Consider the following 52152-nt stretch of genomic DNA (forward strand, 5'->3'; position numbering starts at 1 on the left):
AAAAAAATCTGCTTTATAATTACAGAATCTGTATATCAACTACATAAAGGAAATAAATGATTTTAATAGCAAGTGGTTTAAGAAAGCTACTTAACTATTTTAACTGAAGGAACTGCAAAATGTGCCTTTTGATAGTAAAGTGTGACTTTCATTTGCAAGCAAACAACAACATAAATTTTAGTTGTGTTGTTTGGTTATGAAGAATGAACTATCTGCACAGCACAGCAAAGAAAAGGGACCACAGAATCCATCTCCTGACCTAAAAAAAAGTGCTTCAGATCTGAAATCTGTAGTTGCTGTAGTAGTGGCTGTAGTTTTTTGTTTATATCGAGGCCAAACACTTCTTTTGAATTTACAGAATGAGCTCAGATGGCGCTGAGGGGATTTGGTTTTGTAGGATATTACATACTGAGAGGCTGAAAATGTCACCTCAAGCACTCGGCTGCTTTCAGCTGTTATCCCCCACCCCCCCACCATACCCCTCCATTATTTTCACTAACTTGTCTCTATATGTTTATCTTCACACTGGGATAAATGGTTTTTCTGTTGCTAATTGCAGCTGTGTGTTTTTCTGTCGGCTGGTTTTGTGTTTCTCCAATCAGAGCTCTGAGATTCAGTATGGAACCCGTTTGTTTTTTCAAGCGCAGGGGCATCATTTGTAACGTGTGTGTGTGTGTGTGTGTGTGTGTGTGTGTGTGTGTGTGTGTGTGTGTGAGTGACCCATTTTTGCTGCCTCATGGGTTTAAAATGTTCCCCCAAGTACGACGCACACTGAAGAATTACGATTATTTTCTTGACCTCATACTTAAGGTTAGAATTCTACTTAAATTTAGACTTAAGGTACGTGTTTTAGGTAAGTGTAAACTCTTGAAGCCTGATTTTATCTTATACTTTCGCATAAGAACTTAAAGGTGCAAGGAAAAAAAGCACAAAATACAGTGTGGAGTTATGTACAGTATAATGCGTAGCTGTTTGAAGCCAAAGACGGATGTGTGTATGCACATGGGAGGGTGGGATGGCGTTTTAATACTGAGTGATTCATCTTGTAGAACACAGATGATCTTTGGCCAGATGGTGGCATACATGGCCCCTTGGTTTTCTCCATCCGAGGCCTGGCTTATATTTATTTAGTTATTATTTATTTGAAAAGGAGGCGTGCAGCCCAGCAGTATAAAGGCCATGTGTTGTGTTTCTCCTCTCACTGCTGAATGAAGAATGATGGGAGTTAGGCACTGAGGCCCAGTTTTGGGCCGTTTGGGCACACTGACAGGGCTGGATCACTACAGTCTGTACAGATTCTGTTTTTTAACTCTTTGAGGTGCTGATCAGACCTCAGCATTGCTCTAAGAGTGAACAAACAGGTAGAATCTGATTTAACGTCTTTAGATGCACCAGACGAATCTGATCTGACACCGACAGTGAGTGTGAATCAATGGAGGTTTAGGAAGGTATTATGCAGTACAATCTGCAGATCTCTGACATGCTGTGGAGGTCCCTGAGGGGTTGTAAAGGTTTCTGGACATGTGCCCTCCATCGAGGCTCCTTTTAGGATGTCTGAGAGCTTTTCAGTCTGTCAAGTCTTTTTGAGAGCTCACCGGTGTTTAAAGATTTGTTGGATTCTGGACTTACAAAAGCTCCTCAGAGAAGTTTTTCAGGAACTTCCCCAGGTATACAGATGTTTTATGAGAAGTTTCTGGAGGTCTCTGATTGTCTGAAAATGTTTCTGAAGACTTCTCGGTCTGCCAAACCTTTTTGAAGGTCGCTGCAGTTCAAGTTTCTTGAGGTTTCTGAATGTTTCTGGAGGTTAGACATTTTAGGAAATACAGTTATTTGCTTTGTTGCTCACAGTTAGCTTGAGAAGATTGATCCCACTCTTATGTCTGTATGGTAAATAGGTAGTTGGAGCCACCATCCAGTTATCTTGACTTAGTATATTGACTGCTGAAAATGAAACTTGCCATTTTACAGGGCTTTATGTGCCTTATGTGACGAGCTGTCTGGTGATTGGAGAGTCCATGAAGTTTTTTGTCCAGGCCAAGAAATAGTTTGGCACATCACTCCTATGAAACCGGCCTTTTAGAACTTACAACATCTTAATTAATGATCTTTAAAGATGCTAGTTAGTAGGTTTTGTTACCTTTGGACAGAAGCAGACTTTATCCCCCTGTTTCCACTCTTTATGCTAAGCTAACTGTCTACTGGCTCCAACTACATACTGTATTTACCATGCAGACATGAGGAGGTTTTTAGTGGGTACTTCTTGGGGTCTCTAGGGGTTTTCCAATTTTCCTGGGGTCTCTCATCTCTCTGGAGATCTCTGGAGGTTTCTGGAGGCTGCGGCTGTCGGCTGTTGTTGGCAGTGACTCCTATGCTGTCACTTGACTCCCTATGGTGCTGGACGCTTGGCGTTTTGAAGTTGTTAATTAATTTTTACAGCCAGGCTTCCAGCTGGAGCCTGCTGTAGAAAAATAACATAATTACATTTCCACATCACATTAAAGGTGACGGTTTGCAGGCAGAACATTTGGCCATGCAGAGACAAGCCTAATGGAAAGCTGAAATGTCATGTTACACCAGTTCTTTAGGAGTAAAGCTTATGTCATGCTACAAGACATTATATCACGGTGAGACAGACAGAACGATCACTCACAAGAGCTCCTAAAGCACTTAATCAGCACTGACGCCTCGCTGGCATTGTAAAATAATGTTGTCTAAAGTTACTTTGACTCATCGGCCCTCTAGCCAGAACATTTAGTCATACAGAGAGAGGCCAATGGAAAATTGAAAAGTTACACACTATACCTTGAAATGCCTCAAATGTCTGCTTTGTCTAACTTCCAGAATAACTTCAGAACAGGTAGAAACAAACTATAACCAGCTAATAAACACTGCTGTCACTCAGTCACTTTATTTCTGCTCACCAAAATCATGACTCCCTTTGTTTAAAGCTGGAGATGACCCCCATCTCTCTCTCTCTCTCTCTCTCTCTCTCTCTCTCTCTCTCTCTCTCTCTCTCTCTCACCAGTGTAAGTGCTTGGTCTCTTTACCATTTCCATCCCTCCCACTTTCTCTCTCTCTTTCACACACTCACTGTGATACCCTCCCATCCATGTTCCTGCCCCCCTCCCTCCCCTCCCTCCCCTCCTTCGTCTCTTGCCCTCTCTCTCCCCTTCTCTCACTCAGCCCACATTCAGTGACATCACAACTTAATTACCCAATCACCAGTGGGCCAATCTGTCACTGTCAAAGTCCTGGCCAATCTGCCGCTCTATGATAATTTTCTCCAGCCAATGGCAGTGAGTGTGGCTCTGCTAGTGCAGTATATAATCCAGGCAAGAAGAGAAACAGATGATTGTTTACATGAGGACAGATAGAACACTTGCAAACAGCTTCCTGTCATGTTTTGTAAAAGGGGAGCAGTGTCACTGTCCAGCTGGAAAAGAATAAACTCAGGCTTCATCAGCAGAAAGTGTAAAGAGGTGTCCGGTTGATTGACAGGTGGTCTCTGGGAAAGGAAGAGCAAGAGGAAGATGAAGTATAGGCACAAAAAGAGAAACAGGAAAAATATACTGTTGATCAAATCATTTCCTTCTTACTGCTGTTATAATGACCACATGACCCCCCCCCCCCCCCCCCCCCCCCCCCAAACACACACACACAACACACACACGCACACATACTTCTCAGCACTGACTGCCAAATCAAGCAGGGTGAGTAATTTTAAACATGACATGCAAGCTTGTCTATGAAATGCAGAATTCCCTGTCTGTATATACACACCTGCTCTAGTTAAAGCCAGACCATCTGAGAGAGATGATGACAATAATCATGATGATGATGATGAGCTATTTCTGTGTTGAGTCAGCACCAAGTCAAAAGCCAATCATTACATTACAGTCCCCTGACCCCTCCCCATTTTAATTTTCTCCCATTTTCTGTATATTTTCTAATTTACTGTATTTCTGCAGGACTCTGTGAAGAGGGACACAAGTGAGGAAGAACACCAAGAGTTATTCAGCTTGTTATTCTTGTTAGTGAAATAGGAACTGACTTTTCATGATTACTTTTTATTACAACTGGCATTGCAAATAATATGAACTGAAATTCACATGTGGATTTGTGAAATTTGTGCTTTACGGTGTTGACATAGATGTAGAGATAAACCCTCTGTCTCCCCTTGCTTAACGCTTGACTGCTGTCACTCCCAACCTGGTCTCAATGGGGTATAGAGAGAGACCAGTAGACACTCTTGTGTTAATGTTATTATTACAAACGGGCAGTGAGTGGGGCGAGGGGAGGGGAGGACATAATTGACGTTTTATCGAAAGAATGATAAAAAAAAGGAAGATTATTAAGATGGTGGTTATGATGTCGACTTCCCTCCTCATAGTTTCTCATTAGTTGTTGATGTGACAGCTGTTGACCACCAGAGGGAGACATGTACAGGACAGTAGGATGGAACGTTTTATATTTGAATCACTGCTGAGAAAGAAAGGAGAGGTTGTCACACTGGTTTTCAGTAGTGTAGTGCAAACACTAACATGCATTGGTTTCTTCATATTTGCATGCTCAGCCAACTTATTTGAAAAACATGTATTTAAAATATGGGCTGTTAAGACTGTGAACAATGATCATACATACTGAGAGAGGAAAGTTTGAATTAACTGATTCGCCTCTTCAAAGGGTTTTATTAAAGCATGAACTGAGTACATGATGATCTTCTTCAACAACAGCAGAGATCACTTGTCTGTTGCTTTGAAAAGTTAGCGCCCAACGTGGGGCTCGAACCCACGACCCTGAGATTAAGAGTCTCATGCTCTACCGACTGAGCTAGCCGGGCACGTATGGTGCCATCTGGTGGTCGATTCATACGGGAAAAGCTATGATTGACCTAGTCAAAGGCACAACGAGTAGGATTTTATTAAAAACAATGCAGGTTATAGACTGATACAGATCTCACACGTCTGATCTCAAATCTCACTTGTGACTGTGTCTGGCAGGGTCTGTATCTGCAGGGCCCTGCCTTCTGCCTGTGCTTTATTTCCCGGTGTTTGAGACGTTGTGGGGGGGGGGGGGGGGCTCAGGTGGCATGTGCTCTGTCTTTCATGAAAATCAACATCACATCGTTGTTTAGTTGTTAAACCAGTAGGGTTGACTATATACTAAAACTTGTACGCTTGCATGCATCAGAACCCTATTGCCCTCTGCCTTCGCTCTCCAATGAGTCCTCAGCGGCAGGTAAATTCTTTACATTCAAACGATCCAAAACTGCAACAATAACGGTGTGAAAACGACACAGAGCGCCTGCAAGATGAGTGCACGATCACAGGAGAGGAGAAATGTGAGGTAAAGCAGAATTTGGCCTTTTCACAGCAGACTTTTGTAACTGTTACATTTCATTACAGAAGAAGTGTGCCTTTTTTAATGTTAGGCTATTGGTTCCACGTGTGCCTTTCAATTAATTGTGGTTATTTGTGCAAATACATCCTTCGTATATAAGTGCGAATAATACACATGCTACCATGTATTGTATATGTAATATAATGTATATAAAAAATAGCCTTTGCATATAATAGAGGTAGACTGATGTCTACCTTGTAAAACTGCTTACCTGCCTATGAGGACTCATTAGAAACGATATAGACTGCGCTCCTGGGCTTTAGCGTTTTCCTATTATTCAACATGTGAGCAGTAATCAAAATATCCCGCCCAACGTGGGGCTCGAACCCACGACCCTGAGATTAAGAGTCTCATGCTCTACCGACTGAGCTAGCCGGGCTGGTGTTGATGTGGAAAGTCAGACTCACCGCTGGGGGCACTATACTATCTAAAGAGAAACGTCTAGTGTATGAATGTGTTGTGTGAATGGCTGGATACTGGCTTGTAAAGTGTGGTCGGTAAGACTAGAAAAGCACTATATAAATCTAGTCCATCAGCATCCTTAGATAAATGGTCATTTTGAGTTACTTAGAAGAGTTTGACGAATATTTTTCTTCCAAATGTTGAGGCTATAGCTTCTCATATCTGTAAACCACAAAGAAAGACAAGCAGCAAAAGTTAAATACATAAATAAAAAAATAAATAAATAAATAAATAAATGCCCATATAAGTCATCATATAGGCATCATACAGCGTCACCTGCATTCCACCGGATGTCATCATATCTAAAATACCAATCTGCTGCTGCAAATGACATCTTCTGAGCTGGCTTATCACATTTTTTCAAATTAATTGAATAATTGTTACTTTTTTTTTTTTCCATCAGAACATATAAACTGAATGAAACCGCCAGAATTTCAAACGTGAAACTAAGATTGAAGTCAGGAACAGAGAACATTTCTTGTAAAACAATTATTTCGAAACCTACATCTAATGTTTCATCACTGAGTATATTTAGGTTCCGTCACAATCAGCCAAACTAATTTGTAATGAATAGTAATATTAATAGGTGTATAAGTTACAATGTTTTGAAAGTTTGAATGATAAATAAATGAATCCATCCGACAGACGCTGTTCTTGTCTCTGCTGTCTTCTTTCACTTGTTCCTCAAAGTTTTAAAAGCGTCTGCTTTTCATCTGATTCCATGGATTTGGAGCTGCTTAGTGATTGGTTGCAGGCGAATGAGGCAGCCAACCAATCACCTTACTCGGGAATAAACCAGAACGAACCATTGGCTGGGGTGAGCAGGCATGTGTCTCGTGACGTCACTGAATTCCTACCAATAGCATCTCTAACCACACCCACGGAGCTCATTTCTATTCATTAGGGTCGCAGATTTGACTGGTGATTGGATGAGAGACGCACAGAGGCCAAGTGAATTAGAGTTTTGACACTGTTACTCTGTTTTTTCATGTTTAAGAGAAAAAAATTAAGCTTTTGTTTGAAGAATAAAACTCTTAAACATGAGCAACAACCAACAGCAACATGAAATAATGAATAAATTCAGGAAAAGGAGGATACTTTGAATCAGCACAAATATACAGTTTTATTTTCAGTCTCACAGGGGACATGAATAAATGTCCTGTATCAGACAAAATGGCAGTTTTTTTTTTTCCAACAACATCCAAATGTAAACAAAATAATTACTTTGTCTTTGGCTTTTTTCTACTAAGAAAATTTTTAATATCTATTAACATATTTAACTCAGAAAATAGGCATTATTCTTTAGAACTCTGGCCACGACATTTACGAGCGGTGTCTCATTTTCTTTAAGGTCCTTTTCAAGAATTAAATGTGCAGTTATTCCCTTTCCTTCATGAGGGGAATGCTTTTTAAGAAAAATATGGGTTTTACTGACAGTGAAACAGTAACATATTGCCTTAACACAGTGCTGACATTAGTTTAGTGTCAAGCATCTTTACATTCTTTTCCAGTCTTTAACCTTTGTTTAAGGAACACAGTCAACAACAACAGCCTTTATCAATGTGACCCTTTCAGTGCACAAACGACGTCACTGTGTGTGTGAGTTTATAATGACATGGCTCAAACGAGAATATTCATGTGTTTAAGCTTCAACTTAAAAATATTTGCTGCATTTTATTCTTATTTTCCAGATGGGCCTCAGACTGATGAAGCACTTTCCACACTAACTCACAGATAGTAACAGTTTACTGACCTTTGAAAACGCAAGATTTTGCTGAAATTTTTATGTGACATTTCAGGGAAAAGACCTTTATGTAAAAAAACGTCTAATTTTAAATTTGTATATATCAATAAAATGCAAAACAACAAATAAATCCTCCTGTGATTTTTAATAAATGAGAGTGGAAGATCCTGCTCCACCAAAATCAAAGTAACAGATTGCTTCATTCAGAGGCCCAGCTGGAACTTGAGTCTTTACTTTTCCTTTCAGTGTCATTTGGCCTGTGAATGATACCTCCACATGAATGTGGCCTAACTTCACTCCCCGCACAAATAAATTAATCACATGTCAGACATAATGTAACAAAACACCATCACACATAAAAACAAAGTCCTATTACTGACGGGTTAATTGCTGTATAAAGCAGCCTTTTGGCCAACAGGCTTGTAGTGACCTTCCCTTTAGTCTGTTACTATAAAAAAATAGCTTTGGGACTAGAAACGACTCTCTCTCGAGAATCCTACATTTGTCTGGTCCAAGTCATTTCAGTATGGACCATTTGATCTGCTCCTTGGCTGACTGCAGAACCTGGAAAACACAAAGAAAGCACACAAGAGTGGATGAAATATGATGTAGTGTGAAGTAATTAAGTAAAAACTGAAAATCAAGAATAAGTCAAAACTGCAAAACATTAAAAATTATGCTGTGGCGTCATGGGTGCAATGCGAGTGAATGCACAGACGTTAATACATTACGATATACGACCTTATGCACTGTACAATCAGTCAGTGTGCTCCAGTGAATGGAGAATGCGTAGCTATACAGGTACTGTTGTACTCATTGGGACTTTCGTGGATTATTTTACTCATAATACCTCATTAACTGAACATGTCACCATTATAACACAGTTATTATGTTCAGTTAACTAAGAAAAACCTGGTTCTTGTTTTTATGCAATTTCATGTTCAGTGTAAGTCAGAAAAAAGAGAGAAAAACTGAATTTATGAGTTTATTTACTTGTTTGCTTCTAGAATTGTACAATGTTGCAGCACCACTGTTCACCCACTAGAGGTCAGACTGAGCACACAGGCAGACAACTGAGCCACTGAGTGGAGTTTCATTCAAGTACTGCAGGGATAAGAACATATTTATCTCTTGTTGTTCCATTGTCAAACAAAATGTTTCAGTCTCATCAAACACCATAAAAACACAGTCCTTCATGTATTAATTAATATTAAAGTGCAGCATTTTTCCAACCACAGAGTGCTTTCAGTAATTCCTGCAATGTTTTCATTAACTAACTTTACTGGAGGAGAAAGTGTATTTTGGGTGAATTCAGTGTTAGCAGGACACTATTAAAACATATTTCCATAGAAAGCACAAAAAGGAACTACAACATATTTATTAAAAGCTCATTACATACGGCTCATACTGAACTATAGTTGCAGTAGTCAGTATGTCCCTCAGCAGCTTGAAGTCTATTTTAGTAGCACATATTTTAATAAATAATTAAAACAATCTTTTCTCAGAACATTGTGTGGAGTCATTTGGCCTTTGGCTCAATGACGCCTCGACGTGTGTACAGACCAACTACACACTCAAACCAAAGCAATTCGGTTTAATCAAGTTAAAACCATTTTTACACTTCTGACTGCTGAACTTCACTACCACCTGCAAACCCACAGGGTTAAATAAAGTTACATCAATTTTTTTTTAGAGCCAGCGGTTTTCCAAGGGAAGTACAGGGGACAAATGTCAGACAAGTTCTCAATCAAGACTTCATTTCAGCACTGAGCTCGTTGTTCCTCATGTTAACAACAGGGGGCACATGGAGCTCAGGTAATTCCACTGCAGCGAAGGATCCTGGGAAATTGATTGCTATAGTATGCAGTGCTTCACCTATCAAGGTGTGTTTGTTACAGCTTAATATGTTGATACATATGTTTTGACTACATAAATATGAAGCTGTACTGTGTGATGTTATAAGACTGCAGACTGCACTTTACAGTACAGCAGCAGAAGTTTCACCTCTGTGAGCTGTGCACTTAATCTGAAAGCAAACTGTGGCTGTTTTCACACACAAGAAGACAGAGGACGAACTTGAAATGTCCAGTGTTCAGGTAACAGTGGCTGGATCAACACCTGTGGTGGAACGTCACTAAAGTACAGCACCAGTCAAAAGTCTGGACACACCTCATTGTTTTTCACTATTATTATTATTTTCCACATTGTAGGGAGCTTTGCATACTGTTGGCATTATCTAATCCAGTAAAATGAGCCTGAGACACCTTCCAAGGCACACCCAAAGTAAGCTGATGTCTGTTCTTTAACCACTAGGGGCATGTGCAAGTTTTTGGTCTCTTTTGAAAGGTACCACTCTGAAGGTGACTCTGTGGGACCTTTTAGTTGGGAAAATCAATGAGACCACACCATAAAGCCTTACCTTTGACCAAGTTCCATAAAAATTCATACACCTGTCCTAAACCCAACAGAGATGGCTGATGAGGTGAAAAGCTGCCGACAACTGTTCAGCCTACATGGAAACTCCTGGTGGTGACCTCATGAAGCTGATTAAAATAATGCCAACAGTGTGCAAAGCTGTCATCACGGTGGCTATTTGAAGAATCTAAAATAATAAACATATTTTGCTTTGTTTTCACTTACTACACAATTCCATGTATGGTCTTTTAGAATTTTGATGTCTTCAGTATTTATCTACAATGCAAAAATCTAAATGTAAAATAATAACTACACGACGGCTGTAATCCACTATCTGACAGCTCTGAAGTCAAAACAGTGAAACACTTTTCTGCGTTAAGTGTACTTTGTCTTTTGACACTTTATGTAAATCTTGCTGCTAATATTTACTTATTTACTTATTGACTAAAGTGACACTTCACTAATGCATTAGTTGCCAGCATTGCTGCTTTTACTTAGGTAAAGGATCTGAATACTAACTCCGCCTCTGGTCAACAAACCTCCACGGTGCCACAGCCACTGGTGTAACGTCCTTGTTTTCCCTCTAGCTCATAACCGTCATCACTGTCAGGCAGTTTTTTTTCTTGTTGACAAGGTTTAATAACGTGCCTCAGTCTGTGTGTTTCATCGTTGTAGCTGTGTGTGCCTGATCGGCTAGCTACTGCTGTTTGAACTATACTCATCCATTTGATATATAAGGGTTACTTGTTATGGAACGGCAGCAAAGCAGGGACATTTATTCCCCTGAGTTTGTCTTTCAGGCAGCACTTCTGACCAGGCTTTATGATGTTATTTGGGGTACTTGTGTCGTCTGGAAGGAGGCACTGCCTTCAAGACTTATGTCAGGGAACAAGTGGCTCCAGTGCTCAGTCAACGTCACAGATTACAGGAAAGACTGTTCGATGGCTGGCTGCAGCCTTACTCTAGAAGGTGTGCACTGATATGTAACTCTGGCTATTTTTAGATCTGGGGGGTTAAAGATATGAGTGGAGTGTTTTATCATGCTGTATATTTGAAGTCCTATGCACGGATGACTAACTTAAAACACTGACTCAAAAACATGACTAAAATAGTGTTAAGTGCTGACCTGACTGGCACCCCAAAGGTACCCCATTCTGTAAGACGGTATATGGTAAATCCCCCTGCCCAGAGGTGGGTATATAGCAAAAAGCTGCATATACACTCCACTGAGACTGTTTGATACAATATAACGCAATAGACTTCATCCTCCATGTGGAGGCCATGTGCTGTAGTTTAGTCTACAGCAGGGATTCACAACCTTCTCTCAACTTTGGGTCCTGACTTCCAAACTGGCTAATTTCTGCCTAAACACCCTAAAATTAGACCCTGAGCAATTACTAATAACATACGAATATTACTCAAGTGAGAAAAGTTTACAACTTGTTACTTCTTTGCATGATCAATGCCACTTTGGTATTTGTAGCTTATATTTGATGTTTTGTGTGACAAGAAATGCAAATTAAAAAATCAATTCCCCTGACCTGTAAAAAGTTCAAATACCTTTGACAGGCAGTGTAGCAGTCCAGCACTGATTATATAACGTTATGGCAGAGTATTATCACAGTGTGTGGTGCGCTGTGAAACAGTAGAATAAACTATTTAGTGCAGTGTGTGGCTGTGGTGAAGTTAGTAGAGACTTACGTTAGTGGTGAGAGCCAGTTTCTCTGTTATGTGCTGTCAGGGTTAAAGCAACAGATAAAGAAAAGCTTAGAGCATGAGTACACACACACACACACACACACACACACACACACTCTTCTACAAGCAAGCAAGCATAAGAACATGTCCATGCACATGTTCATTCCTGCGCACAAGCCTGAAGACATGACAGCAGTTAAAGACACAAGAAAGCTTATTAGAGAAACACTCAATGAAGGAAATGACTAAGAAAGAGCCACAGGAGCACCACTGCTTTAGTGATGGAACGCTATTAAAATGGATAAGATCTTTATGGTTAAAGAGCTCTCTGATCAAAGACAGAGTTTTCCAGCTGCCCTGTACTTACAGAGCTGCAGAAGCTCTACTGGACGTTAATCCAACTGTCCATTTATTTATCCATCAATCCATTCATTCACAGTTGAGCCTATTAGTGCTGGCTGCTGCGTCGGAGACGAAACCAAGCTAGCTGCTATCTTAGCATGCACGGTGAGCTAAAGCGTTCGCATGCAGCCTGGCGATTTAGCAGACAGAATGTCAAACTGCTAGCAATCATTCTGTCGGAGAACAATCAGCTTTCTGCCATGAGGTCAGCGTGTTTCTGTTTAAACAGACTGTGTGGGAGGTAAGCTCTGTGATACCGTAAGTACAGTTAATAACAGTACAGAAAAGAGGTGAACATGCAGTGTTTGCAACCAGCATTGTGTCTATATGAGGGGCTGTGTGCCAGCAGCCGGTTAGCTTAGCTCAGCGCCTGGAAGACTGGAAACAGCTTGCATGGATGTGCATTTCCACTTATGTGGCTACGTGCGTGCGTAAGTGCACTTCTGCGTATGTGAGTGGACTGTATTCATACGTATGTTTGTACAGCTCTATCAGCATCACTTTGTGATCATGTGTTTGTGTTTGTTACCTGGGCCACGCTTTGTTCTGATAATGGGTTTTCATCCGCCTGTAAAACAAAATGACATCATTGTGTGTACAAGAGAAAAATGGAAAACTCATGCAAAATACTTAACACACACACACACACACACACACACACACACACACACACACACACACGATACAAAAGCAGAGCACTGCAAACACCATTAGATGTGTAGACACACCCTTACATACTGTGGATCAGTGACATTCAAAGCGTGTTTGTTAACAGCTCAGCCAATCACAACTCATATTAGAAATGAAAGCTATGCTAGTGTTGGGCTCTAGGGCTGCCACTGTTGCTCTGTTGGTCAGTCCACCTCTTTGGTCCAGATTGAAATACCTTGACAGCTTCTGGAGGGATTGCCATGATATTTTGCGCAGACAATCATGATCCTCAGAGGATAAAGCAAACTCGATTTGGTGATTCCCTGACTTTTCCTCAAGTGGCACCAGCAGATCAAAGTTTTAAAAAAAAAGAAAAACGCCAGCCTCAATCACGCTTACTCTCTGTTAGTCAGCATGCTCTCTCACCATCAATTTACCTCATCTGTCTCGCCCGTCCCTCCTTCGTGCCTTCACTGCCTCTATCTCTCTCTCATTCACTCATTCATTCTCTCTCTTCACTTCACTGTCTTTCTCTCTCTCTCTGTCTCTCACCCTCCGTCTGTCTGTCTGTCTGTCTGTCTGTCTGTCTGTCTGTCTACAGCAGCTGGCTCTTGTCTGTTTGTCCATCTAGGTTACCGGTGATGTAATCAAACAGGACGAAGCCATAGGCTGGCTCTGACATTAGCTGACATCAATCAGGAGAAGAGAGGCAGGGAGAGGGAGAGAAAGAGAGGTGAAGCAGGTAAGAGTCGGCGAGAAGCTGATGAGAAAAGCTGTGGGAGGCTACAGTAGGAATCTTAATGTGGTCTCTCTGAACTGGCCAATCAGCTGCTCTGATTTTTGTTTTTAGACAATAACATTTGTTTTCCATTTTGTCATCCGATGATTCAAATCAATAAATAAACTGATATGATTGGTAGTTGAAAATGACTGACAGTCATCTTACCCTGTAGTTGACCTTCTGTAGGACCTGCTGGGGGTCACTCTCCAGAATAACCCTGACACAGGATAAAGCAGCCAATCAGGACTAAATACAACACAAGCGGGACTGGGAGTATTTATGGGCTTATTTTCTGACATTTTAGAGACAAGACGGATATTCAAAAAAGTAAATCAACATCAACATTAAGAATAATTGTAAGCTAGCTCAAATATTAGCCAGTTTGAACATACAGTAAATAAAAGGTTTGTGTTGCACTTTATTTTGTCGATGGAAAAAATTGCACATATTTTTCTTTAACTCTGACCTCTAACATCATTTCTGTCTTACCCTCCATCAATGATTTCATCCACAACCAGGAACACTCCCTCCATGTTGTCCAGTAAACACCTACGCTCTACATTTTTCCTGCAGAAAAAAACACCACAATTAGGCAAAGGAACACTTTGACATTTGGGGAAATGCTTTTATTTGTTTCCTTGTAAGATTGATCCAGGAGATGGTTAATTTAGCATAACGACTGGAAACAGTGGGAAAAAGCAAGCCCGGCTAGCCATCTGTGCAGCACGAAGACAGTGGTATCAATCTACCCATCTCACTGTCAGAACGAAAAAAACGTCAAACTGTTCCTTTAATGTCACAGTCAATCCATCCTGTCCTCTAAGAGCTCAGATCAAATTAAGATTCTAATTGAACGTCTAACAGCCAGGACACAGTGATATGCTTTCTAAGAATCTGTAAAGAATACACTATGTGGCAGCAGTTGGTCAAACATTATGCACAGGTCCGCACGGGGAACATTTACTGCTCAAGTTTAAAAGAAATGAGAGCCTTCAGCAGCTTCTCTGATTTTTCACTGCTAAATTTAGGACATTTACATATTGCACCGTGCAACTTAGAATAGCCTTATACTCTTTCATACTGTATAATAATATAATCTCTCCATGTCTCTGTCGCTCACACTCTGCATTACTACTGCATCGGTTCCCATGGCAACCACATTAGCCGCTGTTTGGCTGATAATGTTGCAGTCAACGGCGAGGGATCCTGGTGTGCAACACACTGACACACACAGACGGCTTTGGAAACTAATCTCGTTGCTTTCTAAAATGACATATAAATGTCTAAAAATGAGGAGCAGGTGTCACCGTGCCGTCGTTCAGCCGCCTCGCTGGAAAAACAGCATTTTACAAATTAAATCACGGTTGCTTTTCAGGTAGAACGCTGCTGTTGAATTTTACATCAAATTCAACATGGAGACTCATTATCTCTCTGAGAGGCTCTGGTTGGACGGATGGCAGTGCTACTGTGGAGATTAGCACTGATGATTCATGAAAATGCTCTAACATGATGATAGTGCATGTGCACGGAGAACATCTCGTTGTCAGTCCAACAACACTACTCATGCTGTCAGATATCACAGAGCATTTTTCATTTAGAAGCAGAATGTCTGTGTGAGGGCTGTCCTATGTTCTGTCCTCCGGGAATGTATTAATTCACTCATTCATTCACTCATGCAAGACTCCATGAGGAAATGTACCTGAGGATCTGATTGAGGGACTCAAACAGGCAGTTCAGTACGGACAACAGCATCAGCTAGAGAGAAAAAGACAGAGGAACATTTTGACATGGTAGCACTTGATTTTAAAGGTTCAAGCAAAGTTCAAAAACAACCTAAACCTTTGATATAGCTAACATGCTAGCGCGTATTTGCCTATTTACATATCCAGCAGAGAAACCTGAGAATTCAAGTCCAATAGTCACACTCTTCTCTTTGTAGCTCTATTTTGGTCTGCACCAACTCCTGAGGGAGATATGTGTCTGTTTAGCTGCTGAATACACTATAACCTTGTCTGCCTTGTGTGTCTTTATCAGAGATTTTTGGTGAAAACCGCTTTTCTTCATAGGTGAAGCTGCTTCGAAGTGTTTTTCAAGTCTTTTAGCTACATTTAGCATCACTGTCAGGCCACTTCAAGTCACATTTTCAGTGCCCCTAATCTCGTGTAGGAAGAACTCCATCTCTGCAGGCTCACAGAGGGGAAAATCTCTGAACAAGATACTGCATTAATGGTACATTCAAGATCCTCAGGTAGGTGTTTGATCACGTATGGGTTTATAAAAACAGGTAAAAACAAGCTCCCGGGCATTGGTATAAACTTTTCTGACCAAGTTTTAAGCATATTTAATAGTTTTACACCTAATTAGGCATAAATTAAGTAAAATTGTCATAGCTCAATTCATGCATCTGGTAAATTTTAAGGGGTGTTTTAATCCTTACAATGGTTTAATCCTTGCTGAGAATGGCTACCAACAAACGCACTATTAGGAGCCTAAAATTATTTCAGCTTTTTTTTATTTTATTCCATCATTTTCTGTAAAAAAAAAAAAAAAAATCCTGGATCAGAGAAAGCTCAATTTACACTACCTCGTTCTCCTGAGCGCTTCCCACCACATAGAAGAAGAGATCAATACTGCTCTTATAGACAATGGTCATCCCCTCCAGGAAAGCTATCTCATCTGCAGACAGGAGGAGAGACAGATGGGTTAGGGATAAAAAGAAGGACAGACTTACCTCTCTTTTATTCACATAATCACTTTATTTATTCTATTTCGCTTCTCAAGACATAATCCAAAAGTACACTGAATGGAACAACAGCAAATAAAAAAATGTAAAAGAGTTACAGCAGTCTTCATTCAGGGACGCTAGAGGAGAAGAAGGGAAAAAAATATGTGGAAGCAAATGAGCAGAAAAGAGAAAAAGATGAAGAAAGAAATAGGGAAATTGATGAATGGGGAACGGGAAAGGAAGGATGAGAGAGATTGACAGGGAGGAGGCCTTTGAGAAGGGACAGACAGGAATAAAGAAAGGCAAGGGGGGAGGTAAAGCAAGGAAAAGCAATGACAGGAGAGAGAAAAAATGTGAGCAGAGGTTGCAGAATGAGGAAAGAGGGAGGGAAGGAGACAAGGAAGGGTGAGGGAGTGAAGGGAGGCTTTAACGAAGGGAAGAGCAGTACAAAGGGAGGATGAGGTGGGAGGGAAGGTGAGGGGATATAGCATGACATGGGGAAAAAAAGAGAAGAAAGAAGAGGAGAAAAGGAGGAATGAAGGAGGAGTTTAGAACAAAAGCAGGAATATAGTGGCTGTGTGATAAGGAGAACAGGGCAGAGACTCAGGTGTCAGCCGCCTCTCCTGAAAATTACACTTGATACGCAGAAAGCAGAAACATGTCCATCATGTTTCTCTGAACAGACGAGTACTGCTGGTTTAAAAGCAAGCAGAAAATCCAAAAGTCACCATTTTTCAGCTTTTCCAGTTTCACACTAACATAGTATGGAATAGTTTGGCTACACAGCAGCAACTGAGCTATTTTAAAAAAAAAAGGCTTTAAGCTGGTATCATGTACAAGTGTTGGGCTACTAGACAGTAGAATGTGTAAGAGATGACACTGGAGACGTGTGTGAGTGTTCAGTACAATACACAGGGAGGGCCACATCCAGCAGACACAAGGACAGACAAACAGAGAGCAACTCACTGTCGGCTTTGTGGGTCTTGTTGAAGACATTCTTCTCAAAGTTCTTCTGCTCCTTCATGGAGGGGTACAGCTCACGGTCATAGTACTGAAGTAGACACATACAGGACATGAAACAGTGAGTGAACTTTGGCACTGACCCTTCAGGGGTAAGGGCATTTTATCAGCAATAGCCGCTCAGTGGATTTACTTTTTGTTTTTATTGTTAGTGATGGATTCTGCCATTCCCTTGCTGCATTCAAATTGCCTCCACACACACACACACACACGAGGGATTCATAGGAATCCATACAGCATGTAAGAGTTACTCTTGTAATTTGGGTGGGTGGTGTAGGGCGTTGTGCAATATCCTTGGTATGTATGTAGATCAACTGCTGTGGCTTCAGAGGCAGCTGGGTGTAGTCTCATAAATTGCCTCAAGTGATGTCACTCGAGTCACAGTTGGGTGGGTTTGAAAATGAAATATTTTGTGGCTGTGAAGTTAAAAAGAAGTGAGTTTACCAACGGCTCAAGGCTGCATTAGCCCCTGTTCCTGTAACGCACCTAACTCAGCAAACAAATTGTTGCCAGTTGAGTTGCATTGTGGGTAATAAAGGCACCAGGTTTTGAGACTCTGCTAAGCTAACAGGCTGCTGGTGGGGGATTCATATTTACTCCATGGACACAGTCATCTCATCTAACTCTCGGTGAGAAAACAAATAGGCATATTTCCCAAAATGTCAGAATATTCCTTTATGAGGAATTATAACAATCCTTTCATGGGGTTTTACTATTTGGAACCCTCATGGGGAAAAACACTTTGAAGTCTGGCTCGGGAATCCATATATCAAATACTTTTGTACTACAAACAAATGCACGCTACATGCAAATTCTTGCAGTGAATGGAAAGAAATGAAACTTGTCTTCTGTGTTCTTAAGAAGGGCAGCAGGGCAGTAAAATGAAGGTAATGTGCCGTTAATAGGCTAAATGTGACATCACTGGTATGGTCTTTTAACTTTACCTTGGACAGAAGTCTGTTGCCATCATTGTCAAGTATGAAAACAGCTTTCACTGTGTACAGGGAAGGTTCCTGCAACAATAAACAGAAAGAACGTCTTAAATATTTTAGCTTTGCTGAGTCACCTCAGGGAAACATTTAGGACTGGGAGAGGTCTGCTTCATACTGCCACGGATAGATTCAAAGCCATTTTTCCCACGTCTGGCCAGTGTGTTGCATCAACCTTTACTATCCAGACAAAGCCAGCTTTTCCAGCAACACCCTGCTTTACATTCACTCTGAGCCACACAGTCCAATGGCTTCCTACATTTGACCCTAGGCTGCATTCACAGCTTGTTTTATCTCTGCAGAGGTTTCATTTGGTTTCCTTCTGGCCATTCATCAAGGTTTGTTGTGTACTTTCTTTTCCAGATATGGAAATGACCAAATGACACTGTCCATCCTCCTGCACACACTTCATTCATCCTCTCCTCCATCCATGCGTTCGTCCCTGTGAAGAGTTTTCAGGCCCGGGACAAAGTTCTGTTATGCACTGACTAGCATAGATTCACAGTCAGAGTGTATCACAGAACTTAGACCAGGAGCTTATAACATTCTGTGTCCAGTATTGGGAGAAGTAAGAGTAGTTGCGTCAGCCACCTCAAACATAGTGTCTGCTGGTCTGCCACTGGCTGAACTTTGAGGTATGGTAAATTTCAGAAATGTGTTGGTTGAAATATATAATAAGCCAGTATTATGTCAAAGTCACCAAATACCATTGGTTTTAGAACCTATGTTACCTTAATTCATGTGCTCTCCTACTTTAACTCATTTTACATCATCGTGCATTTCAATCAAGTGTCAGGTCGGATTTGTCGACCATATTCCATGTTTTGCTTTTCAGCTCACACGGTTTATTCAATAGCATATTAGCATATCCGTTCTGCTAGTTGCTTCAGGCGGTATTGCAACAATTACAAGTAGCAGTTAGCAGGTCTAACTAATCTCCATGTGAGAACTAGCTGCTGTAGTGTGGTAAAACACTTCCTGTAGCCTCCAATGACTAGACTATGTTTGACCTTCCAAACAGCCGGTGCAGCCGGCAGCTGATTCCTGGTCCTGCCCTGTCCTGAGGGGAGCAGCTCTTTGCATAACATGACGGATGACGATGAACTCATCTAATCTCTAAAATGACTTACTTGAGATCAACAGCTTAATGACATCTGGATCAACATAACAACTAAATGGCTAAAATGTAAAAAATTGGCTGCTTGGTTTAAACATAATGATTTTCTGTAGTGTGCATGTTTCTAAGTAGGTCATGGACTCAGACAAAACCAGAAGACCAATTTGGATGTCTAGAGACAGTTCGCTAAAAACAACATCAAAGCTTCTTATAATTTGGACTTGGCGGTTGTCTAAACTGCAATTTTGAATAACATTTTGATTTTAACCACATTATGGGGACAATATACTAACAGGACATTCTGGGCACTTAGCTCATGCTGTAATAAAGAATAACTGACAGTAGCCGAGACCTCTTTGGGTTTTTCAAACGATGACAATGAAAAGCATGATGCAAAAAAAAGACCTTCAGATTAACATTTTTTGCTTCCATCTGTTTTGCTAAACAGAACCAGATGACTCACAGTTATTGTATTTTTCACAAAGTCTATATATTAGAGGAAAACCTTACTTTCCAGCAAGCTTTATGATCTCTCTTAAAACTAATTGAAGTCTAAATTTGGCACAGGCTTGGATGCAGCAAAGACTACAATCAAAGGATTTACAGCACAAAATAGGAAGAAGCGTCATTCCTCCAGAGGGAATGGAGGAAGAGAAATGTCTTTACAGAACAGTTTGACATTTTGCGGATTACGCTCATTTGTTTTCTTTCCAGCAATTAAATATATAGCTCAACAGAGTCAGAGTCAACAGCTGTTAGCGTAGTTAAGCACAAAGACTGGAACCAGGGTAAAACAGCCAAACATCATTTCTACACTTTGGTTTTTGAACAGATTACGCAGACAAGATACAACATGTTAATTAGTGAGCTTCAGAAATGTTGGTAGGTGGATTTTGTTACCTTTGGAACGAGGCAGGCTAACTGTTTCCATTCATTGTGCTTTCCAGCTGTTAGCGTCAACCGTCTCCTCAAACTCTCAGCAAGAAAGCAAACGCGTATTTCCCAAAATGCCACTTTTTGCAACATTTCTACTCTGGTAGGCTATTTGAATGTAAAATATAAGAACTACAGGTGATTCATTCCATGACTCAACTGTTTTATTTGCTTGATATTCGTCCTCTGGGATGGATCTGAAAAAAGTGCACATGAATACAATGCTTTGTACACATGACTTAAGACACAGATTGCTGATTTTCCCCATCAGCACATGAACGCAGCATAGTGGTTACTACTAAACATGAAAAACTGGGGAATCCTCACATCTGGATCAAAACCAAGTCAAATCAGTTTTGACATTTACCTGCTTTTGTCCTGTTCTTTTATGGAGGTGTGTAATGTTGGTGGTTTGGGAGCTTTATTCTTCTGTCTGAATACGATCATCCAGTGGTCGTAGGTTTTAGCCAATGGCCCTTAACTGTGGACACCTGTTGCTTATTGGCATTGCTTTGAGATAATCATATAATGAGATGCTTGAGGAAATGTTTTGTGCCTGATGAGGATCTACAACAGGTCAAATCATTACGCAGCATCAAAAACAGATTCCACTGGATTTTGCCCGTATAGTGGCACCTTTTTTAACTGAACCACACACTGATCTCTGATCAGTTTGAATTGTGTAAATAATGTGGGGTTTTTTTTAGTTGAATTCATTTTTGATTACACATCTTTTTATTCCTCGTCCACACTAATAACACCACAATCCAAACTCTGCAAAAATAAGCCCTTATGATGTTGTCAGGATTATCTCGACTTGAACTTGGAAACAAAAAAAGTACAAAAGAAAGCCTCTATTAAAAACTCATGGAAAAAACATGCCATTGAGTTGCATTATGGGAAAAGCAGGATTCAGTGTTTTGGATCTGAACTCTAGGGAGTCTGGATATCTCAGCTTCTGCTGCACAGATTTTGACCTTTCTTCTTTTTTTTTTAAATCTGTCCCTTGAGAGTCGCTCAGCTTTATGGACATGCAATGCTAAATTGCTGAAGTACCTTTAAGTAAGATTTTGAGTGCACGACTTTCACTTGCAATGGAATATTTTAAGTGACCAAAAGCTATCACGAATTATTTCCCACTGATGCAAATGACACCTGTAGAGAGAGACAGACACACAGACTGAGGGGAGTGGGAGGGAGAGAGGAGAGAGACAGAGACAGGCAGAGAGACAGTAGGAAAGCAGAACAAGATACATGTGCCAAAAAAAAACTCAAAAGAAGTGAAAGGACAAACAAGAGATTGAGAAAGAGCAGCGGTGGAAGAAAAAGCACGCTCAAACCATTTACTTCAGGAAAGGGAGCAATTCAGCGACCCAAAAAATGCTCCATTTAAAGTAAAACTTGCACATTAAGTCTAAGTAAACACATCAGCAAGTGCCATGCAACTTTCCTGAAGAAAAGCCGCAAGTGGCTGCAAGTGGCAAATACAGGATACTGATAATTGTGAAATCACAGCGAAATAATTTCAAAGTCAGCAAATCAGCTCAGTCATGTTGGTTATACGATACTTATCTAAGGTTTCCTAGAATCAGCTAACTTTCACAACAACAAGGCTGAGCTGAGGTGGAGCTAGTTTGAGTACACTGAAGTCCAGTTTTATAGTTTAATCTACGTCCATGTATCATATCTATGAGATGATCGTAGGGTTACTTTGGAAAATACTAGGTTAAAGTTGCTAGAGTTGATAGTTAAATGTGGTGGAGAAAAACTGGAGGCTAGTGGACAAGAAGTAGCATCACGGATGTACTCAGGTAGTGTGATAAGTAACATCCATCCAAAATAGAAATGCAGAAGTCAAGCATGTGTAACTCGCAGTTTAAGCTATGATAAAGCAACACACTGTACAGGCTGCTCGTGTGTTTTCTATGTGAATATTATAATGAAAAATACTTTATATTGTATATAGTAAATACATCTGATGGAGCAAAGAGCACAATACTTGCCTCTGTCGTGGAAAGTGGAGTACTTTAAGTAAATGAGTAAATGTACTTAGTTACTTTACAGCACTGAGAAAAAGCGAAAAAGAAAGAGTGAGACAGAGACCTCAGAACAGCCAGCTGACAGAGAGAACTGGAGTAAATGTGAGAAGAGACAGAGTGAGGGAGAGGCTGAATAAATGGTGCGCAAGGCAAGCACGGAGAGAGAGCGAAAGAGAGAGAGAGAGAGAGAGAGAGAGAGAGAGAGAGAGAGAGAGAGAACGGTGGACGTGGCACCTACTCTGCTCTACACGTCAACCGATCTGTGCACAAGCAGACATTCACGCACAGACCCGCTTTGACTTCAGCACACACTCGCACTCACACGCTACTTCCCCTTCTGTGTGACACAGACAGGATTGTGTCTCTACAAGTGGTCCCTGCAGGACCTGAAGCTTTGGCTTCCAGGCGGCAGGAGAACTGTCCTGTTGCGCTCTGCACCGGACTCACTGTGGATAAGTGGATAACAGCTGTGGCTCAACCTCTCTATTGTAATGGAGTTAACTTAACACCCTGATAAGTAGTCGCACTGTAACCAGCACAGACAATTTGTACTATTTTTACCCGCATAGAAGGAAAAACTGGCTTTTAGACGCGCTGTCTGCTTGTGGATCACTGTGCTCAGATCAGGCCTGCGCGTCCACAATCACACAACATGACGACCACAGTCCGGATCACACTCACATCAAGGAATTCAGGAATAAATACAACCTGTTTCACATTTCTGATCAGTCTGCAGCCCCTCCTCCTCCTCCCTCTCCCCCTCCTCTCCAGCTATTACCCACCACCAAAACTGCCATAATGCAACAAATGTCCCGCACGCGAATAAAAACAGTAGAAAAACAGTCCAGAAACTGACGCGGACAGAGCACTTCTTCAGCCCCACGTTCAACGCGTCGCTCCCCGAGCCCGGTGAACCGCGGAGAGGCTTACCGGAGACGTGGAGTCCATCGCTGCCGCCGCTGCCGTGCTCGCTCGGTGTGTTGACGTGGACAGCTCTGAGCTGTCACACCGAGATCACTGCTGCCTTTTTTTTTTTTTTTTTTTTTTTACGGAGCCGCCCGGGCGCGCTCCCGCTCCCGCAGCAGTCAAGCGGATAGAAGCACAGGAGCCGACGGCAGAGCGCGCTCCCGACACCCCTCCTCCTCCACAGCTCGCTGCCCTTTCATAATAAAAGTCTTAGTGCTCATTCAGAGGCTCTGATTTAGCCTCCAGTTTACCGAGATGTGTTGTGGATATGTTCATGATGTTTAACACTAAGACTGTGACATTCTGCATTTTTACATATTTTCCACAAATCCCATAAAAAGACCAAAATCATCAATGGACTGCCTGCGCAGCCAAAACTGATATAGCTAATTATTATTAGGCTGTTATTAAAAAAACACATCAGTGGGCCACACCATTGCACTGAGTGACCTGTCTCTTCATTATTTATATCATATTATTATATGCATTATGATGCACATGGGCACTGTAGTTTATTTGTGATTCAATCCCACATAAACCTGCTGTAAATACTCACTAATGTATATTAATCCACCGCTGAAAATAGTCCACAACAAATGCACAATTTCTTGCTGACTGAGTAACATTTGCTAAAAACTATAAAGGTAATAAATGAGTCTTTTTTTAAATATCTAAATTAAACCATATCTTTATATCCATGTCTTCAACAGGAAATAATGGCTTTGGGGCTGGGAGCCACAGACAGGTTAGGGAAGTTAGGGAAGTTGTTGTGTTGGTCTTGTCATGTTTGTTGACAGTAAGAAGATGTGGAATAACTTCTGCCTTATCCTTTGAATAAAATGTATGGCTAGTAGTGTGCAAGTCCTCTGTGGGGAATGGGGGCCACCCTGTGCATAGTGTTTGGGTTTTGTTTAGGCTTAGGACATTGCTTGAAGAGCAATACAAAAGTTTCAAGGTCACGACAGAGTGACATTTGAGCTAACCAGAGGGTTACTAGGGTGACTAGGAAACATGCAATCCTGCTTAAAGGAATTTTCAGCCATTCATTGCACTCACTTACAGTTGGGAGACTTGCAAGATACTGGTTGTTAAAAAAGAATGATCACCATCAAAGAGCAGAGGCTGACATGTTTTACCTTGCTTTCACATCTCTAGTTCAGTTCATTTGGTCCAGATCCAGGCACATTGCTTCCTTTCAGTTTTGGTCCAGTTCGTGTTCACATTTTACAAGTGAACCCAGAGCAGTAAGCATGAAGTTACACAGACTGACATGTAACTCAGTGGTTGAGCAGCTTTCATACCAGCAGGACAACATCACAAACAAATATACTCTATCGAATTTTATTATTCTTATTATGAGTAATTCTAAAATTTGATCACATCAAATTAAATCACTAATGTCCATGGCTGCAATCATTTTATTTTGCTTGCTTATCCTGAGATTATGCAGCTTCTGAAAAGTCACAGTGGGATTTTTTTTTTGTGATTCTTTTGTTTCTCATGCATTCAGTTTTGAGTTTCAATTAATTTTGAGTTCCCTCGCTGGAATTTTTGCACTTTGAATTCCCTCACATGAAGTTTCCCTCAGATCCACAGAGAAAAGATGAACTACATTATGAAACAGTGTTGTGTAGGCTGTTGTTGGTTGTGACCATATTGGAATTTGGTGCACCCTCAGCTGTTCTGCTCAGGTGCAAGTTTGCAGCTATTTGGATAACTAGAGGAGCTAGTTAGCCTAACTCCAGACTGCGGCAGGGGTCAGTTGAAATGTACTGTAGCTGTGATTATGATAAAGCCATGGAGTGTTGTAGCTATATATGGCCATCACTGCTGCTGTGTTTGCAGCTCATGATGCTTTGGGTGTGATTATGGCTGCAACACATTAATTCAGAATGGATGTAACATTACATTCAGGGATTGTGTGTGAGCAGTGTATTGGCATGGTTGAGCTGGCTGAACGTTGCATTGAAGCTGCTGTATTCCTGAACTCCTGTGGTGTATTGGTAACACATCTGTCATACAACATGACAAGTTTATTATCCAGCCATCTTTAAATAAATGACATAGAAATGTTTTCTCATTATAGATAAAAGGATAACTTTCCTCTTATCCTAAGAACAAAAACATTTTCCAATGACAACAATTGACTTGAGATCATGAACAGCAGGATTGTGAAAGAATAATGCAACGGCCATTCTCTTCTTTATCATAAACTAAAATGTAATTATATAAAAAACACACATCGACATGTTGAGCTGGAGGTCTATGGGCACATGATTCCATTCAGCAGCGCTATAGTCAGTATAAGAAATCTGTGCACTGACTAAATGTTGAGTGAATGCCTCTCGTGCACGCTACAGATGACTGATATTAATGGTCCAAATGTTTCAGTAATGTTCGTCCATTACTGCGGGACCGAAGGCGCATCCTCGAGGCACGGGCACGCGCCTCTCCAGAAACTGAGCGAGCGACGTCCCCCTCCAGCGTCCTCCCCTTTCCCCGCGCTGCATGCTGGGAAATCAAGTTCCTAATCGTTCAGGAAAGATGGTAGACGTGCAGCCGCCACCCCTCCGGAGCCTGGATGATTTCCTGCTGAGCTCGGCCCGGTTCGCTGTACCCGATGTGCGCGACCTGGACCGCTGGAACAACCGCATCATCAACAACTTACTGTACTACCAGAGCAATTACCTTGTGTCTGCACTGGGCTTCCTGCTCCTAGTGGGGTAAGTTTCATTATTCTGACGTGGTCGCCCCCTCCCTGCCCTCTCTCATAGCGAACATACTGGAAATGTGTACAAATACTTGTGAACTTGTGTGCTTGTCTTGTGTTCAGCTGCCAATCTGACAGTGGTTTTGCATTTGTGAGCCGTCTGCATGATCGCACTGACTTTAAAGATGAGAGCACAGACTGTAAGTTTGCATCAGCTGATGAGGATCAGAGCGAAATCAACTCTTCCTCTGTCTGCACACCTCTCTGTCTGTTTTCAGCTTCAGCCTCAATGCTCCATGTCAGGTTAGAGGAAGACAGCTGGTCTTCATCCTCTGTCACCCGGGGGGGGGGGGGGGGGCTGTCATTTAAAGGGAATGCCGCTAGACAATCTAGAATTGGCATCATAGATGTGAGGTTGTGTCACGTCAAAATAAAATGCATGTTCTCCCACTACAAAGAGACCAGAAACCAGTTCAAAGTCCCGCTGGGAGGAACAACACACACAGTGATGTGCAGGAAAGGTTGACATTAAAATACCATTGTATTTGTGACAAAAGTAGAATATAGAGCTGCAGAGTCGGACCCAACAGCGTCTGGAGGAGGACATGGTTGCCAGAGCTTTGCCACAACAGCAGGGAGTTGTAAGAAATGGCTGTTGTTCCAATTTAGAACAAGGCTCAGTATTTTCTGAAACAGCTGGTCGCTCTAGTTTTTATCAAATGTTACTCAAACAGGAGGAAATAGTGCGTTTGTTGGGGACTATTTTCAGCGGTGGATTAATCCATGTTTGGTGCTCGAGTGAATATTTGGGGCAGCAAAAGGAACAATGTAGCTCTATGTCGCAGTGGGATAAGATACCAGGGCTTGGATATACAGCCAAAATACTCGTAAGAAGATACTTTGATTGTTACTTTGTTAACCCCTTTCCCTCTGCCTCCTAAGACTTGTCTCTACAACACTAGTTTTATGTCACCACGTAATTCCGATACTTCCTGTGTGTTGGTAAATGTCTGTTTTCTCTCAGGTATTTCCAGCCCTTCCAGTTGTGTGTCGGGGCGATAGTGGTCACCTTGTTGTTCCTGGGCTTTGTCTGGGCTGCCGAGAACCAGGCTCCCATTCGCCGTTTCCGCAGAAACCACCCATCAGTTGCTGTGCTGGCCATTCTTTTGGTCAGTTACCTCTTCATGACGGTGCTGGGAGGTGTGGCAGTGTTCCTGTTCGGGATAGCCTTCCCTATACTGAGTGAGACACACACACACACACACACACACACACACACACACACACACATACACAGTACTTGCATATTCCACAAAACATGGAAATTTGAAAATAAAGGCCTGTCTCAAATGTAAACTTGTTTCAGATTGTTTCTGTCTGCAGTTTTATGAATCAGTATTTGTGAATTTACAGTAATTTGAGAGTAAACTGTGTCAGCTCAGTTAACCTGACTGAAGTGTTAAATAGCTAACTGGCATGCATTTCATCCCTTCTTCCCTCTGTGTCTACCACTGTTTCGCAGTGGTTCTGGTCCATGCGTCGGTGAGGCTGCGTAGCCTGAAGAACAAGCTGGAGAACAAACTAGAGAGCATCGGTCTGAAAAGGACACCCATGGGACTCCTGCTAGAGGCTCTGGGACAAGAACAGGAGGCTGGATCCTAGGCAGGAAGAGGAGGAGGAGGAGGAGGTGTGCAGGGGTGGGGGATAGTTTGGGTACCATTCGTGGCAAATGGTAAGCAAAATGAATGTGATATGGGGCAAGTCTGAAATGGGAAGAGGAGAAGAGAAACATAGGAGAAGGAGAGAATTATTGTAGGACAAGAGGAAGAACAAGCAGAAAAATGAAGTAGAAAGAAAGAGTCCAGAACAAATTTGCTTTGGTTTGGTTTAAAAGAACTAGTCAGAAGTCAGCAGTGAAGGAAGAGATCCGTTCTGTGGTCCGGTGGGAACAGGACATTCCGTCATCCGTGATGTGTTTGTGCCAAAGCTTTCACTTTAAGCACACATTGTTTTATTTCATTTATTTTGACATGACACACTCCTGTCTTTGCACTACATGCTGTAAGTATGCAGTGTTGTCGCCTCATGGGCATATTCACATTGACCCTTGATGTGGTGGATTGTAAAAAGTTGTGCACCTTTGAGTCTTTGTGTATTCACGCATCGACTTGTGCTCTGTTTGTGTGTCAGTGATTCGTACTCTACCGACCCACTCTCATCTACTGGGTGGTCTGTGCTCCATCTTAATGACATCAATAGCATCATATATATGAAAGATAAAGTCAAAAGTAATGATTTTATATAAAAAGGTTCAATATTTAGAGAATAACGTTGGAATTTTACAAGAAAAAGTTGCAATATGTGCTCTGCTCAACACATCCGGTTATGTTCTCACGTCTTTTAATTGGTTTCATTTTAGTATCTTTCCAATAAGCACTTTGAGACTAAAGTTCTTATTGATAAAAAAACAAAACAAAACTGTAACTTAATGCTATCCACATCTCACATTTGACATTTTAAAACTGACTGGCCTGTTTTGAGTATTAAAATCTTTTCTTGTAAAGTTCTAACTTTATTTTTGAAATGTTATAAATATAAATATAGTAAAAATATAACTTTATCTTGAAATACAGATACTTTCCTCATAAAAATTACAACTTAATTACCATCATTTTACAACATTTTCTTGTAAAATCATGTGTGTTTTAGAATCCGAGTTTATTTCATACAGTTACCAATGTATCTTATAATATTAGGACTTTTTGCATACATGCAACTGCATTCTTGAAAGAAGATTGCATCTCCCCCGTGGCCCTTATACTCCATCGTACAGAGCCACCTGATTTATTTTCCTCCCGCTAGGTGACCCCCTCCAGGGTCTCAGTACACCCTTCATATTTAAAACCATGGAAAACCAAAGTATTGATGCTCTGACATGGAGTGGTAGTTGAGGGAGTACTAATCAGGCCTTTCATTCTCTCAAGTGTAAAGAAAAACAAAATATTAGCACAGACAGCACCACTTGACCTGCATTAACTTCCGATGAATTCCTTTTTCTTTTAGTGTTTACATGATTTTGTGCTGCATTGAAAAGTGACTTAAATGCTCAAACGAGGTGAAGTTTTGAAGGAAAGAGGAGGTTTTATCGGTTCAGACCAAATCTAATCAGCTCCTTCAATCTAAGACTCTGTTGAGCATAATAGTGTTGATAAAGGACCAGCAGGAGCAGAGGTGATAAATGAAGGAAACACATCCCTTGATCTAAACTGATCGTTTCACTAACCACAGTTCTCAGCCTGTATTTATCTAGAAGGAAAGGCCTCACCCACAGAGCTGCCTGTTACAGTCCTCCACTGCTGGTCAGTGGGACTTGCCCAGTCTTCCAGTGCTGGAAACTGGAGCAAATGAATAACTTTGAATTTACCCTTGATTCCTTTCTAACTTCAATCCTTGTTACTGAAATATCCCAACAATTATTGGATGGACTGGGAGTTTACCACCGAGAAAAGATGCATGTATTCACTCCAAACAGGTTGATGGAAATGTGTCTAAAATCTAGACTCTTGGTCTTATTTTATAATTATTATTTACTACAACAAAGAGTGTCTGAAAAGTCTACAGTCACGGCAACTAAACCAGTATGAAACATGGGATTCAAACCCTGCTCAAGCCTCCATTCCGTAAACCTCGACACTGTAGACCACCTTGGTGTTCACAGAAAACTAGTCGTCAGCATTATGATACACAGTACGTGGTTGTTTCCCGGCTTTGTAGACGTGTTTTTGGAAGAATGGTAAAAAAAGATACACTCCTGTTTTGCTCTTATGAGCTAAGGAAAAGTAGAAAACTATGAAGGAAAGGTTTTTCAGCAGTTTTATAGCTTATCGTTTTGTACAGGAGAAGCTGAGTGAAGGTATTTGACAAACTGAAAGCTATTTTATTGTATTCTAGCTGCCTGTTGTGGGGACTCTGCATTGCATTGCTTTGTTGAAATCTGACAATATAAAGACATGAGACCTGGTCTGAACATGTGTTGGTGGAAACTTAACTGTTGCATCCTGTATTGAAGGAACTGGGTTTCCCTCTGAATTATTTTCTGTCCTTAGATGATTTCAGACAGATTCTTCCTGGTTTCTTCCACGATAACACGTCTCTCTGTCCAGACTAGTGTTTATTAAGATGCAGAGAATGCCTGATTTTGTTTCTGTGTGTGGATTTTTGATTATTAATCATATTGTTGACTATTGAAGACGATGTTAGCATTGATTCTTATGGTGTATGTGCCATTTTAGTTATGATATTTGCCTTGTACAATGATGGCTTTGTGGCAGGAAACGTGGCTGGTATGGGGCTTGAAGCACCAACGGTGGTTTGTATTGGTCCCGAATCACTGAACATGAAGTCAGGAAAAACACTAAAATCTGAGAAGAACAAAGTGCTTTTTGGTTTACGTTGTAACTCTTAAGCATTTACTGTGTTACAAGAATGTAAACAGAGAGAATATTTCTGCATGACTCTGCATATTTAACTATTACAGGTCTCTGAATGTTGCCTTCCATTCAGCTAAATGTTTGAATTATAGTTCACCAACACAGTATCTCAGACTATTTTGCCAAAAGCTGTTAATTACATTTATTTAAAGTGTTTTTCTAAATAAAAAAGAATGATGTACTGCAGTGTGTCTGGACTATTTATCCAAAACCCAAAATGAAGGAACTTCATATTCACTCAGAATGAAGTTCAGACCAAAATCCTGCTTTTTGAAGTTCTGTTATATGCAATATTTGCCAGCTTGACCTCTTGGCCCTAGAGTGAAGGCCAGCAGGTGAGCTAGCCACAGCTAACCTGAGCTAAAACAATCTGAACACACTGGCTATCGTCTGATGACAGCTTAGCCTCTGGGGGCCAACCGCCAACGTCTCAGGGCTCCCTGCATAGCCAGCAGATATCAAGATAATGAATATCTGAGCCAAGACTTCCTCCTCTGTGTGCTGGTCATTATATGCAGTCCAATTAGCAAGATGACTTTCAAACTTGAGACGGCATTTCGGCCATTGTTCCGACTGTTTTGCATGTAACCAAAGCCAGCTCAAAGGTGATTGGTCAGTACAACTCAAACTACAAACAGAAACCACAAGCCTTCAGATCCCAAAATCTTTTCATTGCAGAATAGGGGTTTATAGAGATCATTGCGAAACTTAATACTAAGTTTACTTTTAGAAACAAGGCAGCAGCTGAGACAAAACCCATTCTGCCAAAGCTAACTAGCTTACTAGCAGAGTGTAATTAAGAAGACCAGACAGAGCTGACAGTTCTTTTCTTACAGCAGCTGCCAGTTTTACTGCAGTTGTCGGTCTAACATTAAGTGTTCATGAAGGTGTCATTAATGTTGTCAGGTAATAATCTAAGCTCACATTTTCCCTTTCTAGCGTTTCTGAGCATTCAACCACATCCCCAGTCTTCATCATGGTGCTTTTCAGGTGTCATCACATGATGTACAGTGAACGTGAGCTTTCAGTCACTTGATATGAGACAGTTGTACATGGCCTCCAAGCCATTCTGCTTATATACGTATCATCATATACATGATATAAGATAATGCTTGCTTTACTACCTTAACAGCAGGTGGTGCTCTCTCTCTCTCTCTCTCTCTCTCTCTCTCTCTCTCTCTCTCTCTCTTACACACACACACACACACACACACACACACACACACACACACACAAACACACCATCAACAAACTCCAACATGCTCACATATCTCTTAATCTATATATAGTCTTTAACAACAGGTATCATTAGTATATTTCTGCTCTCTCTCTCCTTTTTCAGTCACAGCTGTGAGATAGTAATTCAGACATTTGATTTCTTGAATCATTTTCAGATGGCAAACCCTAAAGATGGGGTAATTAGTTCAATAGAATTTGAAATTTAAGTAAGCATTAAGGGATATTTCTTTCAAAAAAGTGCATGCAAAGTCACAATTAAGAGATACAGTAAGTCAAAATTATGAGATAGTAATTCAATAAGTCAGGTCATATCAAAGCCTTGGACTTACTAAGTTGCTTCCATATTTCTGTTAACTTTGTATTTGAGTCATGCATTCTGTTCTGAGGTACTCTGCTCAGAGGGAAAATGTTCATACCATTGAACATGTACATTATCAAGAGTGGCTGAGAGTGACTATGAATCCACTGAATGTAATGTGGACTGTGTGGATCCTGAGCTGCCTGAAGGTGTCACATGTCTACTGTCTGGGCACTGGGAGCCTTCAGCTGTGTATAAACTGGGAGAAGCTCTTTGTACACGGGAAGATGATGAAACTTATTCTTTCTTTCTGATGGCTGACTTAATGTGTTTCTATATTCAACTGAAAGCTCTCTCTCCACATCTATCCTTTAATCGTTGCTACTTTCTCACGTCCACAGTTCATTAGACAGTGGAAGACTAGCTTCGAGTGATGATATGTTTACTCGATACATTGACTAAGAAAAAAAGTATTTCTGTTATCTGTGCACTGAATATCACAAATACTGATGCAATATACAATACCCAGTTTAGTGAAAAAGTCACTGAAAGCATCTCTTAGACGGTGGCTAAAGGGTCTTTGAAACGAATGTCCTTCAGAGTAATCTCACAGGATTCTTCAATGCAAGTTTCTTTAAAACACAAGGCAATCACTTCATAAGGTATGGACAACCAGAGACCATCATTCAACTTTATATGTAGTTATTTAGTATATTGTGTTGCCTTTGCTTTCTGGGGAATATGTATTTATGTGTGGGTGTGTGCACCAGTGTAACTAAGCTCTGCACTGCAGCTATATACAGTACTGTGACTTAAATTACATTGTTTTTGTCTGACATGGCAGAATAAAGAAAGCGGTTTTAAAAATCTGTTATTTTCTTTCCCCTTTCCCTTCTGCTGATTCATTATTATCTCTCCTCGTTCACTAAAGGCTGCTTCTGAATCAGTTTCACTTTCTCTCTCACACACACACACACACACACACACACACACACACACACACACACACACACACACACACACACACACACACAGCTGGTGTGTTTTTTCCAGGGAGGAGTCTCTACGTCATCGTGGGTGTCGCTATATAAAGGTCCCACCCTCTCAGTCCACACACAGATCAGACACGGAATCCGGGACAGTGTGGGAGACAGAAAGCACCTGAAACACGCTGCTGGACTCTGATCACTGGACAGCTGCCTCTGGTAAGACACCCTCCTGTCATACTTTGATATTACTGTGAGAAAGTCGCGTGAGCTCAGGAGCGATCCCACTTTCATCGTCAGAGGAATCAATGATACCCTGGAATGTTCTTATAATAGCCTGTCTTTGTTTTCCTGCCGGTCTCTGAGTGTGTGCTGTCTCGGTGATCTCTGTCAAAACGTTTCTTCCCGTTCATTAATGCGTTCGAGCCGGTTCAGTTTAGGATGAGCCAGCGATGAAAACATTGTGTAACCTGTTGCTCCGGCTGATCCGCACACTGATTTCCTTCTTATTGACACGCAGAGAGGAAAACAACAGGAAACATGACAGCAGTAACAAACAGCACAGAATGACAATGATCCAGAACAGTCACTTCCATTAGTGTTAGTACATGAGCCTGACCTGCAAGGTGTGGTGGTTTCACTACAGTACTGGACACAAATGTGAGACACTTGTACTGGAGTACTTTAATTTCATGCTACTTATACTCCTTTACAATTTAAATGTAGTACTTTTACTCTCCACTAGTATCTGACTGCTAAGATTTTACATATAAAACACAAGGTGAGCTCATACAGTATGATGCATTATTGTTAATATTGTAAAATTAACTTCATATGAACTTCCCCTCCACCATCTACAACAAGATAATGCTTCTTATACATCAATGCACAGGTAATAACACACAGGGACAGTTTTGTGCATTAGGAGAACTTTTACTTTTGATACTTTAAGTACATTCTTCTACTAATTATTAAGTACTTTGAGTATCAAGAATACCACTGCTGTTGAATGTGGAGCACCAACAGTAGGCTATTAGACAACACTGCCTGTTTTATATGGCATCAGTGTGACCAGAGTCCAAGAGTCTTACACTAGAATAGAATCAAACTTTATTGTTCACCAAGATGGAAAAGTGTTTTTGTCCATCTGACACAGCACATGGGAATAATGCTGATGGGAATAAGGTACAACACACAAAAAGGAAGAATATGAAAGGGCCCAAAAAAGAAGAAAAAAACTGATTCAGATTGTGTCTTTAAGAATTGAGCAAGCCAACTGCCTCAGGATAAACTACTTCTGATATGTTCCTTGCTTCCAAACCCATCCTACATTCTGTCACCTATCTGTCTTAATGTTACATCATCTCCCATGTAGCAATACTAAGACCCTCATTTCCTCAAATCGCACCATAGCACAACACTATACTTGATCAGATCATGCTCTAGATGATGCAGTACGCTACACTGAGCTAAAAACATGGGAATATTCTTTATAGTTAGTTATTTTGTATCTGTGGGTTTTGTATAAGGTGGTTCCACTGTGGCTTCTGTAAACAGGTTACCATAGCAGGAAATGTAAACCCAGGGACTTGCCAGAGGGAGGAGACAGGGAGAGGGTTTTTTTAGACAAACACTAGCAATTACATCATGTGGCTGCAGTGAGGCAGTGCGGGGCAGGCAGGTGGTTACCAAACCCTTTCTAGAAGTAGGTCGAAGTTACTGAGGGTGGCAATACAGGCCGGCTCTGCCCTGCCTGTGTGGCTGTCTTCCTTATCTCCTCGGACAAACGAACAAACGTCTCAACTGCTGCCTCTCAGCGGGTCAGGCTGCACTGACAATGTGAGATTATTATTGATAAGTGTTGTGCCGTTGTTATCATGAGTACAGTGCTTGGAATATTACTGTGCTGTACAAGTAGTGGTAGTAATACTAGTAGTAGAAGTATTCATGTTAACAATAACTTTATGTTATTATTAGTAGTGATAGCAGTAGTGTAGTTACTTAAGTAGTTAGTGAAAAGCAGAAATTTTGGTAGTAATAGTAGTGAAAACATGCAGCAGTGGTGGAGCATGTTTTCTGATCCTTTACCTTAGTGGCCTAAAAATAGAAGCACAACAGTGTAAAAACACTCCATTACATTAATTATTCGCTTTCTTGCCAAAAGTTAACTGAGAAGGTCAATACCATTCCTATGTGTGTATGTTAAATATGTAGCTACTGCCAGCAGCCAGTTAGTTTAGCTTAGCATAAAGACTGGAAACAGTCTAGACTGCTCCTCATGGCACCAGGCCACACGAACCGCTACTGGCATGATGCCTGAATTTCTGCTTGCATTGTGAGTAATGTACCAGATTTTGATAAGAAATGCTAAGCTAAACTGAATGGTTGGTGGCTGCAGCTTCATAGTCAATAGTTCAATTATTCACAGTGCAGGGAAATGGCTCCTGTGGGTGTTGGATTAATATATAAGTTATATTATTGCATTATTATTATTACTCATGCATTCATTCATACAAAGTATTTAACTGTTGAGTGGAGCTGTTTTGCACTACTTTGCTAAGTGTTGAACAGTTTTTTATTTCCTTTTTTTTTCCAAGCAAAATTGAAATCCACCCATTCAAACTTCACAAATGTGAAGATCTGTTCCTTTTCTTCTTTTCTCGTGATAGCAAACTGAATATCTGTGGGTATTGGACTGTTGCTTGGATCAAGCACAAGCATCGACTTGTGCTGTGGGAAATTGTATCAATTTGAGTAAATGCTTGTCAGAATCACTGCTAATTAAAGTATAGTTAGTGGTTAGCAGCCTGAAGATGAAAGTATACTTGGTTCAAAACATCAGAATTAACATCAGAAATGAAATATCTGTAACTGTAATATTTGGCCTGTGTGGTCAATTCTGTCCTCTGAAGTAAGCTGCTCTTTCAATTCACAGGAAGAAGCAATTGTGAAGTTTCACTGAAGAGCAACAGGTTTTGGATGAGCCTATAAGAACAGGAAAGATTCACAGTTTATCAGCCCTGATGAACGAGGAGTTCCTTCAAAAGCAGCATCTTCTACACTTGGACACTGAGCAGCTCTAACAGAGCAGTTGGGTGAAACTGTGAAGTTGTTGATCTTCAAGGGACTTAACACTTTGCCCAAAGACACTACAACAGAAGACACTTTCATTGTGGTGGTGACTGAGCTGAACCCTGATCCCTCTGCACGCAGTTGGACGTATCAAGGGCGATGCTGTACCTAAAGAAATACTTCACGGAGGGCCTGATCCAGATGGCCATCCTGCTCAGCCTGTGTGGAGTGAGGGTTGACGTGGGACTGGAGCCCTATCTCCCTCCCTCCTGGCATGAGATGATCCTGGGTCCGACCTCAGCGCTGACCCAGACGCAGTTCCACAACCTCCGCAACCGCCTGGAGGACGGCCATGGCCTGCATCCCAAGAGCGTGGACCTGGACGGGTTCTTCACAGCTCGAAGGCTGCTGGGCTGGGTCCACTCTCTGGACAGGCTACAAGTAGGAACACATGTCCATCTCTGTATTTGTCTATACAGCATTGTCCCATTCAAATGCAGTTAGAATTATGGTGCTAACATTTTAGCTCTTTCCTTGTTGCTAGGTACAGTTTTATTTGACAGAGGCTCTCCCAAACTTAGAAATATGTCTTTTTCTCTTTCTTTTTCCTTTGAATTGTTTCTACACTGTAGAATTATGAGGCTTAATGGAATCGTTTCACATTCTGGTAAACATGCTCATTCACTTCCTTGCCAAAGGTTTGAAGAGAAGATTGATAACATACTGTGTGTGCAGTAAATATGAGCCTGGAGCCAGCAGCTGGTTAGCTTAGCATAAAGGATGGAAATTTGGTAAAACAGCTAGACTGCCTCTGTTCAGAAGTACCAGTAAAGTAAACTAGCTGCTCCAGTGAGCTTGTGGAGCTTTTTTACCAACATAGGGCAGCAGATATTGCCAAAGTTACAAAAAAAACACAATTCTCTGCACTGAAGTTGCACAATGCCACAATCTTATGATCTGTCAAATGCTGATTTAGAATTTGAATGTCATCATTATGAACGAAGCTTCGAACTATTGGGTACAGCTCACCGAACTACTACTTCTGAAGAGGATTGGACACTGTTCTTCTATCCCACATTCCCACATTAATCTTCTGTTCCTTATAGATAAAAGTTTTCCCTGCTGATAGCTGTAATAGTCCCCACCCATAAGGAGAGAAACATGTTGAATGTTGAAATGTGTCATACCTTTCTCTACAGGTTCCTCATCCAGAGCTGGAGACATGGCTGGTCCAGCGGGAGCCAGATTCTCTCCCCGTGGGATTTCCAGACCAGACATCCCCATTGGTGAGAGCACCGACAGGGGAAGAGAGAGACCAGATTGATCAGCCTGTGGAATCCAGAGCTGCACTTGGTCCCCTGCAGGAAGAAGAGGAGGAGGAGGAGGATGAAGAGGTACAGCTGTTTCATTTACAGTGTGTTTAAGAACATTTAGGATACCTGTTTTAGCTTGTTCTTGGGCAGCATCAGAATTAGGGACCATGGTCAGGATTCTTTACCATTCAGCCAAGTTTGAAATGATCTGTTAGGACTATCTGCTATATTTCCAGCTCAGGAACCTTTAAAGGTGTAGGATGATAAATGTAGCAGATTTTTTGGGGAAACAAAGCTAACTGCCATGAGTCATGCATCAAGCTCTTGTCCTGTGTCTGACTGGGCTGAGTGTCTGTATGAGAGGGTAGCCTGTTATGGCTTTATAGTAAAATGCCATATAGTTTTAGTTCCCATCAGAATAAGTGTGTTTGTATGCAGAACTGGTTATGCTATTATACGACGAAGTCAGAGAGTACTTCAGAGTTCATTCCAGGTTCAAGGGTTGATGTTTTTATGTTTAGTTCACTCAGCAATCTCTGTTGACCTTTGTCCAGACCATAACCCTGTGGGATCTAGAGCAAAAGTGCTTGTACAGTTTGACAGGTATTACAACAGCTGCATGAGCTTAAAGGGACAAGTTGTTGTCTTTAAGCTGATGAAAGTGTGTCTCGCCAGTGGGTCTAAAGTCTGCCATCACACAGAGGAGTGATAGTCATCGCTCCTCGAAGGTATTTATGGTGTTACACTTGTTTGTACACAGGTGACAGAGATTGTCGTGTGAAGAAGGAAAGAAGAGAGCAGTTCACATAGTGTAATCACGCTTCGTTTTTCAGCGCCCAACACCTGGTCAGTCACTGCTGAAAGGTGCTGAGAGGGTTTCAGACACGGTTAGAGACGCGCTTCATTTAAAGCATACAGGCTCCTTGAAGTGATGCTTCTACTCAGGAACTTCAATGAGTAAAGCAACTTCAATGAGTAAAGCAAGCGTGATAATTACTATGGAGCCACATGTACCATACTGTGCACTCAGGCCGTGTCCTTACCACAACAGCTTAGGTATGATTCTGACATGTGGCCCGATGCTGCATGTCTTCCCCTTTCCACTCTCACTTCCCTCTATCAATAAAAAAAATAATAGATATACATTATTGAAGTGGACAAGAGTGCTGTTTTTGACTGTCACTAAAACTGAGTAGAATGTCATGTGAGATGAGTCAGATGTAGATGAGTCACCAGGAAACCTCACATCACCACAGATGACCTCACTAGGAAAATGAAGTAATACACAACAGGACAGTTGAAATACAGGAGAGGATACACCTTTAAAAGAAACATGCAGACGCAGTCGCCTGGCAGTCACTGACCTTTTCACCGCCTTGTGCTTACACTGCTGTAACCTGGTTACTGAGGGTTATGTGCAGTAGCCTGATTTCTGAAAACTTCATGTAAAGAGAAAAGAATAAGAAGTGTGAAGGAAGTATTCACAGGGAACAATGACTTGTAAAATCTAAGGACATTGAAAGTGAGAAAAAACATGTTGTCTCACTGCACCACTGGACCATTATTGACCATTAATGATGGGTCAATGCATGGAAAGATCACTCTGACCACACAACATTTGGGCCGTAACTCAAGAATTCATACACTAATTATGATAAGATTTCAAACAAATTTCTCAGAGGATAAAAAGATGAAGTGATGACATTTTATATCCAAAAGGTCAAAGGTCAACAGCACCTTGATGTCATGATGTTCTGCAAAAACACATTTCTGGCCATTATTAAACACCATAACTAAGGAGCAGAAGGAGAGTGTGAACATATCTCACATTTGGTCAGACACTGAATTGGTGACACTTGGTGTCCACCTTGAAACTGTGCTGATTGCATAAATTTTCTGTGCTGCCTGCTCGAAGATGTGTGTGAAGCATCTTCTTAGCTTCTTTGCAGCAACATCCATAGTTGAAGGATTGTATCAGCATTGTTTTTGCTGATACCGAGCTTCAGGTGATTGTAGTTGCACCATGTGATGAAGCTCTCTATCAGTGCTCTCTACTCCTCAGTTTCACAGTTCCAAAGCTCCAGATTTGTGTGTAACATGAAGACATTAGAGTGGTAGCAATCATCTCATCTCATCTCATTAAGGAAAGAGAGTGTATTGTCTAAAATGTTAAACCGCTTCTGTCAGTCAGATTAATACATGTAAAGGACATCTGATCTGGATGGCACCACTGCCTTCATGTTCATGCCTGCATGACCTCCATTTATTAATGGCAACACCTCAGACATGCCTGGTCAAGCTTCAGCCCGTAAGACAGACTGAAGCACATGTTTCACTTGGCTGTCAGATCTTTCACTGTAGATACAGACATGTTGAAACTGTGCATGATGTGCTCCACAAATTATTTTCAGAGGGGTGTCTAAAATAGCTGAAGGGGCCACTCTGGACCCTAAGGCTTGATGTTTACAAAGTTAAGTAGGGATTCTATCTATTTTCCATAGACTGAAACAGGATTTATCCTTCGCTGTAGGGGGTTAGACAGGGATTATGATTCTTAGAAGAGACGCGTAAACATCTCCGTCTATTCAAAGGAGGGTGCAGAGCTGGAAAAATGGTATTTACACTGGTGTCATTTCCGTTATATTTGATCCTTCATCAGCAGTGAGGTCGCCGTGATTAATCACCCTAATAAACAACCAAATAAACAAGTTCCATCACTTTATGTGGGATCACGCAAACGACACTGTGCTGAAGCAGCACTCACAAAGACACACACTCAGACTCAACACAGGTGCTGCTGCTGACAAACAGACTGTACAATACACAGTATACTGTAAATAGCCCACTTACTGGTTTGCAGGTCCAGTCTGGACTTGATTTCACACACACGGACACACACACACCCACCCACAGAACATCACAAACTTGATATAGCACACAGAGTTCTAAGTACATGCTGGACTGTTTTTGAATTCTCTTCATGTATCAAATGACACATGTACAAAAACACATATACAAGTCACACACATTTGCACTTCTATCCTTGTGAGGACACAAATTTACATAAAGCATTCCCTAGCCCCTTACCCTGACCTTAACCATCACAACAAAATGCCTAATCCAACCTTAACCTTAACCTTAAACCTAATTCTAATCTAACCCTCAACACCGAGTCTGAACCCTCAAACGGCCCGTTGACATGTCCTCACTGTCAAGGTCTAAAACTCAAATTGGTTCTCACAAAAATAGCTGTACAAATGCACACAGAAACACACACTCTCACCCACTCGCACACATGCACACACAAAACAATTTATTAGCTGCTTCCTGCCCTTGTGACCGACCGGCTTGTTTTGAAACCTGATCGCTGGCTTATTGCGTCCAGACACACATTTGCATCCCTCAGTTTTGCAATCCCCCCTGTTTACTGCATCAGCGCGCGCACACACACAAGCATGCAAAGAGCCAGAGGCATGCATGTAAACAAACGTATACAAATACACGAGGTGCAAACTTGTGCTCCTTTTTTAGCAGCGTTGCAGGAATAAAAGAGGAAATTGTGCTTTGGCCAAGCTTTATAGATTAAAGGATGGAGTGAGAAAGTGGAAATGTACAGTGTGTAATGAACATATCAGAAGTTGTGTTATTATGTAAGAGCTTTGCCCCGTAAAATGTTAATGGAAAATTATACAAGACAGTACTACTACTGCTGATTGCTGCTGTATATCACAGCAGTAAACAGTCTAACTGTCACTGGTTGCATACTCTTACTGGCTAGGGCAGAGGATGAACATTAAAAGCATTTAATGGAGAGGTAGTTCGGCTCATTTATTGCCATGTAGTGGTGGTAGTAGTAATAGCAGTAGTTGCTGTTTGAGAATTTAGCCAGATTTCAGAGCACACCTCTGTGTGGATTATCCTTTCTGTCGCACATTTGTTAATGTGCAATACAAAAAATTTTATAAATGCTATGCAGTTTCTATATTAATCAGAGTTGATGTGCTGCAGGAACATTTAAAAAGCCTAACTGCACCCCAGAATCCACCTGTACTCTCTGAGCCTCTGATCCCCTTGGGGTGCTGTTGCTATTGTCAGTCCCAACTCCCTGCTGTCCTGAGCTTGATGCTTCCCTGTGGGGAGTGACGAGGTCAGAGCCTAGATGCTTGATATTAAAGCTGTACCCTGTCTGTTTCATGTGAGTAGGCTGACTGGAGTTTTTTTTTCTTTGCATTTTTGAAAACAGTGTCATTACTGGTTTCTTGTAAGGTTCCATAGTGTAGAGGTTTAACATGTCTGCCTCACATACAGACGGTTTGGGGTTCAAAGTCTAGTGTAACCGGTCCCTCATATCTGCTGGTTGCAGTGGTGTGTGCGTCCCAGGCGTAATCCTGTTGGCCCACATCTGCCTTAACATTAACCATGTGAGACTGCTGAAGACAATTTAATAGCATGTTTAATACCCTGTCCGAAGAACACGGCTTCATGAAGTGAAACCTGTGAACTAGTTCAGGCGGTCAACTCAAGTCTCCCGCTATGCTCTCATGGCATACTGTTCTTTTTGCAACATAGATCCTGGGCTCCCATTCGCACTCATGTGGTGTAGTACGGGTTATGTGCACAGACTTGACCCATATATGTTCAAAGCCACATACGTGTCCTTGCTGGCCAGCTGCTGAAGGTCTGTGGGTTTGTCTGTAAGCCCCCAGCCAGGTCAGGAAAAGGTTAAAGTTATTTTGAGCCTGGCTGTCTGTCTCTGGTAAAACATGAGCCTTTATGTTCTGTACATACAGGCTGGTAGTATAGAAGACAGTACTGCAGCATTATACTATTACACTGATTAGCATGGTGATACATTACCTCTTCACTGTTTATTCCTCTTAAATCTCTGTGTGTTAACCATTTGTGTATTGGCGTATGTTTTTATTAACCATAAGCATATGCCAAATGCATGTGGAAAATATGTATTTAACATCCCAACATTTTCTCCCTTCTTTAAGTTTAGCTTCAGGAGTGTGAAATGATGACAAAATACTAATAATTAATAATAATGCAAAAGAAGCTTATTCCGGTAATGCACTAGCTTGACATTTTGGGAAATATGCTTATTTGCTTGCTTGATGAGACGTAACTGGACTGTGCAGAAAGAAACATGAGGTTCCATAGTATAGTGATTATCATGTCTGCTTTATTTTATTTATACATGAAGGTCCTGGGCTCAAAACCCAGTGGAACCAGTAGTTTAAGACAGCAAACTGGCCCGTCTGTAGAAGCTATACAGTAAACATGAAATGTTCACCCGCTATTTTGGATGGTTTTCAGAGACTGATGTGTAATGGTTGCACTGACTAGATCATCCTTCATTTTTATCTCCATAAACAGGAAGGAATGCATAATGTATTTCATCACAGTGGTGCTCTGGATGAAGGAGGAGAGGAAGAGGAGGAGGAAGACCTGGCCAGGATGCATAGGCATTACAGGAGGTCAGAGGCAGGAGGAAGACCAGGAGGTTCCTATGGCTGCGCTAACAGAGAGCTAACTCAGAATGAAGTAGATCAGGTAAGACATAGTGAGAATAAGATTTATTTACATTTCCCTGTGATAATAACATGCTACAGTATTTGTGTGTTTGAAGATAATAAAATTCTAGATTTACTTTAAGTCACCCAACAGCATGAGTGACGGTGATGTTGGTCTGTTGCGCTTTGGCCCAGATTAAAATCTTACAAATCTATTGGATGATTGCCATTAAATTTAGTACAGTGTATAATGGGTATGACCATCTCTCAGGGTTGCTAGTGTGAATGTAGCCTTGTAGTGGTTTAGTGAATTTTTAATATAGTGAATACCACAAAGCATCATTAAAGGAATATTTTGACATTTAGAATCATATAAATGGGACTATGACAACACACACTTTCAGACAGTTTCTCTAAGGAGTTCATGGTGTAGCAGTCAGGTATACACATGAAAGGTAATGGAAGTAACAGAAGAATAAAAAAAATGAACCTGAGAGAAGTTGCCCTGCCTGCTTTTACATCTCAGCACATCTGGCCAATTGCAGCGTTGAGTTTGGCATGAGTGTCGAATAGTCTGTTTTGGAAAGTTTAAAGAAAATTGTGACAGCTCCAATAATTCTGAGGGGATTTCATACAGTCTTAGGTTGTGGGGTTGTGAGGATAAAAATGGAACCACAAGTGAAAATAGCAACAAGAAGAAGTTAGAGAACATCACCACTGTCACTTTAACTGAATGGGCATATCTTATCTTGAACAGTTCTAAACTGGACCGTCTGACAAAGTCTGTATATTTGGATTCAGCAAAGTAGTAAATAGTGACTGACTGCAGTTTTAGTTCCTCAGGGCCAATATCAGCCTTAAAAAACCCTGCATCAGTAGAACCTGCCTCACATATACTGTCAGTATACTGTACATAAACTTGTGTGAGTGTTAAGTGAGGTGATCAGTGTGTCTGCCATGCTTGGGATCAGAGCTGGATGCTTCATCTTCAAATGCTGGACTGCTGCCAGCTAAGCAAAATAGAAAAGCATGGTTGACACACTTAAGCAGCTGCACCCCAGGGTGCCTGTTACACCAAGTGTTACCAATTAGCTTATTTCAGTTCACCTTCAGACATATTTCATAGTGACATTTAAAAATATCAAATATGGGTATGTTGTGTGTGTTGTAGTGCTGGCCCCTGTTTTTAGGGCAGATCTGAAGAGAAGCCCAAAGAATTCTGCTACCCAGAATTCACCTTTCCCTCATAGCACTGCAGGTCAGAGGTGAGAAGTGTCAGATTTATGACAGGATCCAGTGAAGATGGAAAGTCTAGACGGCCGTTTCGCAGAAATCATTGAGAGACAGAGGGATAGACACACACACCGACAGGTTTATTTTGACAAATGTGTGTCTTCTTAGAAGTCTCACTCTTATGGTATCACATGCGGGTCAGAATGAAACTGCCTCTTGGTAAAGGGACGTTCTGCAAGGCTGTGATTCTTAACAACTGGACTGTGGTATCTGATAAGAACTCATCATCCATCCAATCACCCCTGTGCATATTTCAGATTATTTTTATCTATTTTATTTAAAAACAACAACAAAAAAAAAAAAAGGTCTGGAGAGGCTCTTTTAAAGTGGACCCAATCCGATCACAGTCTGGTATTGCATTTGGCATAAACCAAATTTTGGACAAACTGAAATTTTGACCTGATGATGCTAGAGTTAAATGGATTACCAATGTTATTACAGTTAATCCTGAGAGAGAAATTAGTGCATGTATCAAATTTCATGGCAATCCAATACATAGCTGTTGAGTTATTTCATATCTGAAAGCCAAAAATGTTAACCTGTTGGTAGTGCTAGAGGAAATATCTGGTGGTCACTAAGGTTGGTAGGTCAGGTCAGGTTCATCATCTGTGGACTGGTAATGTCATCCCAAAAACTCATTACAATCCATGATTGTTGTTGAGATATTTCAGCCAGGAACAAAAGATGGATCAACCAGCATGACCATCTTTAGAGCCATACGGCCAGCATGGCTAAAAAAAACACATGGATATCATTTTGAAGGTCAACCAGCTGTTCAAAACTGGCATTAAGTCAAATACAAACCACCTGCTTATATCCACCCATTCTCACACATCAACACCTATTGTGCCATCAACACCATGACTCAAGACTCCCCACCAGTCAGTTAGAACTGAGGAAGCCTTTCGGATGAGAGGCGAAATGTCTTCTAGAACCACAAGCAAGTCCAGCAGCCTTTGGAAGCACTTAGAAGTACCATGACCTGCATGAATGACAGTCTTCACCGACACCTGCTTATATTCATTTCACTCTAAACATCTCTCCCTTCATCTTCCTCTCTCTCTCTCTCTCTCTCTCTCTCTCTCTCTCTCTCTCTCTCTCTCTCTCTCTATTTTTAGACTTCTATCTCCCTCCAGGAGTGCCTAAGGTTGTTGGAGGAAACCTTTCCTTTCCCAGAAGAACAACAGGTATAGCCTCTTCTTTTCTCTTCTCTTTAGTCCATTCTGTTATGTCTTTATGATCTTGAATAGAACTCAGCATTTTTCCTGCTTTCTTGTCCCTCAGTTACATGATGTTGGTGGTAGAGGGGGAGATTTGGAGCATCAGTGTCCAGACAGAGAGCCCATGCTGCCCCCCATCATTCCCACCAGAAACCCATCCATGGACCTGGAGCTCCACTGGCAGGACCTGTTGGCTATCATGGAGCCTGAGGTAACTAGGAGAATAGACTAAAATGAAATTATGAGATAAATAAGCCAAAATACATTCAATTGAGATCATTTTTCATCCTTTCCTCTCCAGAACACAGATGGTGACATGATAACTTCACTTGACCACACACGCAATTCAAGAGAAATGAGGACCCTTCAGGGACTCAGGTCCGAAGCTCTACAGCAAAACTGTAGCAACCATGGCAACGATGTAACAGAAGCTGATCAGGAGGTCCTTCTGATGGGAAATCCCTTGCAGCACGGTAATTCAGTTAAGAAGCTGCAATTTGTTGTAGAAATTCACTGATAGTTTTCCTATGCTTCAAAAACATTTCAAAATTTGAATTCTAAGATTGATTCTTGTCCTTGGAGACAGCATCTTTACAATAAAAATCTCAACACAAATCCCAATCACGTGTTACTGAAACTTACATCCACATTCAGTGGTTTTCGTCAGCAGACTGAACTGCTCAGTTGTTATGATTTAGTCATTTCCATACATAGGTCACATGGTAACAGCTAAACCATCTTCATGACAATTGAGCTACTTCATCTCCTGACCAACCATGAGATATTGTTGAAGGCTTTGGAAAGAAGTTGGACATTTTGATGGGAATTTGTCTTGAGAAGCATTTTCCCAGATCTTGCATATTCATGGTGATCCCTCTTTAGAAGAAGGGGTACATGTTCCTTTGAGGAGTTCTAGTGTAGGAGTTAATGACTTGCCTGACACCCTTTAAAAACCACAATAAGGTTCATAAGACTATAATCATTTTGTTTTTCTTATTCCCTGAATGATCATACCAAATGTGCTGTTGTATTTTCCACAATTCTTAACATTTTGCAAAAATACCCACTCTTTGTCTCTAGGTTTGCTGGGGGCTCAGTCAGAATTTGAGCCAGCCCTGTTTCCTCTGACCCCCAGTGCAGAATTGGATGACCACAGTTCAGTCTTGAACACAAGGGACACTTTGAAAAACTCCAATGTGAATTCCTTGCAGAGTCCTCCAGATCACACAGATCTGCTTACAGAAGATCCTTCAGAAGACTTCTGCCTGGGATTGAATGCAGAAGATAACTTGAGTACCTTCAATATAAATCCACTCACACAAGATCTTGTGGATACCATTGAAGGTAGTCTGTCTTCAGAGTATGGCCCCTATCCTGAAAGCCTTCCTAGCCTCAATGTTAGCTTTCATTCACATGACTTGACACCCCGCAATTTCACCCTGTCTCTAGATGGGAATGGTATGACCCAAGACCTTCTGACATCTCCTTCCAGTGTCTTTCTGGTTGACGAGGATGCTGTTGAGGATCAAGATGGTCTCCCTAGCCCACTTAATGACCTTTTAGAGGATGCTACTATTTTGGATGAGATTAGATTGTTGGACCTCGATCTGGAAGAAGGATTCAGTCCTGAGATGGCAGCCAGGCTGGAAGAAGAAGGCTACCTTGACCGTGAAATAGCCCAACAGCAAACTGGCATAGATAATGACCACTCAGACCCTAGCATAGTGGTCACAGAGGATCAGGGTGAACCAAGAACACATCAGCAAGGTAATTCCACAGAGAACCAATAGATCTTCATTTTTAGTAACTATTTTTGACAAAATGTGCAACTATGTTCCTTTTTTCAGATTACACTAATGCTAAATCCAAGTGCTTCTACTGTAAAACTTTCAAACTTACCTTGACTTTTCTTTGTTCCCTCCTCCTAGACGGGGAGAATGAGGCAGACTCAGACTCTGGTCTGTCTCTGGACTTCAGTCACAGCCCTGCTTCTCCAGGCTTCTCCGAGGCCTCCTCCTATTCCTCTTCCTCTTCCTCTTCATCGTGTGTGTCGGCTGAAGGAAGTCTGTTCTCTGAAGAAGAGGTTGAAGAAGATTTAGTTGGTTCAGATATGGACGTGGAGATGACCATAAAGCAGGAGGAGCTGGAAGAGGAGGAGATGGGGGCAGTAGGAGGAGGAGGGTACCCAGAAGATGTTCAGAAACCCTACCCTCCCAACTATGGGAATGACAAGCTGTTTAATGGCTTTCCTTGGCTGGAAAATATCGGCCATGATCACACGTACAACCAGCCCTGGTCATCTGCCTCCTCTCCATCACTAGGCAAGATGCCAACAAGACAAACCAAATCCTCTCTGCGACATGACAGTGGGAAGCCTTACCACCGATCCTCTTCCAGACACATCTCCGAAACCAAAATGTGGAGCCGGGATGAACTGCGTGCACGAACCCTGAAAGTCCCATTCTCCAATGAGCTGATTGTTAATCTGCCGGTGGAGGAGTTTAATGACCTACTGGACAATTTCCAACTCAGTGAGGATCAGCTTAGCCTCATTAGAGACATACGGCGCCGCGGTAAGAACAAGATAGCTGCCCAGAACTGCAGGAAGAGGAAAATGGATGTGCTGCTCGAACTGAATGACGGTGTGTCAGGTTTGAGGCTCTACCGTTCACGGCTGCTCAGAGAGAAACAGGAAGCCCTGAGGAAGCTGGAGGAAATGAAGCACCAACTGGGCATGTTGTACCAAGAAGTTTTTTCCAGGCTGAGGGATGAGGAGGGAAGACCACTGGATGCTATGGAGTACCTGCTTAATTTTGAACCTGATGGTAGTGTCACATTGGCCTCACGCCATCAAGTGGCGGCATTGCCACCAACAAAAACCAGCAAGAAACAGAGGGACAAGAAGAAGTGAGGAGATGGACAAGCTATTAGAAAATGTAGAGGGAATAAAAAAGCTCCTTCACAGGAGTGTGATCAAAACCACAAAAAAAGCAGGAAAAACCGATGTGTTGGTGAATGAACACAGGAGTTCTTTGTCGGGTGTCAATGGAAAGTACTAAAATGTACCATGAAATCCTCAAACACCCAAACAGATAACCCAAGAAGAGGTGATTATGATCATCATGTTGATGGTGAGAAGAAATCCTTTACTTCAGGATGTATCTCCATTCTTCATTGTAAACATTTTCTTCGCTGGAAAAAGATTTGACTTCAGCCTTTTGCTTAATTCAAGCAAGTCTGAGGTAAATCTAGGGTACTTCAGAGTGGAATTAAAACGGGAGATAATAGATGACCTGGGAAATGCTAGTTCAATGCCTATGCACAGTCCTGCTTTCTCTTACACCAGCTCCCTCAGAGGCTTGACAATATTGAACTGAACAAGCAAACAGGCTGATAGCAGGCTGGATCCTGGCTGTCAGCTAATACAAAACAATTGGAGACAGTACAATGAAGGGTTGCTGGTATATAGGTAGGGAAGTTGTGGTCATGCCCCCCTGAGCAACTGGCTAAAGACTCAGGGTCATTGGGATCAAATCCGGGTATGTTCAGTTCCCAGATGATGCAGTGACTTTTTTGTCTATAAAAGGTATTGCAGAATGTGGCAGCACTTGTTAGTAGGATATGTCTGTTTTTGCTTTTGGTCTCAGAGGATTTGTTGATAACAATAAGGACTAAAAGATAAAATAATACCAGCCTTTGGTGGATAGAGTGCTTTGAGCTCTGCACATCTTCACACCTATGCACACCTGGCCACTCACTGAAGAACACCGGTATGGCTGTTGGATTGCTGATTTCAGAAAATCCCACTCCCCCATGAACTGGCCTCAAGCATGGGAGAAGTAGAGAGCAAAATGTACCAGTTTTTAAGGCTTTGTGGATTTGTGAATGAAGGACTGAGCAGACTGAACAAACTGACACTGTGTGTTATGGATATGACTGAGGAATGACTCTTTTTACCCATAAGTGGTGACCTTTTTTTTTTCTTGTGAGCTGAAAGCCTGTTATCAGTGGATTTTAGCTGTGCCTTTAACAGATGTTTTGGAGTTTTGATGTATTTTCAACACACCTGTCACACCACAGTGAAGCCATGGAAATCATATCATATATCATATCATATATATTTCAAACCAGATGGTGAGAATATGTGGTGAAGCTAAAGGGTAGCCCCACACGAGAGTTCAGAAACAGGATTGGAAGCTGTTTCAATCACGGCAGATCTTTAATTAACACTAAGGTAAGTTGTTAAGCACACATGAATGTACCTTTAATTTATACATTTGAAATGACAGCTTTTGACCTTTGAACTCTTGATTCCAACATCTCCCCAAACTCAAGGCTGACTTGTGTATTGTTTGAAATTAGTATTTCACTCTCTGGTACTTCTTACAATGAATGGCTGACCTTTGACCTCTTGATGCTAAGAATTACATCATTTACAAATTTGACCTGAACCTACAGTATTTTAGATTGCAACTATGCAACTAAGAATAAACAATGCAACTAATAATAAACAATGAGTGCATTATTGGCAAAGTAAATTTTGAATTTCTCAGGAAAGAGCACAGCCAGAAGAACATGCTAGCATTACATTTCCATACATGTGTAGTGAGTTCTCTGACAAACACATTTTGTTAGTAGATATGATCATTTGTACAGTTGCTTGATTCTTTTCGGCCAAGAAATTGTCAGACGTTAAGTGTGTTATATGGTACTTCATTTTACAATCAAACTGCTGTATATGCACACCTGTCTGTCTTTCAAGTTTATGAAGATATGTTTATGTTATGTTTGAACTTTTCACCACGTAATAACCTGCGTGCCTATCATTACCACTGATGGAACAAGCTTTTATTAGTTGTTGTTATGTGTTTAACATTTTGTTTAAGTCCACTGTGCTTGCTGGTATTCAAGGACTTGGAACTTGTTTTCTGTAATGTAAAAAAAAAAATGCAATGAAAAAAATAATAAAAATGAAACAAATTGTATTTCTCTGGGGTCATTGAGTTCCCCCTCTAGTGTCACACAGTCAGGACAGCTGGTACATACAAGTTAATGTGTGAAATGGACCAATTACAATATTAGAGGTCAGAATTAGTTTGCTGTGTGAAGTGCTGCCTGGGATTTAAAAAAAATGTAAAAATACTTTTTTACATGTGTTCTGTGGATCTTAGAACAATATCCAAGTGCCATCACTTCCTCAAGGCAGAGGCTGAAAGAGGAGGTTAAGGTGGTTGGCAGTCAAATGTTGGCTGTAACAAGAAAGATGAAATGCTCAAGGCAACACTGGGTGCTTGAATGTTTTTTGGTTTCTATATATTGAGCTTAAAAAAGACTGACATCATGAAAAAAAAAATAAACTCCAAAATCTTTGGATGAAGGATGAAAGAAAGGCAGAAAGAGAATTCCTAAAACATAAGGTCTTAAGGAAAAATAAAGCCAAACTCAGTTTATTGTTTCTCAGAGTATATGGCTCTCCAAAAGGCAGTTCAGAGGAGCTGTAGTGCCGGATCCATTCCAATGTAACAACACACAGTTCTGGAAATAAGTAAATAAATTGGTCCTACAAATTAAAAAACAAAACAAAGAAGAGGTAGTGCTTGTAAAATGGGAGAAATAGTTCGTGGATTATTTCAGGAAATCATATTCTACTTTAATTTGATGCCTTCTTAAATTTGTGCTACAAAATTTGCATTGGAGATAGTTATAAATATACCAGACGACAGCACAATTACATTCTGAATCACAACATTACTAGAGGAGGAGTTAAAACCACTGTAGACATACAGATAGGCTTTAAAATCTCCACATCCTTTAGAGGTCTTCTTTGGTCTTTTCCAAACATGTTCTGAATATGCTACAATGCCATCATCATGAAACCTGTTCCTAAGTCATCAAAGAACAACTCAAGAAAGGTAAGAGGTTGGAAGTGGCTCCCTTGTTGACTCTGCTGGGAGAGGTCTGGGATCAGCCATTAACAAACTGAAATTATGCAATGACCTTGGCTATTCTACATACACCACCCTTTACGACGCATGTGTCTCCTCCATGCTGAACTATGCTGCAGGCATGTGGAGCTTCAAAGAATCTAAAACTCCATATAAAATAGCATTCAGGGTTCACAGGATCACTACAATGAAAATGTCAAATGATTTGACTGTGGAATCATCCAATCAAAATGGTAGGGGGAACTATCAAGAACTAAATTAAGAACATATATTCATATCAAACCAAAGTTTGGCCCCGGATGATGTATTACATCTCACTTCTCTAAAAGTCAAAGATCATTTGTGTTACAGTCGAGAGCTGCGGTTCTTCCTTTGAGCACTGAGGCTGGTTCATTCAAAGCTACTCAGGAGGAAAAACTGATTGTGTGAGCTGTGAGATGTGGGTCACGTGGAAGGTCCCATTTTTGATTGCGCTGTACAAATGATGCTTAAAGAGTTGGCACTGCATGAAATGACTTGACAAAACCCTGAAATGTTCAGGTGTGCGGATGAGTGACTGATTGATTTCAGTGTTTGAACTCGCTGGAAAAGGCAACATGAATCAGTATTTATTCACATTTTTTTAGTATTACAAAGTAAATGCTTTTGCAAGTGATTCATGAACTTTGTTGTAGTCAACAGTCTGGACTGAACTGTGAAAGATGCTGTAGCTGTCTTTCTATTTCTGG

The 52152-nt window shown here is 41.2% G+C and overlaps 3 protein-coding genes and 2 non-coding genes across 8 annotated transcripts; 2 read left to right on the forward strand and 3 right to left on the reverse strand.

The window, feature by feature from the left end:
- Window positions 1-4767: 4767 nt before the first annotated feature.
- Window positions 4768-4840, reverse strand: trnak-cuu (transfer RNA lysine (anticodon CUU)). The gene has a single exon. It is a non-coding gene; the product is annotated as a tRNA-Lys (tRNA).
- Window positions 4841-5706: 866 nt separating this feature from the next.
- On the reverse strand, window positions 5707-5779 carry trnak-cuu (transfer RNA lysine (anticodon CUU)). The gene has a single exon. It is a non-coding gene; the product is annotated as a tRNA-Lys (tRNA).
- Window positions 5780-6966: 1187 nt separating this feature from the next.
- Window positions 6967-23477, reverse strand: copz2 (COPI coat complex subunit zeta 2). Of its 3 annotated transcripts, none has more exons than XM_076753144.1 (10): window positions 23307-23477; window positions 18243-18311; window positions 17245-17329; window positions 16138-16229; window positions 15253-15308; window positions 14043-14120; window positions 13719-13770; window positions 12651-12689; window positions 11723-11755; window positions 6967-8170 (listed from the first exon to the last, which is right to left on the reverse strand). In XM_076753144.1, exons 1-10 carry the CDS (start codon window positions 23322-23324, stop codon window positions 8123-8125), a joined length of 570 nt encoding a protein of 189 aa, XP_076609259.1. In that variant the 5' UTR covers window positions 23325-23477; the 3' UTR covers window positions 6967-8122. The 3 variants fall into 3 exon arrangements, with proteins under 3 accessions (XP_076609259.1, XP_076609258.1, XP_076609260.1); XM_076753143.1 differs by lacking the exon at window positions 23307-23477 and adding an exon at window positions 20498-20588; XM_076753145.1 differs by lacking the exon at window positions 11723-11755 and having other exon boundaries at window positions 23307-23424.
- Window positions 23478-25848: 2371 nt separating this feature from the next.
- praf2 (PRA1 domain family, member 2) lies at window positions 25849-30727 on the forward strand. The gene is made up of 3 exons (XM_076753327.1): window positions 25849-26065; window positions 27077-27294; window positions 27575-30727. The coding sequence occupies exons 1-3, from the start codon at window positions 25851-25853 to the stop codon at window positions 27712-27714; spliced, it is 573 nt and encodes a 190-aa protein (XP_076609442.1). The 5' UTR covers window positions 25849-25850; the 3' UTR covers window positions 27715-30727.
- A 2453-nt stretch (window positions 30728-33180) lies between these two features.
- nfe2l1a (nfe2 like bZIP transcription factor 1a) lies at window positions 33181-48680 on the forward strand. Of its 2 annotated transcripts, XM_076753401.1 has the most exons (10): window positions 33181-33284; window positions 36001-36578; window positions 37337-37531; window positions 42830-43006; window positions 45378-45446; window positions 45544-45690; window positions 45781-45952; window positions 46560-46823; window positions 46929-47246; window positions 47408-48680. In XM_076753401.1, exons 2-10 carry the CDS (start codon window positions 36297-36299, stop codon window positions 48388-48390), a joined length of 2607 nt encoding a protein of 868 aa, XP_076609516.1. In that variant the 5' UTR covers window positions 33181-33284; window positions 36001-36296; the 3' UTR covers window positions 48391-48680. The 2 variants fall into 2 exon arrangements, with proteins under 2 accessions (XP_076609516.1, XP_076609515.1); XM_076753400.1 differs by having other exon boundaries at window positions 46560-47246.
- The last annotated feature ends 3472 nt before the right edge of the window (window positions 48681-52152 follow it).

This window comes from Chaetodon auriga, chromosome 16 (assembly GCF_051107435.1).
Source record: "Chaetodon auriga isolate fChaAug3 chromosome 16, fChaAug3.hap1, whole genome shotgun sequence".
Classification (NCBI taxonomy): Eukaryota; Metazoa; Chordata; class Actinopteri; order Chaetodontiformes; family Chaetodontidae; genus Chaetodon; species Chaetodon auriga.

Excerpts from the sequence above, each read along its gene's own strand:
- nfe2l1a (XM_076753400.1), top strand. The coding sequence starts at position 36,297 with ATGCTGTACCTAAAGAAATACTTCACGGAGGGCCTGATCCAGATGGCC. Across the intron at positions 43,007-45,377 it reads CTCAGAATGAAGTAGATCAG|ACTTCTATCTCCCTCCAGGA; the intron begins GTAAGACATAGT and ends CTCTATTTTTAG. Across the intron at positions 45,447-45,543 it reads CTTTCCCAGAAGAACAACAG|TTACATGATGTTGGTGGTAG; the intron begins GTATAGCCTCTT and ends CTTGTCCCTCAG.
- copz2 (XM_076753143.1), bottom strand. The coding sequence starts at position 20,551 with ATGTGCACTTTTTTCAGATCCATCCCAGAGGACGAATATCAAGCAAAT. Across the intron at positions 17,330-18,242 it reads GCAACAGACTTCTGTCCAAG|TACTATGACCGTGAGCTGTA; the intron begins GTAAAGTTAAAA and ends TGTCTACTTCAG. Across the intron at positions 15,309-16,137 it reads GAAGCGCTCAGGAGAACGAG|CTGATGCTGTTGTCCGTACT; the intron begins GTAGTGTAAATT and ends TTTTCTCTCTAG.
- praf2 (XM_076753327.1), top strand. The coding sequence starts at position 25,851 with ATGCTGGGAAATCAAGTTCCTAATCGTTCAGGAAAGATGGTAGACGTG. Across the intron at positions 26,066-27,076 it reads GGCTTCCTGCTCCTAGTGGG|GTATTTCCAGCCCTTCCAGT; the intron begins GTAAGTTTCATT and ends GTTTTCTCTCAG. Across the intron at positions 27,295-27,574 it reads GATAGCCTTCCCTATACTGA|TGGTTCTGGTCCATGCGTCG; the intron begins GTGAGACACACA and ends ACTGTTTCGCAG.